At 40.6% G+C, this 72,089-nt stretch overlaps 1 long non-coding RNA gene and 2 pseudogenes across 1 annotated transcript; all 3 read right to left on the bottom strand.

Annotated features, from left to right (window-relative positions):
• Positions 1-2,219: 2,219 nt before the first annotated feature.
• LOC106635413 (10 kDa heat shock protein, mitochondrial-like) lies at positions 2,220-2,923 on the bottom strand (annotated as a pseudogene).
• Positions 2,924-24,153: 21,230 nt separating this feature from the next.
• On the bottom strand, positions 24,154-41,288 carry LOC134731269 (uncharacterized). The gene is made up of 3 exons (XR_010113511.1): positions 41,151-41,288; positions 27,272-27,376; positions 24,154-24,221 (listed from the first exon to the last, which is right to left on the bottom strand). It is a non-coding gene; the product is annotated as an uncharacterized LOC134731269 (long non-coding RNA).
• Positions 41,289-46,879: 5,591 nt separating this feature from the next.
• LOC100990729 (transmembrane protein 132B-like) lies at positions 46,880-48,089 on the bottom strand (annotated as a pseudogene).
• Positions 48,090-72,089: the final 24,000 nt, after the last annotated feature.

Genomic DNA, 72,089 nt, shown 5'->3' with positions numbered 1-72,089 from the left:
AATCACAAAACACAAAGGGCTGAGTTTCTCATGACCACTTAGAGGAGGGCCATATGTGATCAAGAACAATTGCTTTGTTATTAGAAGTCATAGACATAAAAGAAAGAAACTTCTATCAAGTTTGAGCTATTCTGTATCTTTGGATTTGTTTGTTACAGCACTCAGCATTACCTTAAGTGAGAGAGAGAGAATGCTGCACTGCAGACGTTTGCATAGTTTGTGTGACATAGGCCTGAAGATATACATTTCTTTCGTTCACTCAATAAATAGTTATAAAAATTCTACTCTATGCTAGATAGTCTGCAAAAGCTGTTGATAAAATGTAGTTTATCATTTTTGGAGCATATCATGTATTAATCTTCTTGGTTTCAGAGTCACCTTATAATCTTAAAATTTATTGATAACCCTGAAGGTCTTTTGTTTCTGTGTATTATATGTGTATTTGCATTTACTATATTAATCATTGAAACTAAACTTTTAAAAAATATTCATGCATTCATTTAAGACAATATAAATATATCGTAGGTTAACACAAATTTTTTTTATGAAAATGACTTTACACTGCAAACCAAAATGTATGGGGATTTTACATTTTTGCAAATATGTTCAATGTCTTAGAAAAGACAGCTGAATTCTCAGATCTGCTTCTTTATTTACTGTGTTATGACAGCTTGTTTTGATTGAAGTATATTAAAAATATAAAGCCCTCCTCAGATGGAAAAATAGAACTCAAAAAACCGATTCAGATAAATGTAGCTATTCTTCTTTGATACTATACCCAAAATCAACACGTTGCATTTAAAAATTATTAGGTGTATTATGGATTTGAAACTATATCAATATGCATTTCCTACTGTGCTATATTAAAATCCATTGGTATCTCTTGCGTATCGAATAGTTCTTTTAGCTCTGTTGGATTTTGTAACATGATGCATTAATCGTTTGAAAGAGTTTGGTTCACTGTTTCTTCAGATCTTTTCTTTTTCACAATATATTTTTAAAAATCATATTTATTCATGTCTCAGTGATCTCATTAGCAGTCTTGAGTATTGAAAACATATTAAGCTTGTGATGATAGATACAAAGTTTCAAAAATTATTATTGTTACTTGAAAGTTCAGATTTTATCTTGGGCAACAAATGTCATCAGTGTCCTCCTGCCCTTGAAGTGACAAGCAGCTCACTTGATTCATATTTGAGAAAATGTCGGCCAAATTCCAAAATCTGAGTAACTCACAGTTTGTCAGTTTGTCTTTCATACAAAAAAAGGACTTCCATGAACGTTTTTTTTTTAGCTAAGAACTCAAACAATAACATAATTCTTTTTTTTTTTTTTTTTTTTTGAGACGGAGTCTTCCTCTGTCTCCAGGCTGGAGTACAGTGGTGCGATCTCGGCTCACTGCAAGCTCTGCCTCTTGGGTTCACGCCATTCTCCTGCCTCAGCCTCCCGAGTAGCTGGGACTACAGGCGCCCGCCACCACACCCGGCTAATTTTTTTTATTTTTTTAATTTTTAGTAGAGACGGGGTTTCACCATGTTAGCCAGGATGGTCTCGATCTCCTCACCTCGTGATCTGCCCACCTTGGCCTCCCAAAGTGCTGGGATTACAGGCATGAGCCACCGCGCCCAGCCACAGAATTCATTTTTTATGATAAACATTATACTCCAATATGCAGCAGAAGTGCTTTATGCTTTATACAATCTTCTTATGTCCTGACACAAAATACTTAGAGATGTATGCTCAAGTGCTGAGATTTAATAAAATTGATGATCTTCCCTTTATCAGAAGGTTTAGTTGTGATGTCAGGGAATCTCACAGTAACCACCAGCGCCTGTCCATCCCACTGCCTTGCTCGATGCTAAGGCACCTGCGGTATCACCCCCTGCCATTTTCCTCCTTCAGTGCAAGCATCGACGCACTAGTTCCAGAATGAACCATGAGTACAACGTTTTCCAACATTTCTGTATTTGAGTACCACTGCACTTTCATCACATAAAAGACAATCTTTGATGGCTACTTAGTGCTCATGCCAGATAAAAATAGCAAGCCCAGGTGGACTTAGGGACTCATCCATTTTTATCTTTTTAATTCTTTCACTTTTTATGAATTATGAGTTTATTATAAAAGAGGGAGATGGAAATTATCTAACTGATGAGAGATTTCAGAACTTCAGTGGAGTGGGCAGCTTCGTGTGGATGTCATTTCAACAGTTATTTATTTCAGTCTAAATACTTTCCAAGAGTGTTATTATCTCTAAAGAGGAAAGAATCCTTGTCATCTAGAATGACTTTGATGCCTCTGTATTCTGGGAGAAGAACTTTATCTCCAACTTTTACACTAACAGGTTGAATATCTCCACCCTTTCCTTTAGAGCCCAATCCAATAGCTATGCCTGTTGCTTGCACGACAGGTTCCTTGAAATTTTTCTGGAGGCTTAACGCCTCCTTCGGTTACAGTTTTGGTGGGACTCTTTTTGACCAACACTCGTCAAAGAGTGGAAGGAACTTTCTCTTTTTTCTTGAGATGGAGTTTCGCTCTCGTTGCCCAGGCTGGGCAAGAATGGCGCGATCTTGGCTCACTGCAACCTCCGCCTCCTGGGTTCAAGCGATTCCCCTGCCTCAGCCTCCTGATAGCTGGGATTACAGGTGCCTGCCACCAAGCCCGGCTAATTTTTTTGTATTTTTAGTAGAGGCAGGGTTTCACCATATTGGCCAGGCTGGTCTTGAACTCCTGACTTCAGGTGATCTGCCTGCCTCGGCCTCCCAAAGTGCTGAGATTACAGGCGTGAGCCACCGCGCCCAGCCGAGTGGAAGGAGCTTTCTAAAGGCTGGTCGTCCCATCACTCCTGGTTCCGCAGCTCATCCTCATCCATTTTCAAGGCAAACATATGATGCCGCCTATGAGATATTAACCCAGTCTTCATGTTGACAGCTAAGTCTTTCTGTTAGTGGGATACTGTATCATGGGAAAGTGGAGGTTCTGTCATTTGTTTTCTAGAGTTTCACCTGGGAGGAACCCAGCCACGCCAACCCTGCAGAGCTCTGACCTTCCCTTGCCCACTGTGTACACCTCTTTAGTCGATACCACATGATAATTTACCCTTCAAAGCATCATGTTTGTTTTTCCCTTCTATTTTGAAAAACAGCAACAAAGAAGTCGTGACTTTAATGAGCATATATTAGTGTGCATATTGGTGCAAAAGTTATTGCAGTAATAACTTCACCAAAAATAATCAATGCCTTCTTTCAACTTGAAAAGATTAATCACAAAACGATACTGAAGTCTGTCTTACACCATATTATTATTTCAGATGTTCTCTTAAATATGATACAAGAAATTAACACATTAAGTTAAGGGGAATATGTATTTTTTCCTATTTTATTTACCATTTAAATTCCACCTAGATTGAAAATTTTATTTCATTTTTTAATTGACAAATAATAATTATACATTTTAATGGGGTATCTAAGAATGTTTCTATATATACACAACACAGAGTGATCAGATCACAATGACCAGCATATCCATTTTCTCAAACACTTACTCATTTTGTTGGGAATGTTTAATATCCTCCTTCTAGCTATTTGAAACTACATAATATTTTTTTAAGGCAAAGCTGTTGTATTAAATGTCTGTTCTTTAAGGACTGGGAGAATGACATAACAAGCTTGAGCAGCATGTGTAAACACATGTGAAATGCGGTTTGATTTCAGTAGTTTACTAGGAGAAAAAGCTGTACAAGAGGCCGGCCACCCTTTCCTGCTTCCCCGGGGCTCAGGGTTAGAACTAGGAAAGGCGTACAGATGTTAAGTTTCAACACTCAAGTCATGTAAACGCAGTTAGTCATTGGGCCCTCAGTTTCCAAAAGAGCTAGGCACTTCTAATGGCTTCCGCCCCTCACCCAAGCCCTGTGCCTCCCTTCTCAAAGGGGGCAACCCCCACCAAGCCCAGCTGATCCAGGGAAACTGTATAATACCTTATTGTTAACTATATTCATGCTGCAGTGATACAGAACAGTAGAACTTATTTCTCCAAGCTAGCTATAATTTTGTATCCTTTTTTTTTTTTTGAGATGGAGTCTCAATCTGTCACCCAGGTGAGAATGCAGTGGCGTGATCTCAGCTCACTAGAGCCTCCGCCTCCTGGGTTCAAGCAATTCTCCTGCCTCAGCTTCCTGAGTAGCTGGGATTATAGGTGCTCACCACCATACCTGGCTAATTTTTGTATTTTTAGCAAAGACGGGGCTTCACTATGTTGGCCAGGCTGGTCTCAAAGTCCTTTAACAAATGTCACCTTCTCCCTCCCTTTCTCCTCTATTTCCTAGCCTCTAGATTTTTTTGAGCAGATTTCTCCCTTTCATAAGATAGACAACTATTTCAGCAGTCATTTTTAATTTTTTCAGCATTTTTATGTAGACAGTGCTGTTTTAGCTTGAGAAAGCCAGTCTTCAGATCTCACTTTTGAAGTTCTATCCATCTTTAAACAAAGAAAACCATATTTTAAATAATATTCTGATATTTTAGGATAAAATCCCATTGAATGGTAAAATTGCAGATTTGGAAAAAATAAAACTGTGTCAGTTTTTGAAAAGCAAGTTATCATTTCAAAGCTAGGTAATAGGGTATCTCTTGTATTTTTTCACAGGCTCAAGGAAAACTCTGTGTCTTCAAAATAATGTCTTATTGAATGATAATGAGGTTCCAACATTCCGCAGATAAAGCTGAAGATAAATAGTAGAGAGTCAGGAGAAGCACTAAAAAGAAACAATTATTTTCTGAAAATGTACACCTTTTTTTTCTAAATTTTCAGTCTTGGAACATTTTAAGAAACACAAGAACACACAGGCACACACCCCATGAGCCTTCACAGCAGTGACATCGCCACACATCAGTAGAAAACTGCCCTGTACACATCTAAGAGATTTTTGAGTGACAAAAGCACCAGCATCTTAGTATTATTATATAAAATGTTGCGATGTTCTAGACCCCTTGAATGATTGCCTGGGACCCCCCAGTGATTTTCTGAGCACATTTGTAAGAGCATTCTCCCAGAATTTACAGTTTAGAGGATAAAGCTATGTAACAATCCTCCCTCCCATTTATATGATATTCATCTCCTATGTATATGGTATCCAGATGTGTTTTCTCACATTCAATAACTCATTTGACTCTCCCAATATCCCTGCAATGTTGTAAATACACCACGGAGGGATCATAGTCACTTTCTAGGCATGAAAACTGAGGCCCTATAGCTTGCCCACGTTTACAAATTTCCTAAGTACCTGAGTCAGGACAAATTTTATGACCTTTGCACATATATTTTTCTTCTGAACATTTATCACATCCAGGATAGATACTGCATGTGTGCACATGATGTCAGAAGCTCAAAATCAGAAAAGAAATGTAACGGGGGGGAGCCAATTAAAAAGAGAAGAAAGTGCAAATAAAAACGCAAGTAGTGAAGTCTGACATAAAATATCTTCTCTCTTAACATGAATAAGCCCATTATTCCCTTTTCTAACCTCACTCGGAGCTAAGTGATCCTCTCTGGAGGTAAAGAGCATTTTAAGCTTGTCTTTCCTTGCCTTCAGTCCCCCCAATCACCCACTCCTGACATGCATGTCTCTTTCTGCCACTTTTCCTGTCAAATACGTGAAAAAATCCTGCTTAATTATTTCCATCTTAGCGTAAGTCTTTCTTCGGTCTTAAAAATGTCAGTTTACAAAGAATGAGATGCAGAAGAAAGATATTTTTAAGAACCTCCTTCCTTATCTGTCATCTGTCACCTTTATTCTCAAAAATTAAGACAATAAAGCAAACGGAAGCAAACATATAATTCACAACCCAATGCAAATTTATTTCCTTTAACAAGAGTTTAGAAAACTGTAATTGATGGAAGAAATAATATTTTAAAATAATAACTCTGTGGATGATTTGATATTCCCTATTTTTTGAAGTGAGCTTCTCACAAGATGAATGGTGAGTGCTTTTGAGGAACTGTCAGAGGTGTTTGAACCAGTGCCACTCCATCTTGAATAGGTCCTGGGTAAAAAAAGACTGAGGCTTTCTCGGGTGCATTCCCACGCGGTTGGGCATTCTAAGTCACAGGATGAGATAGGAGGACAGCACAAGATACAGGTCATAAAGACCTTGCTGATAAAACAGTCTGCAGTGAAGAAGCTGGCCAAGTCCCACCAAAATCAAGATGGCGACAAAACAGACCTCTGGCTGTTCTCACTGCTCATTATACACTAATTATATTACATTAGCACGCTAAGAAACACTTCCACCAGCACCATGACAGTTTACAGATGCCATGGCAACCTCAGGAAGTTGCCCTATATAGTCTAAAAGGGGGAGGAACCTTCAGTTCCAGGAATTGCCCACACCTTTCCCGGAAAACTCATGAATGATCCACACCGTGCTTAGCATGTAATCAACAGATAAGTATGCTCAGTGGAACAGCCCATGCCGCTGCTCTGCCTATGGAGCATCCATTCTTTATTTCTTTGCTTTCCTAATAAACTTGCTTTGACTCTATGGACTCCTCTCAATTCTTTCTGGCATGAGATCCAAGAACCCTCTCTTGGGGTCCAGATCGTGACCCCATTCCAGTAACAGGACTGTATCATCAATAGCAATTGCTAGTAAAGCGAATTGTCAAATAAAATATATTGAGATGTTTACTAAATATTTTTAAAGGGACAAATAACAGAGGGCATGCAACTGTGATCATCTTTGATCTAACAATGCTTTAAGGAGATTATTTTCTGAAATTGAGAAATTAAACTGAGCAAAATAAATCATCATATTGAATTAAAGAAAATACTTAAAAGACAATTTGCCTTTTTTTTTTTTTAACAGACTCTCACTCTGTAGCCCAGGCTGGAGTGCAGTGGCGTGATCTCAGCTCACTGCAACCTCCACCCACTGGTTCAAGTGGTGCCTCAGCCTCCCGAGTAGCTGGGACTACAGGCACCCGCCACCACGCCCGGCTAATTCTTTTGTATTTTTAGTAGTCACCGTGTTAGCCAGGATGGTCTCAATCTCCTGACCTCGTGATCCGCCTGCCTCGGCCTCCCAAAGTGCTGGGATTACAGGCATGAGCCACCGCGCCCGACCACAATTTTCCTTTTAAGAGTAGGAATTACCATTCATGTTCCATCACCAAATTCAGGATGTAAATTCCCTCAGTCTGTTCTCTACAATGGCCTGAGTAGCAGGAAAGGAAAATTCCCCAATAAAATGAAAGGGGTTTGAAAAAATTATCTTATTAATTGTCCCCTAATAACGTGGGCTCATTACTTTTTTTAATAGAAGAAATGAGGCACAGGGTAGACAGAGAAAAATGGTAGACCTTGAATTAACTGGCAAAAAAATCCTACAGGCAGTAACTAACATCTGGACCAGTAAATTACCGGGATAAAATAAGTGGCTTTGTTGATGTGAAGAGATTTAAATGGGTGTAAACAGCTGCAAATGAGACAGGAGAGCACTCAAAGAATTTAAATAAGAGTAAGGTAATTAAAGTCAAGTGTAGTAGAAAAAAACATGCAAAAGGCAATGAGTGGTCATATTTCTTGAAGGGTCTCTCCCCCAAACTGAGCACACAGCAAAATTCAGATGAAATCCCTGCATGAAGATATCTCAAAGGGTAATCACAAAAGAGCTCTCTAGAACCACATGGAGAGGGAAAAGGAGGATTTCCAACAAGACGTGGCCAAGGAGGTCTTGGGGAAAAAATAAGAGAATTTCTGCCAAGAAAGTACATCTTCCATTGACATAGCCAAGAACCAAGAGATTTTTAAGCCTGTTAGAAGCCAATGTAGACCCACCGAGTTTCCGTATTAGGCAATGTTAAGCCATTTGGATTCTATGCTGTTAAGTTCCATGAGGGAAGGACCTCATTTCTCTTGGTCTCCTTGCACCTGGCACACAGGGAGGCTGAAAGGAGAGCTCATTAAATATTCACCAAGGGAATAATCAATTCTATTTCAATTGAACATAAAGGAAGAATAAGTCTCAGTGTCTCACACCTGTATTCTCAGCACTTTGGAAGGCTGAGGTAGGAGGATCCCTTGAGCCCAGGAGTTCAAGACCAGCCTAGGTAACATAGGAAGACCCCATCTCTACCAAAAAATAAAAGAAAAAATAAAGCCAGGCATGGTGGTGTGTGCCTTCAGTCCCAGCTATTCAGGAGGCTGAGGCAGGAGGATTCCTTAAGCCAGGGAGGTAGAGGCTGAAGTGAATCATGATTGCACCACTGCACTCCAGCCTGGGCAACAAAGCAAGACCCTGTCTCAACAACAACAACGAGTTGTTTGTTGTTTAGCCCAGGATTTCTATCTTCTCCATCTGATGTGGTCAGTGACTCAGATGTATGAAGATATTGAGCAGGAGTCACCAGTTCAGTAGGGGATACTCAGTAAGTCAGAAATAAGATCCAGAGAAGGGGTGAGCAGAACTAACCCATGACCTCAAGTTCATTTGTAGGATAGATTTTAGGAGATATAACTGCAAGGATAAAAACCACCACACCAAGAAGGGTTAACCCAGTCATCAGTTCTTGACACCAAAGGTCATTCCTGATGTTCCTGAAGCTCACCAGGGCCCAGAGGGCATGCATTTGGAAGGGTGGCACAAAAGGTCTGATGTCTTCTCAGAGCATACCTCAAAATGAAAAAACTGATTTTGGTCACTGAAGGTCTCATTTACAGAAATAGATTTCCAATAAGGAGGCATTGGTAACTTTATTCAGAGCTGTGAGGAGAGATGCCATCCAGAATTTGAAGTCGCTAAACAGCTTTCTAAAACCAGGACTATTAATGTACTATTTGGAAGCTTTGGAAGAAACTTTTCAGCCTGGTTGAGTTAAATACCAAAGTTGAAATTCAGAAAGGTGCTATTAAATTATAAACTTAATGCAGGTAAAGAGTAGAACAATCTCCCCTTCACTGTACTGCAGATTATAAAATACCACCTAATTTTCTATATCATTTTGTACCACTCCAAAAACTTAGAAGAGTGAACAGGACTGAGAACTCTCTCCGTGAGACTCTGAGCATCCACGTGGGGAGTGCATTTGTCAAAGACATTTGAACCTGAGCAACTCCATCTTAAACAGGAACTGGGTAAAATGAGGCTGAGACCTACTAGGCTGCATTCCCAGGAGGCTGAGTCATTCTAAGTCACAGGATGAGATAGGAGGTCGTCACAAGATACAGGTCACAAACCTTGCTGATGAAACAGGTTGCAGTAAAGAGGCCAGCGGAAACCCACCAAAACCAAGATGGCGATGAGCATGACCTCCGGTTGTCCTCACTGCTACACTCCCACCAGCGCCATGATAGTTTACAAATGCCATGGCAACGTCAGGATGTTACCCTATATGGTCTAAAAAGGGGAGGCATGAATAATCCAACTCTTGTTTAACATATCATCAAGAAATACCATAAAAATGGGCATTTAGCAGCCCTCAGGGCTCCTCTGTCTGCAGAGTGGCCATTCTTTTGTTCCTTTTCTTTCCTAATAAAATTGCTTTCACTTTTCTCTACGGACTCTCCCTGAATTCTTTCCTGTGCGAGATCCAGGAACCCTCTCTGGGGGTCTGGATCAGGACCCCTTTCCTGTAACACATTGACCCTCCCCAGTGTCAGGATCTGTGCCAGTGCCCTGAAGGTGGAGTTCTCAGAGGCTGCCCCTTCTGGTTCCTACCTTCTGAGAATTGCTAGGCCAACTCCTGCAGGTAGGTGGAATTCCTCTCCTTTGCGATTACATCAGCGTCTCTTAACTCTTGTCATCAGAGAAGTAGAGAGTAATCATCTTGAAATTAAAGCTGTGAGTTCTCAGTAAATTATAAAAGGTGACTCTTAGTAAAGGAAAATAAAGCTTTAGGGGAAGGGCAAAGCAGATGGAGTGAAACAAAGTGTGATTAGGAATTTCAAATACAGAATACAAAATTAAATTAGTAGCTGGTTCATAATATACACGAGTGAATTAACTACAGATCACTGAACATATTATTTCCCCTCTGAGGACATTTCTCTCTTCTTCCTCTTTGTTCATAAAGGAAATGCTAACATGTATATGAAGGAAGGAAAAAAGAAAGGGAAAGAGAAAGAGGGAGGAAGGGAGGAAAGGAGGGAGGGAGAAAGAAAGGAAGATTTTCCCTATATAATTTTCAATTTTGTCAATAAAAAGCATATACTTCTTTAATCGTTTAATATGAATCTTGCTAATTGTAGCAAATTGTTATTTCTTATAAAGGATGCATCATTTTCTGTGATACGAGTGACAGGTAACAGGATAAAAACAGTAATAAAGAGAAAAACGTGATGAGAATCAAGATGTGCAGTAGTTATTTTAATCTTAAAAGTCAAATAATTCCCTCACTCATAGGGTTAACTAAATGTTGAAAGCATTCTCTTATTCCTCTGCTGGGTTGATGGTGTATAGAAAATGCAAACATTACTTATTTTTTACACAATCATTAATCATGGTGCAGGGTTAACATATGAAGACCTAGGGATTAGATCTAATTATTACTTGGCATAAAATCCATTCAAGAAATATGTTTTTGTAAGAAAAAATGTACATTATGAAAATATGTTGACCTTTTGCCTCTGCTCCATAGGACTTCAGGGAGCAAAGTTATGTAGATGTCCTGGTTAAAATAGATTTTTTTTTTTTGAGGGTCAAAACATTGAGGGTACAAGGAATCATTCATCCTAGGAGGTTAAGGCAGAAAAAAGAATGTTAGCAGGTTTTTATGTTCTTGTTTTTTCCCCCTTCACTTCCATAAAAGCTTGATTTACAAACAAACTATACCTACTAGGGAAAAAACAAAGAAAGAAAAGGAGTTGATTTTGTCTTCTCGAACCCTTGGCGCTGAATTTTTGTCTGTTTTACTGGCAGTTAGAAGACACTAATAGCTGAGAAAGCATCATAATGGAATAATCAAGAAATTGATAGTAATCGTATGGGATGAAATAAATTAGAAGCTTACATTTTGTAGCCCATTACACTGTGGTCTACATAACATTAAATTATTCAAATGAAATTGTAAAAAAGATCGGTTAATCAGCATTTAGTAAAGATGTCAAATTGTACCCCCCCACTCCTTCCCAAACACCACTAAAATGCAAATATTGATTCTGTTTGTAAGTCATAAACCCAAGAGACAAAGGGAAAAGGAGAGGATATAATAAAAAAAAACAAACAAGAAACGGAAGTTGGCAAACAGTGGGGGTCCCGGCAAGTTAAATCCTATACCAGTGGGGAGGGAGGGGGAGTCAAACAGCAATCACATTTCTTCCACAGAGTTTGCCCCCCTCCCCAATTCCAGGCACCTGGATACTGTGGAGGAAAAGGTAAATATTAAATTTGAACTCAGTTGAAAGTGGACCCAAACAATGGTCACCAAGTCCCGGAACAGGTTGTGTGAGCACCTTGAGGCGTTCATCCAGCGCTGTTTCAGAGAAATCTCTATTTTGATGTATTCCTATACGTCAGTTATTGAAAAACGATGGACAATCGCAGAAACGAGTTGACCTTTTTGTGTTCCTTGAGCCAAGTCGCAAGGGGCCCTCGTGACTGGGCCTCATGCCAAACAACTCGTTACAAAAAGAGCTCGGGTCCCAGACTGTGCCGAAGCTTCCTGAGACCTGTCCTCGGCCGCGCACGGACGAGTGGCCGACTCTGGAACCCAGGCTGCTGCTTCCCGGTCTGGGGGTGAATCCTCCATAGGCTGGTGAGTGTAAATACATACATCTTTTCCCTTCTCCCCTTCCCATTGTAATTTGCGTATTATATCATTTGCTTCTTATATGATTTGCTTACTGTATCTGTATTGCCATATACTTGGGTAAAGGCTGTTTACCCTTAAAGGTATTGTGTGTGTGTTTGTCTTTTCTTCTCCCCTGCGCGTTTCCCGCACAGAACAGACACCCGCCCTCACTGATGTTGGATTCTTCTCTGCAGACAGCAAAGAGAAAGTCTCTGGCATGGCTGGAAATGAGCGTCCATACTGAGCACATGCAAGGGTGCACTGAACACTGGGATGCACAGTGTCTTCCTCAGCCGTGCTCCAGGGTGATGACGGCAGATCAAGACCCTCCTCCCAGGAGACGGGATGCTCCTTCTCTGAAGAATTTGACCAAGGCAAGAAGAAATGCCTAAAGCAGCCGGCATGAAGGCTTCAGGAATGAAACAACCCAGCAGATCACCCTACAGGGATCAGCCCCGGCAACCAGCCGCAGGCTCCACTGCTCAGTTCCCACTTTCTGATATGGACAAGCAACAAAGACCACCACACACGAGGACACCCTTCAACGTAAATGACACCAAACAAAAAATAAAACCAGCAAACACACGTTGGCAGTCCAAGGCAGGAGGACAGCTTTGAGCTCTGGAGTGTGAGATCAACCTGGGCAACATAGCAAGACCTCCTTGCTACTAAAAATAATAACAACAGAATAATCAGCTGGGCATAGTGGCATGCACCTGTAGTCCCAGCTACTTGGGAGGCTGAGGAGGGAGGATCGCTTGAGCTCAGGAGGTCAAGATGGCAGTGAGCTATGATCCTGCCACGGCACTCCAGCCTGGGCAACAGAGTGAGACCCTATCTCCAAAACAAAACAAAACAAAACAAACAAAAAACCAAGAAATCAAAAAGAGTAAAGCAACCCTGAAGAAAAAGGAACTCTGAAAGGAGAAGGAAAACTGTTCTTTGCTATTTTAGCAAAGAATCAAGACAGAAAAATAAGCATGGTATTTTGAGCTCTGGAGATTAATATTTAAAGTACAAAAGTAGTAAAAAATGATTGCCTGTGGTCTAGGGGAAATGTGGAAGGGATTAAAAACTGTTTCATACTTCTTGTTTTTTGTTTCCTTTCTCTTTAAACAACGCTTTCCGATTATTTGAATTTTCTAGATAAGTACATGCATCGTTCTGATTTTCAAAGAAATTGGCTACTAATCTTGCCTGTTTTTCTTTTCTGTATTTTTTTTTTCTTGGCAATGCAGATTCTTCAACTCAAAGACTTCTATAGCACACTCTTCACATACATGTACTTACACACACACACAGATGCAGATTCACACATATGACATACAAGGGCATGGAGACCTACACATGCAACAGTACAGATGTTATTTCTAGGCAATAGCTACAAACAATTTGAACACACCAGTTATGTGGGAATGTGTCTAGATGTCTGTATGGTCATATCCATATTACCTATTCCCTTGGAAGTGCTGCACACGTTCTGCAGCCTGGCACCCAAGTACCGTAATGCTGTGGCCACAACATGCATTTTCATTTCCAGCTTGATCTCTCTCCCCTTCTCGCTCTTTCCCTTCTTCCATTTCCCTTCTCTCCTCTTGCTCGCTTCTTCTCTTCCTCTCTCTTTTCCTTCCCCATTCTCTTTCTCCTCCTTCTTCTGTCTCCCTCCTTCTCTCTCTCCCTCTCTTGTGCTCCTCTCCTTTCTAGGCCTCTCTCCCTCTCTCTCCCCTTCCTCTCTTTCTCTCCTATCTCTTCCCCCTCTCTCTGTCTCTCTCCCTCTCTTCCCCCAACTACCTCCCTTTTTCTCCTCTTTCTTCCCCACTTCCTCTCCCTTTCTCCCTTCTCTTCCTCCCTCTTCTCTCCCTCTCTCTTCTCCTTCTCTACCTCTTTCTCCCCCTCTCTCTTTTTCCCCCTTGCCCTCTCTCTCCCTCCCTATAGCTCTCCCTCCCCGCCTTTCTTTCTCTTCGAATTGCTGTGACAGATGCTATTCCAGTGTCTGTCTTTGTTGCAGGCAGGGCCCAGGTCCCACTCATTCTTAAGAAAATCACAGAAGTTTGTTTTCTCAGCCTCTCTAGCAGTCACAGGTAGCCACATTGACCTAGCTTTTGGTAAATGAGATGTAAGATGTCTGCCAGAATCTTCTAGGGGGAAAAGTTTCTCTGATAAAAAGAAAGATGCAACGTGCAAATTTTATCTTCACCCACCCGCTCCCTTATGATATGTGAGCTGTGCTGCTGTCTGGAGCTGCAGCAGCCTCCTGCAACCATGGGGAGAAAACCTGCAAATGCAGCCATAGACTGATAAAAATAGAATAAAAAGAAAGACCTTAAATGCCAAAGGACATAGTTGAGCAACTAAAAGTTCCGATAAATCCCCTTCCTCTGACTTGTTCTCATGAGCATCTTTGGTATTGCTGTTTAAGCCATTTCTCATTATGTATTCTGTCACTCCAAGCTCAGTGCAAACATCTGAAAGAAATGCCTTTTCCCACAGGCTTCCCCTCCCTTCCCTGGCCACTCCTAGTCATCCATCCAGACTCAACTCATCCGTTCCTTTTCGGGAACCTTTCCTTGATGTCACAGAGAAATTTCTCCCTATGCCATTTTCATAAATGATTTAGATTTTTTTTTTTTTTTGAGACGCAGTCGTGCTCTGTCACCCAGGCTGCAGTGCAGTGGCGCGATCTTGGCTCCCTTCAACCTCCGCCTCCCGGGTTCAAGCAATTCTCCTGCCTCAGCCTCCCAAGTAGCTGGGATTACAGGCATGCACCACCACGCCATGCTAATTTTTGTATTTTTAGTAGAGACAGGTTTCACCATGTTGGCCAGTCTGGTCTCGAACTCACGACCTCAGGTGATCTGCCCACCTTGGCCTCCCAAAGTGCTGGGATTACAGGCATGAGCCAGTGCTCCTGGCCAATAAATGATTTAGAATCTTTAATTGCAACATTTATAAGGTTGGTATTACAGTTATTCATTGACTATCTACAGAGATAAAAGATGGGCTCCATACAAGTCAACATGCATTATGATTTTGACACCTCATCTCCCATCCTCCTTTGTAACCTCAGAGCCCCTTGAATATGTTTAGATAAATCAGACCCCCACCCCAGTCTCAGGCCACGTGCTCTGGAAGGTGACATCACCCCAGGCCTTATGTGGACCATGTGACTCAGGCCCTAGCCAATCAGTACACAGAATCCCTTTGAGGGTTTCACTCATGTCTGGCCATAGAATTGTGCTCATGAATGCACATGTGATTGTGGAAACCTCAGAACAGAGGGTTGGTGGCTTGGGGAGAGTAACGCCTTGACATATAAATCTTGGAGATTGTCGTGGCCTCACACAATATACAGATATTTCAGAAGATATCCAGGTACGTGTGTTTGGTGGGGGAAGTTTATTGACAACCTCATGTCCTCAGGGTTGATGATGACAGCACTCTTTTTGTGCAGGATGAGGTCCTGTCAGATCCCTGTCTCTACTAAAAATACAGAAATTACAGGATGAGGTCCTGTCAGATCCCTGTCTCTACTAAAAATACAAAAATTATAGGATGAGGTCCTGTCAGATCCCTGTCTCTACTAAAAATACAAAAATTATAGGATGAGGTCCTGTCAGATCCCTGTCTCTACTAAAAATACAAAAATTATAGGATGAGGTCCTGTCAGATCCCTGTCTCTACTAAAAATACGAAAATTATAGGATGAAGTCCTGTCAGATCCCTGTCTCTACTAAAAATACAAAAATTATAGGATGAGGTCCTGTCAGATCCCTGTCTCTACTAAAAATACAAAAATTATAGGATGAGGTCCTGTCAGATCCCTGTCTCTACTAAAAATACAAAAATTATAGGATGAGGTCCTGTCAGATCCCTGTCTCTACTAAAAATACAAAAATTATAGGATGAGGTCCTGTCAGATCCCTGTCTCTACTAAAAATACAAAAATTATAGGATGAGGTCCTGTCAGATCCCTGTCTCTACTAAAAATACAAAAATTATAGGATGAGGTCCTGTCAGATCCCTGTCTCTACTAAAAATACAAAAATTATAGGATGAGGTCCTGTCAGTTCTAAGCACATGCCAAGTGGAATTTACCAAGATTCTGATTTCCCCAACCTAAGCACCCGAACATACCTTAAAACATAATTAATCACCTGGCATATTTGCAAACACTGCCCTCAGCCAACCACTTTTCCTGGACCTCATGCCCAGCAACGTCTCACCATACCACCTGTATCAGCCTGAGGACAATTACACATCAATAACCTACCAAAGTGCCCAGCTGATGTGAAACTATGCACAATTCCTACTCTAGGGGAACAGGCCATCAGCTGAGGGCCTAAGGAATGTACAGACTGTTAGACCTGCCCAGGATCTGCTTGCAATTAGAGTGAATCCCAATGTGTCAGGGTTCCCAAGACCACTACCAGGTTCAGTAATTTATAAGAAAAATTCACAGGACTCAGCATAGAATCAAACCCTGAATATGACTAATTATGGAAAAAGCAAAGCATAATTAGACAATGGAAAATGTGCATGAGACGAAGTCAGGAGGAAGCCAGGTACAAACTTTCAGAGTCCTCTTCCAGTGAAGCCATACGGGAAGCACTCAATTCCTTCTGGAACATGTCTCAGCATGTCCACAATGTTGTCTTTCAGGGAAGCTCATCACATAATCAGCACCTGGAGTTCCTATTGACGGCTGGTTACATTAGGAGTCTCTGCCTGGCACATATCAAAATTCTAGACTTCCTCCCAAAATACAGGAGGTCACCATAAACCACATTGTTTGCATAAATAATCTTGATGCAGTGAGTCATTCTTATTAGGAAATGGCAAGAACTCTCGTGACATCCAAGTTCCAAGATGGCAGCCAAGCACCAACCTTGTAAACAAGGCATTCCAAGGACAGCAGTCTTAGGACAGTTGGCTTAACTCTCTTCTGCACACCCCAGATGTATGAGACTTCTGGGGGAAATAATAACTTTCATTTTTGCTAGATTTAAATTTAGAGGAACTACAGGTGGCCCTTATTGCCTTCACGAAAGAAGTGTGTCTTGGATTTGACACAACAGAAGACTAAACTTAGAGATGAAAAAAGATAAACCATGTCCTTCTGAGCCCCTGAATACAGCCGCAGCTGAAACTCAAATGTACCCTGGATGTTTGTTTTGTAAACCAATAAATTCCCTCTCTTCTATCTAGAAGTAATGTGATGTTTTTTCATGTGCTAAAGAAAGAGACGTAATTCTAACATTTTATACAGTTAGAACCACATATTGTTTACCATTGGACAATGTGGTTCTTAGAAAACACAATAAGATATTGAAAAAAGGTTTGAAGAAAGTAAAGAAGGAAGGCAGGAGTAAAATAATGGCCGGGGTAAGAGGGAGAGTGAAATGTAGGTTTTGTTTGTTTTGTTTTGAGACGGAGTCTCACTCTATCACCCAGGGTGGAGTGCAGTAGCGCAATCTCAGATCACTGCAATCTTCGCCTCCTGGGTTCATGCGATTCTCGTGCCTCAGCCTCCTGAGTAGCTGGGACTACACGTGCGCACCACCATCGCCCAGATAATTTTTGTATTTTTAGTAGAGATGGGGTTTCGCCGTGCCTAGGCTGGTCTCGAACTCCTGAGCTCAAGCAATACACCCGCCTTGGCCTCTCAAAGTGCTGGGATTACAGGTGTGAACCATCGAGCCTAGCAAATGTAGGTTTTAATTAAATAGCCAATCTGAGAAATCAGGAGAGCCTAAATAAAGAGCTGAAAATTTACACAGAAATCTTATTCTTCTGCCCCCAAAGGATGCCACCCATGAAATAAAATACACTATGGATTTCACTGCTATCTCTGAAAGGAAAACACAACCTTTAAAAGATCATTAGTGTGAAAAGAAAGTAATTGGATTGTTGAATGATACAAAGAAGTAGGTTTTGATAAGGAAAATTGTTCTAAGTTGACACCCTAGGGAAATCATTTCTAAAAACAGTTAATAATGAGACAGATTTCATGCTTCAAGAGAACCCTTAATAGAGGTTTCACTGGATGAGAGACAGAGAATATTTATAACCTTAATACAAATTATCCATTTGTTAGATACTGGCCCTGTATAGTTTTTTGTTGGTTTGTTTGCTTTTTCTATCTTGGCACACAGGAGAAAAAGGAAAGAAGTGCTATAGGCCTGTATTTCAGTGAAACATCTCTTAGAAAAATAATTTGAACAGTGGAATCATTCTTTGCTTTTGAACAAGCCAGTGTTCAGAAATGCAGACATGGAAAGGAGATGAATAAAGAACGAAATCCATATTTCCTAAACTGACAAACATGGACATCTTCTAAAAGGTAAAATAATATTTTGATATACCAGTAACATTTCTCAAGTTGCTAGTGTGGAAAATCCTGAATTAGTAGTTATTCACCATCAGTCTATGGTGGATGTCACACAGTCGGAAGGGAAAGAAGGTGACACTAGTGAGTGAGGGTGGCCTGGTGTAGCAGATGGGAAATTTAGTGTTTTAGAGACTGCCTATTACTCTCCTTCAGTCCTTTCATAAGAGAGGAATATGAGCCCAACAGTGCCATTTTTTTTTCAGAATACTGGAAGTTCAGATTTTTAATAAAATTTCTGGATTTTATAAATTTTGTAACTAATTTAAAATCTTTATCACATTGACAAACTAAAGATAATTCTATTGAGGTTCAGCCTGGCTGCTGAGAAATGGCTTTAGGACATCTTCAACACTATTGGGATTCCGAATAAAAATGCCAACTTTGACACTGAAACCACGTAACATTACTCAGTCATGGAGGTCTGTATTATCTCACTGGCTTAAATCAAGAAGGTTTTGATTCTTGTTACATCATGGCTCAGTGAGGGTGAATGGGAGTTTCTACTCCACGCAGTCATGCAGGAATCCAGGTTTTTTCCATACATGTTAAAAAAAAGGATAAATTTCACAAACAAGTTAATAAATTATGTTTGAATGATTACTTGGACTAGAGTTTAAAACAAGTTAATAAATTATGTTTGAATGATTACTTGGACTAGAGTTTAAAACAAGTTAATAAATTATGTTTGAATGATTACTTGGATTAGAGTTTAAAACAAGTTAATAAATTATGTTTGAATGATTACTTGGACTAGAGTTTAAAACAAGTTAATAAATTATATTTGAATGATTACTTGGACTGAATGATCATTCTAAGTGTCCAGTTTATTGTTTCAAGTGAATTTGCAAAGTATAGGGACACTTTGAAAACAACAGATTCATCTTTATAGGCAAAATGCCTCCAAATAATTGAAGAGTATGTGATTTCTCAGCTCTATAAGATCATCATCAAAATAGTCTCACTCCAACAAAACAAAACTCCCTCAGTTCCTAAGGCAGTGGTCCTCAGTGAGGGGGCAGCTTTCCTCCCAGGAGAATCGGGGATGGTCTGGAGTCATTTTGGTTGTCATAACTGGGAAGGGAGTGCTTCTTACATCTAGTGGGTGTTGGGCAGGGATAACTGTAAACATTTTATGATGCACAGAACAACCAACCAGGAGAAAGAATTGTGCCACCCAAAATGTCAATAGTGCTGAGATTGAAAAACTCTATTTCATGCCAAATGGCAGGACCCAGAACCTGTGCACTTCGAAAGATGATATATCTGAATTTCCTTTTTTTTTTTTAACTTTGCTACTTTTATTTTTGCTCTGAGTCATAAATTTTTTTTTTTATATACTTTACGTTCTGGGATACATATGCAGAACGTGCAGGTTTGTTACAAAGGTATCCATTTGCCATGATGGTTTGCTGCACCTATCAACCTGTCATCTAGGTTTTAAGCCCCGCATGCATTAGGTATTTGTCCTAATGCTCTCCCTCCTTTTGCTCCCCACCCCCACAGGCCCTGGTATGTGATGTTCCCCTCCCTATGTCCATGTGTTCTCATTGTTCAAACCCCACTTATGAGTGAGAACATGCAAATACATTCCCTTAACACCAGGAGATACCTCTTCTAAAGAGAAAATGGGGCTCCTGTCACCTGGAACTTCTATTACCCAGTGATCCCCCTGCCCCATCCCCCAGTGGTTAAGATTATTGAGACTGATTATTTCAAAGGACAAGAGCAATTCAATTACTATCAAGTCATTTCATGGAGCTCTATGAAATAGCCCACTGAAAATGACCAAAAGTGAAATGCACAAATCTGAATGCTGCTGATTCAGTTTCAGAAAGGAAAATGATGCATCTCTATTTCCACAACACAGTCTCTCCTTGCGAAACCTATTTGGTCTTTAAGGCTCAGGAATCCACCAATTGATACCCATTTCCATCAAGACGTTATTGATTATCTCACAAGAAGAGTAAACACTCATGCCTGTATCAGATAATAAAATCTGACCAAAAGAAAATACCCTAGAAGTTGTTTTCTTTTACAAAGGTTTAGTAAATCATAAGCATTCAAAAAATGTTGGCTGCATTAATGAGTGAAGATTTCCTTATATCTATTCTCAAATATGTCAAATCTTTCCACTTATTAACAAAATCAGATCTCATGGTTTAGAGATAAAATCCTATAATTTGTAAATGTTAGCACTAGTATATTGTGTGGCTTAAACAGAACTCTCTTGCTTGTCAAGGGAAGCCAGGGTGAAACCTCAGAATTAAAGATTGTGTGTTTTGTTGTCTTTGCTTTTCTGTTTTTCCAAAACAAAGGGCTATTACGTTCAGCATCTTTAATTTCAGAAAACAAAATCCACTCTTGTTAATTTTAGCAGGAAAGGGCATATTAAGAAATATTAGGAAGCTCATGCATTGTCAAAGCAAAGGTAGCAGAGGTTTGCCTGAGATTCCAGAAACAACTCCAAGAGACACTTCAAACAGCCAGCCAGCATGGTAAAGAGAAATTAAAAGTGGGAAGACCAGGAAACCAGAGCAGCCATACGATGGACGGAGCCAGGGAGATGAGGGACTGTGGAATGGGAGGGGCCATTAGTGGGAGGGGCCTTGGATGGGAGGAGCCATGAAGGAGAGGGACTATGAAATGGGAGGGGACATGGATGGGAGGAGCCATGGATGGGAGGAGCCTTGAAGCAGAAGGAGTCATAATGGCTGTAACACTTGAGAAGATGAGACCACCACTCTTGATCCAGGAATCATGCTACCACATTTGTGACCATCTTTCACAATACTGACGCCCTGTGTCACAGTTATTTCCTAATGTAGCTTCCGTATCAAAATCTCACATAAAAGTGTCAAATTGACAGAGCCCAAGTCGCGTTCCTTCCCAATTGTAACAATGAGGTTAAAAAATACAGCTTTTGGTGTTTGTATTCTATGTTTGGAAGCTGGATTTGCAATTGAAGAGGGCTATCAAAATGTAATGAGTGTATGTTAGGGCTTGCTATATGTCCACAATATCTGATTCCCTTTCTTCCTGGACATACAGGTAAATTTCCTGGCCTCTATTGCAGCGAGCAGAGTATGTGATTTATGATTTGGTCCCTGTTAATGAACTATCTGGCACATTCCTATGTGGAGTTCCAAGTGTGTCCCTAATATCCTCCCATGCAATATTTCTAATAGTCTTTCTTCATCTATTGGCCCAAGGTGCAATGAAGCCTTGGGTGCAATGAAGACACTGCCTTTGAGATATTAGGGGCTTCCACAGTCACTGGAAGGGAGAAGCCTCGATCCCTAAGTGACTGTGTGGAGCAGAGCCTCTCATATTCCAGCAGCCGATTGGACTCTAAAGACACTTTAGTGGGCTGACTGGTAGCACAAGTTTATCTGTTACTATTGCTAGGTTTGCTTTAATTGATACAGAGTACAATGATTAAAAATAGTAATACACAAAGCTATAACCTCCAAAGAAGTAGGACAAATTCTGACATCATTGAAAGGGTAATCTCAAGTCGAATTATTAAGGTTTCATGAAATCTTTGGGGTTTATTTTCTGCCAACATACCCTGTAACATTTGTGATAATGTTATTACTGAAGTAGTGGGAATCATCAGAAACACAGAATATATGATCTAATAGAACAAAATGTTAACCATTTTAAATAATCAGTCTGCCTATGAAAGCTTTGTAAAACTTCCATCAAGAAAATGCAGCTAACTCCTTTTTATACATGCTCTGATATGGATAATATTGTTTGCATATTTAAAATCTTATGATTGAAAAATTACTCTTTTCTTCTTTATGGGCCATTTACTTTACTGTATTATATCAAGAAGATGCAAAACAAATGTCTAAGATGTAATTTACTCTAATATGTTACTTAATGCTGTAAATGGTTTTCTAATAAGTGCAGTAGGTGTGAACTCAAAAATGTTTTTGCCTTAAGGTCCAGAAAATGTTCTTAGAATATTTTGATAATTGTCCTTTTCCTGTGATTGACATGTCTAGTTCAATTGTCCTACTGTTCTCTAGAGAGTAATCACTCACCACTTTTTTTGCACTGAGGAAATGTCACAAGAGGTTGCAGAAAATATTAAATGTCACTCATGCAGATGATAATGATGTTTTCTAGAACGAGAGCCTTCTACAACCATAAATAAATAAATAAATAAATAAATAACCATTAACGCTGCTTGGACCTTAATTTTGATTCCCTGACCTTTTTGTATTTATTGTAAGAGTGATGAAAGGTCGCATTTTGGAATTATTTTAATTGATATCACAATTAACATATTCTTCTGGCAAAGAGCCAAGTTCTGGACATAGATGGCTTGGGTGTGATTTGAGGTTTCAAATCTTGCTTATTTCTTAAACATTGTCCATGGGTAAATGAATCATAAACCTGGCCCACATGTGAGGAAATGCATCTTAGATCTCATCTCTCCATGGAAGCTGTGGGGGGAAAAATGTGGCTGTCTTTAATCTAACACAGGGTGTGAGGGCTAAATGTCATCCCTGACTTACTCTGTCTCCACAGGGCCCTTATTCAGTGACCAACCTGAACAACTGCACAGGGCAGCCCTGCCCATGGGAGTCCCAAAAGAGAACACTTGATCTTCTTCTCAAAGTAGTTATTCTTTGCAAGTGATTTCTCCCTGACTGACCAGGAAAGAGAACTGCATATCCTAATTTTCTGATTCCAAGTGTAGCAAGATTACAAGATATTTGTTATTATTATAGTTTCACACTCAAATAATTCTTCTGTGCTCTAGTAAATCATTTCAGAGAATGGCATCTAATGAAGCTAGCAAAAGTCCCCAGTTACTGGCCACTCCATTTTATCTTCCCCCACGAGTTAATGCCAATTTTAACTCATGTTTAAATCAGTCAGGTGAGATGAACAAGCAAAGTCTACTTAGATAAAACTACCCAATAGATAGTATTTTATGGCTGTACTTAAGGGCAGGAATATAAATCCAACACTAACAGATGCAGTGCCTGTAAGTGGTCTGGGTCTCTGCTCCCTCATTCTGAATTACTGGGAGTTTTATAGTTCTTAATATTCCTTCTTCACCTAAAATAGAAGCCATGTCCTTTCACTAGTAGGCGATAAACACATTAGATTTCTGAGGAAGGCACAGCGCAAAATTATAATTGCCTTAGAATGAATGCCTTTGGATGACAGTCACCAAAGGGGTGGAGCAAGTCCGTCTGTAAAGTTCCTTTAGCTGAACCTGATGTTTAGCCTGGTGGTCGTGTCTTGAAATATAAACATCCATTTGGTCATCACATTGTCTCTGAGCTGTGTGAAATTCTCAAGCAAGCCTGGTCCCTATTGCTTTAGGGAATAGATGACCCTCTCAAGGTTCTTTGTGACATAAACATCCAAGATCACCTCCATCACATGCATATCCTCAGAAAGAAAAGCCTCGGGGCAGACAGCACAGAGGCCATCAGGTGTGAATGGGTAGAGCTGACCCCCAGTATCAAGTTTGGAGGTGAATCAACATATCGTTCTCATCTAATGTCCATGACTTGTTAAGGTGATAACCCAAGACAATCAGTGCATAACATCTCCCTAACCACAGAGACAAATTCAAAGGTGCAAATAACCTAAACTAAGTCCGTCAGTGAAATCAAAACTTTCCTGTGCCGGGAGAGGGAATTTCAAAAGAGTTTGTTGGAAGGAGGACTGGAATTGCAGCAGACATGAGGATCAATATGACATAAGGAGGACAGAGCTCAGAGAATCAGCTTAGAGCATTACATTGAACCAGACTCCTGATCAACCATCATCTCTGCAATCCTCATTTTTCCCCATCTGAAAAATAGGTAGAATAATTATGTTAGCCAAAATAGGAAAATTGGTGCAACACATAACCACAGAACTCAGTGGCTTAACACAAAAGAGGTTTATTTTTCAGTCACAGTCTAACATGAGTCAATGATGGGGCTCTTCTCCATGCAGTCACTCAAGGGCCCAGGTTTCTCTCACTTTAGGGATTCTTCTTCTCCTGTGGGCTTATCAGGGTCTTGCACTGGATCATCTGTGGCCATCCAATGGAGGGAGTAAGGGAGAGAATAGGAAGAACTGAGCAGGAGGTTTTGTAAACCCAAAATAGAGATGACAACACCACTTTCACCCACTTCCCATTGACCAGAAATCAGTTTTATCAGTAGGAGATGTTGGCTAGGTGGAGGTCCAAGAAGAGAGAAATAGTTTGGTGGACTTGATGCCTCTCCGTGCTATAATAATATCCCCTACCCCATGGGGTGGATGAGAAGATCAAAGGGGAGAATGCAAGGCAGGAGTTCTTAGTCACAGCACTACTGATATTTAGGGCCAGCTAATTCTTTGTCGGGGAGAGCTGTGCTGTGCATTGTAGCATGTTAAAAGCATCCCTGGGCTCTACCCACTAGTTGCCAGTAACGTCTCTCCTGTTGTGCCAACAAAAATTGTCTTCAGACAATGCCAAATATCCTCTTAGAGTAGAAATGGACCTTTATTGAGAACCACTGACATATGGCCTAATAAATATGTTTATTTTTATTGTGTTATTTGTATTAAGTATGAGAATTACATTTGAATGTTTTTTTAGGACTACTCGCCACCAAATTGATGCGTATCAATATTAGCTATTACAATGTTGTTTTTGCTACTGATATCACCCTAGTGGTTTCCACACCATGTCATTTATTTAGAAACCTTTATATAAGCCAATTATTGAAGTGTCAGGAAGGTATAAGTAACGTGTATATATCTATATATTGACTTATTTTGTAAATTTGGTAGTTTATTCACTTGGTATTGATTCACAGCTGTTTGACATTATTTTCTGAAGAGATTATTTAACACAGATAATAAAATATTTCATGGCAATAAAGATTCTTCCTTTATAGTGATATCTGCTCTCTGATCATGTAACAGAGTCCAATGCTGTAATATTCTATCTTCCCCAAATCCCTAAATTATTCCTGTAGGGTTAATGTATAGATAGATAATAGACAAATAGCAGATAGTTATATGAGACAAATAGATGTTTATTTTTAAGGGTAACTAACAGATCCAGTACATCAAAACAAAGAGGGTTCATTTCAAATACTGTAGAATATACATATTTTTATTTATTTTTGGCAGCACAACTCCCCTGTCTTCAACACTAGCTGGTATTAGGAAATAATCTGTGGAATTGTTTATGCAAGACTTGGACCTCGAAACCAAGGACCAGTATTCTATCAGTTGCAATAGAAAAACACAGATGATTCCACCCAGCCTTTAAAGACCCCAGGTATATACCAATAGAAGCCAAATCAATCAAAGGTGATCCAGTGTATCCCAAAGCCATCAGGAAACCTCCCCTGCTTCATCATACTCTAGGAGAAAAACTCATTCCCAAAGGACACTCGCCAATCAACGACTGTCTTAAAACTTAAGGCTCCTTTGATTGTATAAAACTCTTTTAAAACCCCTGGGAGTCTCTGCCAAAAATGAAAAGCGTTGTAAGTCCCTTATTGGTAAGATCTGAATAAACAAACTTTGATGACCTTTACAGGTGGTCCTCATTCTATGGGTGGATCTTACAGAATAAACCATCACAAAAGCCAAAGAAAGGTTGGGGGCTGGGCAGAGTAAGTAGGAACTTTTCTTCAGATCCCAAAGGAGAGAAAAAAAACACGCCTAAATGTGCAGAATTATTTTCAAAAGATTTTGTTTTTAAGAGTTTCAACTCATTGGCTTCGGCCCTAAAGCTTCAATATAACAAATGGTGTTTATTAGGTAAAGATGCCTCATGTATCTCTCCTGAAAAAAGCAGCGACTCTTTCATTGCATTTCATCTAGCTGAGTTGCCTAGAGATTAAATGCCTTTTAATAATATCTGTTGAACTTTTTCTATATCTCTGTGCTGCCTTAGCCACAAAATCCATTTAGTCATTATTTGCTGCCACACTAGAAAGAGGTTTCCCGGAGAAGAAGAAATTCTACCTGTGGATCACAGCTCTCGGCCCTTAGAGTTTCTTGCCTGCCCTTTCTGACAGCCTGCCCTGCAGATTTCAGATTTGCTTAGCCAGCCCCTAACACATGAGCCAATTCCTTGGTACCTTTCTCTCTCTTTCTCTCTCTCTCTCTCTCTCTCCTTTTCCCTGCCCCATGTCCTACTGCTTCTATTTCTCTGGAGAACCTTGACTGCCTACTAATAGGTCTGTTAGTTAGAGTCACTAGGCTCTGATCAAATTCTCATTCTGCTAAAATCTTCCTCCAAATTTGTTAAGTCACCAATTCCTGCTTAGACAGGTAAATGGGGAGTAAAAAGGGTAGGTGCCTGCTGGGTGAGGTGTCAGATCTCAGGCAACAAAAAGTGATTTACTCATGGGTAGTAAGAAGAATTTACCAACAACAGTATAGGTTTGAAAAGGAAAGGGCTTTTTTAAACTTTTATTTTAAGTTCTGGGGTACAAGTACAGGTTTGTTGCATAGTTTAGTTTGCTAAGGAGAATGGTCTCCAGCTCCATCTATGTCCCTGTGAAGGACATGTTATCTTTCTTTTTTATGGCTGCATAGTATTCCATGGTGGTGATTCCTCAAAGACCTAAAGACAGAAATACCATTTGACCCAGCAATCCCATTACTGGGTATATACCCAAAGGAATTAAATAATTCAATTATAAACATACATATGTGCATATGTTCATCGCAGTACTATTCACAATAGCAAAGACATGGAATCAACCTAAATGCCCATCAATGATAGACTGGATGAAAAGGAAAGTTTTATTAGAAAGAAATAATGCTGCCGAGGAGTTCAGCGGGAGCCTCAGCAAGAGAGAACTGAGTCCACCGCAGTGGATGTTCCTTAGGGGTGTGTATGGACCTTAGAGCAGGAGCTTAAGGGTAAGTTGGGACCGTATTAACTATGTAGGTCATGATAGATGATTACATTTTTAGGCATTCTGGTGCCTTGATGTCATCAAGGGGTGCAAAATGAGTTTTGATGTATATGCATTCTGGAGCTGTATAGAAATTGTAGTTACTTATAAATTTTGGGGAAAGAAGGCTGGTACCAGATGCCTGCTTTGGATAATAGGGAAGACTAATTACTTCTGAATTCCTCAGTTAAGGAGCTTTGCCTCTGGAAGTCCGGCTTGATGAGGACCAGGTGATCTTTGCTCTCCTCAGTATCCACTCCTGGTCAAAACTCTCACTCTGAAACAAACAAGCAAACTAAGTAATGAAAATCCCGAAAGCTATGCAGCTACAACTTTTCTAAAGTTCACAATTTGTAAAATTATTCAATCAAAATTACAAACCTCATGCATTGCTACAAAAATGTAATGTATATAAATGAATTATTGTGGGGTGAGTTGTATGTGATAACATTATAAACTCTTCCTTCTCAAGCAATATATTTCACTGATTACAGGATGGTGTGGTTTTTTTTTTCATGAAAGAATAACCTGCTGCTGGAAATATGAAAACTGATTTTAAAGATTCCCACTGTCCTTCATAATTCATCATTGTATATAACTAGGTGAAATCTATGTTACCTAACTGGATTTGGTAGTGCAATTTGGCAGTTAATTATTGTAAAATTGTGTTTGTAACCAATAGTGACTGTAATTGGATGTCAAGTTTAATTGTGGCTTGAAACCTAAATGGCATGTCCTGGGAGACACCACGTCCTAGGCAAGGTGCCTCAATGTCAGCCAAATACCTCCTCACATGGGCTGTGTTTTTGTTCACAAGATTGGGAAAACATATGCTATGGTTGATATCATCAATATGTAATGAAAACATATGCTATGGTTGATATCATCAATATGTAATCAACACAAAATAAGGCAGCTCCCAAAAAAAAGACGTGACCAGCCAGACCATAACATTCCAACATGGAAATGAAAGACATCATTTTTTGCCTGCCATTAAAAGAAACCAGATCTACAGAAAGAAAGGGAAATGCAGGGGGGCAGAGAAAATTAAATGTCAGAAAAAGCCTCAGAGCTTTTTGGTTCCCTGTTACAGAGACCCCATTCCAGCTTAACTTTTGTATTCAATGTGACATCTTACTTCTCATAATAAATTGTCCTTTTAAGCTCTGCTGACTTGAGAAGGTCTCTTTTACATACAGCTGTACGATGCTAACTTAAGTAAGTATCTGGTGGACACTAGACTCGTAGAATGGCTAAAACCAGATGAACCTGGTCAATTAACAATAAAAGCTCAGAAGTCATAAATGTGTCATACAGTAGTAGAGTTTGTTATCCCTGAAAATTGGAAAGTTTGTACATATTTCTCCCATGGGTTCTTATTTTAACATACTTGTTACTTATAAAATGTTAGACATAGAAGGAGATTTTTTAGATTATCTAGTTCTGTAAATCACACTATTCAGAATAACTCTTGCTTTGGGGGATATGTGACCCATTTTGGAGGGGAAGACAGCCTCCCATCTAATCAGCCTTTCGTTTGCTGGGTGGTCCCCACTGTGTGACTCCTGATAAGGGCTGAGTTTTAGATCCCTTTGAAGATGTCAAATGAGACCACAAATCTTCCTGCTTTCTGCCAGCTCAGGCACAGGAAGGACAGCTAGACTTGACCCACTGAATTCCTGCACTGAGATTTGCATCCAGAAGCAGGCACATGAGAACAGAGCCAGCAGGGACACGAGAACAGAGCCAGCTGGCAGCCCCAGCGTCCAGTTCACAACTGCATTGCTCCTTGGCTACGTGGTCTGCCCAGCCCCCAGCAATTCCAGCTGGCTTCCTCTTTGCTGTTAGTGGATTTGGGGAACTACCCATTAATTTTCAATAAATTCATTTTCTGTTTAAGTTACATCAACCCTGTTACCGTTATTTGCAGCCAAGTTCCCTGGCTGATACCATAACAGAGGGTCACTCAGCTCCCCTGTGTCCTGCCTGAGACACAAGTCATTTTCCAGGGTAATCCAGTTCACTTTTGCGTAGCTGTTGTTATGAAGCCTTTTCCCTAATGCTTTTACCCATTGTTTATAGTTTTGACTTTTGCAAACATAAATCTATGCGTTCATTCTTTGGTTACGAGTAGCATAGGTTTCTTGGAGGTTACATAAATTAGGGTATTTATATGCATGAAAGAGAGAAGAAACAAGAAAAAAAAGAGAAAGGGAGAAATGACAAAGGAAATAATAAAGAAAGGTAATCTAAATGGTTCGAACATACTATCCACAGTATGAGCAAATGCCCCAGAATGAACCCAAAATGCATGCAGTGATCCTGTTGTCCCCTCTGTCTTGGTCCTGTGCTGTCTCTGAGTCTGAGTGTCACAACATCCTGAACATGACCCTCGTGTTTTCATACTACATGGCCCTGAAGTGCCAGGCACCCTCTCCCTTTGGAGATCAGCTGAAGATCAGCCATTCAGCCCCAACACTGGAGGGAAATTGGCTGCACTGGACATGCAGAGAGATTCCCTTGTCCTATACTTTTAAGTATCTTAAGGGATGCCCAAGGGTAATTCTGATTGCTTTTGCCATCAAGACTGAAGCAGTATTTTTCTCTGTATAGCCACGTGACTTACTCCCTATCTCTCTGAAGTCTTTTCTTCAGTGGCAGCTTATCCAAAAAGGGTCTGTGGACCATTACGTCGAAACAGTAAACCCTGTTCCTGACCACTGACTTCAAATGTACATTCCCTGTATACTTTTCTCAATACCATGATTTTCTGTCTGCCTTGCCATATTCATTTACTTGTGACATATGAAAAAATTTGTTTTCCTCTACAAAAATATAAACTCCTTGGCCAGGCGCGGTGGCTCACGCCTGTAATCCCAGCACTTGGGGAGGCCGAGGTGGGTCGATCATGAGGTCAGGAGATCGAGAGTATCCTGGCCAATATGGTGAAACCCCATCTCTATTACAAATACAAAAATTACCTGGGCATTGTGGTGCGTGTCTGTAATCCCAGCTGCTCGGGAGGCTGAGGCAGAAAAATCGCTTGAACCTGGGAGGCAGAGGTTGCAGTGAGCCGAGATCGCGCCACTGCACTCCAGCCTGGCAACACAGCGAGACTCCGTCTCAAAAAAAAAAAAAGAAAAAAAAAAAAAAGAAATATATATATATATATGAAGGACAGAAAACACATCATTCTATGTATTCTATAACCTCTGCAGGTAGAGTGAGTGATGGCTGTCACAGAGCAAGTGTACAATAAACACTAAATGAGCACGTGCGTAGATACCTATTATATAAACTCAACTCACAGGCAGCCTGGGAGAGCCGTCCTCTCATTCTCTCTCTTGCTTTCAGAAAAGCCTCCAATACAATATTTATTTCTTCCTGTGAATTCTGTTACCTTTCCCACTGGATTAATTGGTGAAAACATTTAACACAGACTGAACAAATTGCGCTTCCATGAGAAGGGAGAGCTGTGTATATATGGGTGAGGAGGGTGTCAGCTAGAAAGTGGTTGCTGGAAAACCACAAACAATGTTCCATTGAGTTGCAATGATAACAGAGATGTCAGATTGACTTTACAGTTAGAGCTGCATCTTAGAGGACCTAGAAGAAGCTGGGCACGAATGTCTAGGTTGTCTTTGGAGAGTTCTACTGATGTAAACAGATCCGTCTGCTGAAATCCCAACTCTCTCACGGGCTATGTGATAATGAACAATTTTATCATAGTTCCGTGCCTCTGTTTCTATATCTCTAAAATAGGAATGAGGGAAGTTTCTAGAATACCTGAGGGGGCTAATGTGAGAATTATATTCATTCATGTATTCACAGATATCTATTTAGAAACTCCTATGTTGCAAATGTTGCTTTATTTATCAGAGATACAGTGGAGAATAAAATAGGAAGAACCGCTAACCTTAAAGTGCATAAATACATAAATAACAAGGGTGTTTCAGGTAGTGAGAGGTGCTGTGTAGAAGACAAATAGGGACCGGTTTAAATCCATGTGCGTTTGTTAACCGTGGCTGTGACGATGCTGCCACCAACCACAGCACCTCAGAGCCCAAGCAGTCATCATCTGTGGCTCACGCGTTTGTGGATTACCTGGGCACTGGCTGATCTGTGCTGGGCCTGGCTGGGGTACCTTGTCTTCAAATAGTTGTGCTCTGTACAGCTGTCACGTTTCTCTTCAAACCAATCAGCCCAGGCATGTTGTGGCACAGGAATGGCAGAGGTTTGTGACAGACCGTGGAAAATTCAAGGCCCTTTAAACATACACTAGCGCAGGCAGTCTACCCCTTGCACCTCATTCTATTGCAACACAGTTGACATGACGGAACAGAAATTCAAGGGATGAATAAATACATTCTGCTGTTTTGTTGACAGGAATGTGAGGCTCACAATGGAACATGGCATGCGCAAAGGGATGGCTTAAGGAATTAGCACCAATGATGCAACTGATCCCAGGGGCCCTTCTGAATAGTCATGCTCAGCAAAAGCCTGAATTGCTGGAAGAATCTGAGCTAGAAAATATCTGTGTTACAAATGTCCAGGTTGAGAAAAATCCTCCAGCAGAGGAACTAATTTAGGGAAAAGGTTAGACAGTAAATGGAATACAAAATGGCCGGCGAGTCCCAAGTGTCTTGAGCCAGGGAAAGTCCAGGGATTGGTGGCAGCTGGCTGCACCCTGGGCTGGGGGTCCGGGGCCATGCTACTTCTGCATGCATAGAGGACATGTAAACCACAGACAGGGAACCTGGTCCCGAAAAGTTCATTTTTCCCTGCTTGCTCTACTGAAAATAAAGACAGTGTATAAAATATCATGTGTATATTATATAGAGACTTCTTGAAAAGGTGATAAATTCTTGTGATTTGGGGCACAAAGGTGGGAAGCAAATCTTATTTTATTGCTCAGTAATCCATCCTGCTCAGCCTATCTCCCTTCTTAATTTCTGACAATCCAGGGGATCTTCCCAAGTCTCTGCCTGGGGCTGTGTTTGGAAAAACAAGGTCACATGAACCATTGGGTAAAAGTGAGGCAGGAATTTCTCAGCATCGCTGACTCTGTCCTTAACGGCAGGGAGAGTCTCTTCTGTAGGGGTGTAGGGTCTTGGGTGCAAACACGTTCCTGCTCAGTCGCAGGGACGGCATTACTCTCTTTTGTATCGGTACAGATGCCCCTTGTGTGGGACATTCTTAGGCATTCAAATTCCAACTGACGTGGTAGCTCAATTGTATCTATTAAGAATTTGCTCAAATGTTATTTCATTGCTTGTCTAATGTTATAGCTGCCTCCTTTGCCTACTGTGCTTTGCCAAATGTTGTGTGTCTCGCTCCTGTAAGAGGAACTTGTCACTGAAATTTACCTCACCACTTTCTACCGAGATCTCCGTTTTCAAAGTTATTGTGCTTATGTTGATTAGCCATTTTATTTTCTTATTGTTAACATGAGAGTAACATATGCATGCAGCTTTCATTTTTCTAAGGAAAAGCCAAACTTCATAATTTTTTGAATGGAATTAATAAAAACCAATTAATTATGGCTATGCCTACAGTGCCATGTTCAACAACAGATGCTTCCCATAGTAATTAGGTTGGAATAATAACAGGAGAGGAAATGCCCAGTCATTCGTACTGCTAAGAGTGCTGACAAGACTGTTTCATCAATAAAACCACTGGGAGAGGAGTTCTTAGCATCCAGGGCTGGCAATGATTTACCGCGTGCCTTTATTGGAGCCATTCCAACTTCCTGCCTCAGTTTCCTCAACAAAACATAAAGAAATAACATAGTTCCTTCTTTTTTTTTTTTTTTTTTTTTTTTTGAGACGGAGTTTCGCTCTTTTTGCCCAGGCTGGAGTGCAAAGGCATGATCTCGGCTCACCGCAACCTCCGCCTCCTGGGTTCAAGTGATTCTCCTGCCTCAGCCTCCGGAGTAGCTGGGATTATAGGCATGCACCACCACGCCCGGCTAATTTTGTATTTTTAGTAGAGACGGGGTTTCTCCACTTTGGTCAGGCTGCTCTCGGACTCCCTACCTCAGGTGATCCACCTGCCTCAGCCTCCCAAAGTGCTAGGATTACAGGCATGGGCCACCGCACCCGGCCCATAGTGCCATTTTTAATTTGACCACAAAACAACTATTTGGGAAAAATTGGTCTGCAAAAGGGTGGAGACAATGTGACAGTTCCCTTGTAAATGGCCTGCATTTTCCTTATTTAACTGTTATCCTTTGGATCCTAGATATGCAAATCCGTCCCCTGAGCAACCTCGGGTTATTTATACACATTTTGGCTGCTGTCTGTAGTTCATTGAGCTCCTTTGTGTTTCCATCTTTTATCACATAGAGACAGTATATCCTGATACAGAGATGATTTCAAATCCTTACTTCCCCACTGTCTCCATAAGAAAGTGTTATGCAGCTTTTTGCATTTAGCTGGCCCATGTAGGGAGAGTTATGTAGCATCACGCTCGTAAAACACTTAGCAGACCATCTGATGCATTGTGCATAGGGGCGCTCACCAAATAAGTTGATGTTACCGTCATTATTTTGAGGCTTCCTGGTGTGTGCAGGGGCACATAACACAAGTTGTGGCTGCCTCACCAGATGCAAGAGACAGGCCCCAAATTCTCCTGCTGTTTTCATTTGTTTGCTTTTATGTCTTTATATATCGTGTCAGAGTGTGTGAGCAGACTTTAAACTCAAGCCCACAATAACGACAACCAGCATGGGATAGACCTGGATCCATCAGACTGGTGAGAGGGACCCTGTTATGGGCTGGGTCAGAGGGGCTGGAGACTGGAGTGGGCTTACTTTCAGTACTGGGTGGAAGAAATTTCATCTCTTGCCATTCACAATAAAGCCTTGTGCTTTGGAGGACTTACAAATGCTTCAGTGACCTTCCCATTCTGGCTGGTGGGAATTGGCACCTGTGTGAGCTCTGAGTACTTTTCCCTCACTCCCTTTGAGGTGGTTCTTCCTTGGCTAACCTCACATGCGTGCGTGGATCAGAATCCTGCTGAGGACTTCACCTGGGCTCGCTGTACAGCCCAAGAGTTTCTTCTAGGTGCAACCTTCCTCATCTTTGTTAACTCTGCTTGCAAATATCAGCTGCCATGGCCCCCCCCAGAATCCCTACTCCATGGCACCAGCTCAGGAAGTTCACCAGGCTTCAACTGGGTCCTCACTCATCCAAAAGCTTCTCTAGACAATGGATGGGGGGATCCGCCTTGTAGGATCCACCTTGATCATTTCCCATCTCTTAGGAATCAGTGTCCTACATTGGCTGATGCCTAATGTCTTGAAAACCATTATTTTATATAATTTTGGTTTTTTTCCAGGTGAGATCATGAATCTAGTCTTGATTACTCCACCTTGGTCAGAAGGAGAATTTCGATCTGTGTCGTTTGCTGAGGTGAAAATCCAGATTTTTGCCGTGGCATTGGGCCAGCACTGTGGCTCATTTGATACAGTTTCCATTCTGCCCAGTTCTCAGGACAGTTTTGAGGTACCACACTGTCACCTCTCTGTACTCTGTTTACCCACCCCCTCACCCGCCTGATTATTCTGCCTGTCCATCATTGCTTCTCCTTTTTTCTAGTAACTTCTTTCCATGTTGTCCTTTGAGGAACTGTCATTTGACCTCTCTCCTTTCATGTGGAAATCCTTTGGAATTGGCATGATCATCAGAATGTGTCCTGCCCTTCCCATAAGGATGGCTTCAGAAATGCATATGTGACTGAACACATGTAACTATGAGTCCTCCAAGAGAAGAACGTGGTCCCTAATGGTTCCTGTGGAGGGAACTCTTGTGGAGGGTTCTTATTGCAGGCATTCAATTACGTGCCTCTTTCTGAAGTGACCACTGTGGTTAGGAATAGGAAGCTCCAAAAAAATAAAATAAAATAAAATAAAATAAAATAAAATAAAATAAAATAAAATAAAAAAAGGAATAGGAAGCTCCACTTCACCTGTGTATGTGTGGGGTCTGAGTATGATTTGCTAAACTGGTAGAATCAAAGCATGGCATTGTCACATTCATTACTAAATGGAGAGAGAATACGGCCAATACAGGAGAGAGAGAGAGACAGAGAGAGAGAGAGTATTTGGGAAAAGAAGGCAAATTCCTTAGGAGACTGTTGAGGACATTGAGGGCCTGGCTCAAGATATACCAGCAGTCAGCTAGTCCAAATTTTCCAGGTAAATTTTATTTCCTTTTTTTTTTTTGAGAAGGAGTTTCGCTCTTGTTGCCCAGGCTGGAGTGCAATGGCGCTATCTTGGCTCACTGCAACCTCTGCCTCCCAGGTTCAAGCGATTCTCCTGCCTCAGCCTCCTGAGTGGCTGGGATTACAGGTGCCCACCGCCACACCCAGTTAATTTGGTATTTTTAGTAGAGACGGGGTTTCTCCATGTTGGTCAGGCTGGTTTCAAACTCCCGACTCAGGTGATCTACCCACCTAGGCTTCCCAAACTGCTGGAATTACAGGCATGAGCCACCGTGCCCGGCCTTACATCCATTTCTTATTGTAAACTTTGTATGTGTGTTTTTAAGCCAGAATGGTTGGGATTTAGTTACTGGTATATACGATAATCCTAATATGACATTCACTGTGAAGCTGTTCACACTGCCCTTTGTTAGTTAGCCCTGCTTGTACAGGCATAGTGTGGGTTGTGGATTGTGCCAGCACCCAGAATACCCAGTCTAAAGCAGGAGTGAGGCCCCAGCCATCTCTGGAAGGGATGGCCTGTACAATTATTGTTTTTTTCCTAAGAGTCCTGAAGCACAGCATGGAGTGTTTGGAAGTTAGGTATGCCCTTTACTTCACAAATAACAGCAATTATATTGGCCCCAAACTGCCTCCTTGTTTTTATTTGTTGAAACTGGATGAATTGAGGAGTGAGAGTGAAGGGCTCTCAAATCCTTAGGTTATGCAGAATGTGTACACTAAGACCTACTCTTAAATATCTTTTTTTCCCTGCTTCCCTCTTGCTACAGAGAGAAAGCACAAAAGATTTTTAGAAAAGGTGATACTGTTGGCACAGGAGGTGGGGGAAAAATCCAGTTTTCCAACTTAGTGACCATCTGTTGCTAGTTCTCTTTCCTTCTCCCGGATCTGGTTATCGGTGGATCACTGTGTCCTCTGAAGGCTCTCCCAGAGCTGTACTGGGGATTGCAGGGATATAAGGACCACTTCATAAAAGCTCACTTTTTTTTTTTTTTTTTTTTTGAGACGGAGTCTCACTCAGCTGCCCTGGCTGGAGTACAGTGGTGCGATCTCAGCTCACTGCAACCTCTGCCTCTCAGGTTCAAGTGATTGTCCTGTCTCGGCCTCCCAAGTAGCTGGGATTACAGGCACCCGCCATCATGCCCAACTAAGTTTTGTATTTTTTTTTTTTTTTAGCAGAGACAGGGTTTCACCGTGTTGGCCAGGCTGGTCTTGAACTCCTGACCTCGGGTGATCCACCCGCCTCGGCCTCCCAGAGTGCTAGGATTACAGGCGTGAGCCACTGTGCCTGGCCAAAAGCTCACCTTTAATTCAGCTCTATCTAACTTGTGTTTGTCCTGTGCATTTGCTTTTCTCAAGGCATTGAGCTTTCTCCAGTGGCCAGAGCTGCTAATTAGTTATCGCAAGCTTCTTTCCTTAGGGGAGATAAAAAGGTTTTGATAAAATCAAAGTGCTTCTAATTCGGATTCAATTCCCTTGTTCTTGTTTCTTAAGTCCCCAGCTTAGAAGGGGGCTGGGTGATGCTTCCTTTTACTTCAAGCTGTTTCTTCTCTAATGTTAAATGGTAAATCCATACCTGATGTGTCTGTTATTGATAAAGTTCAGATGGCATTTCAAGTTTCTGCAGAAGCTTTCTCACTTTCTGTGTGAGCATTTTCTAAATGGAAAGATTCTTCCTTCCATAGGATACTTTCAATTTGAGTTCTAAGAAATTTATTTATTAGATTTTTCTTTTTCTTTTTCTTTTTTTTTTTTTGGTTTACTATCTGTCTTCTAGTTTTTTTCCTCTAGGAGAAAGTGCTTACTTTAAAAGCACAGATAGGTTTCTCAAAAGGGACTTTGCCTAATGGATAATGCGGTCTTCCTTTTATAATCCACTCTTTATATTTAATTTCAGATTTCCACCTTCTACATTATTTTCTATTGGCTGGTAGACATGTGATATTCAGAAAGGTTTCCATCAGACACTTAAACTAAATCTATCATTTAGGATTTGTGTTCTGTATTCATTAGAATTCCAATAATTTCCTTCTTTCTATTCAAGTCCTTCTCCCTTTCTTTCCAGCCTTCAATTTCTTGTAAAAGAAATTTTCAGTGTTTTTAAAGACCAGGAAGTGCTTTCTTAGGTTGTGAATTATTCTTCTGCCAGGCTCGTAAGCTGTTTTCACTCAAGTGACTTAGAATGGCCAGGCTTCATCTTACAGAAACCATATCTAACTTTGAAAGCGACCCATATACACACTTGACCATGGAGAGAGGGGGCTCCCTTTTGGCTTATTTTCAACAAGGCCTCTTTTATCATTACACAAAGAGATAGACCTATTCAGATTAGTATTAACTGATGACAAACCCAGTGTATCTAACTCACTCAAAGAGCTGGCCTGTCTTGAAGGAAGCTCAAGGATTTCCTGGGTTTATGATCTAGTTAAACGTGTTAAGAATTTTACAATATTTTTCACTTTGTCAGATAGCCTTTTGATTACTTGCTTTGTCCATGTTAAATTATGTATTTTTTAAAGACTGTTAAGAAGGATTACTTACCATCATCTCCCCAGGAACCTAGAGGACCTGTGTATCCCCTGAGCCTTCAGACACCCCCACTGCTAAGGCAGAGCTGGGACTAAAGGCTTGTGGCCATCAGCAGACCTAGCGCAGTAGCCAAGGCCCTGCACGCCTGCCTTTGGTGGCCAGACACCAGCTTAGACACAAGACTACACTGGACCCTGGGGAATGTGGAGCTTGGAATGCAAACAAGCACCTGGCAACCAGGACAGGCTACCAGGGACTAGAGAACCAGGAGGCTTCATTGGGTAACAAAGTTCTACCCAAGCATTCTCTTGCATTCCACCCGGGGAACAAGACAGCACCGGGTTTCACACTGGCAAGGCAGGAGGCTGTGTGCTGCCAGAACGACCAGCAGGGGGCGCAAAGGCCACTCCAGGCACCTGCTGGCCTCAGAGAAAACAGAAAGGAAACCAGGAAGCCCACTCCTGCTGTCCTTTCTCTGCAAGGAAATGTGCCAGGACACTGCAGCCCAGACAGTCGGCAGTAGAGGACCCATGAAGGTCATTATCACTGCTTTTCCCTCCTCTTATTGAAGCTCTTCCCTCTTCAGCCCTGGAAGCCTGATCCTACCTACAGATGTCAGAGAAATCTCCCTCCCTCAGGGTCCTGTCTAGTTTGTTTTTGACCCAGCCACAAATACTAGGGCAGAAAAATAATGGATGGTACAAAGGTCTTTATTGTCTTTTGTTGGTCTGTTTTTATTTTTTTGAGGTGTTTTCCCATGACAACGAGTGTAATGGAAGCATAATGTATTTCACGTTGTAAACCAAAAAGTATCTGAGACAAGACTCAATCAATTTAGAAGTTTATTCTGTCAAGGTTAAGGACATGCCCGTGACACGGCCTCAGGAGGTCGTGAGAGCACGTGCCCATGGTGGTCAGCCCACGGTTTGGCTTTGTACATTCCATGGAGACCGAAGACATCAGTGGTCCAGAAAGGCGGGACAACTCAAAGTAGAAGCTTCCAGGTCATAGGCGGATTCAAAGATTGTCCGATTGGCAATTAGTTGAAAGAGGTTATCTAAAGACCAGATATCCATAGAAGGGAAGATCTGGGCTCAGATAAAGAAAGGGTTGTGGAGATCAAGATTCTTATCATGCAGATGAACCCTCCAGGTAGCAAGCTCAGAGAAGATAAATTGTAAATGTTTCTTATCAGACTTTAAAAGGTGTCAGACTCTTAAGTCAATTCTCTCCTGGATCAGGAAAAGTATTTTTTAAAATGTTTATAAGCTCAATTATTTTATTAATTTATTGTTAGTAACTTTGAGATCTGATTAAGAAATCTTTGCTAAACCCAAGATAGCAAGAGCTTTATCTTAGAAGCTTTATTCTTTTAATTTAAACACTTGGGTCTACAGTCTCTCTCAAAATCAAGTAATGGGTCACTTCAGTTCCAAGTGTAACAATGAAAAATGAAAACTGTGAATTACCTCTTTCTCTATATTTTCACAGTATCTTTGTGCAAAGAAAGCAGCAAAGAGAATTAAGAGAACTGCATCATATAAAGAGTGAATTAAACCATCTAAAGGAGCAAAAAGTCATCATCACATGGACAAGAAATTAAGACGTAACATCCATCTCACTATTTGCAAAGTGGCTTATTCCTACAGACAATGCAGATATGTAAAAAGGTTTTTCTATAGTTTCATCCTTTGTAGAACCTAAAAAGATAACCCTATATTTTGAAATAAAATTTTTAAAAATCATGTAAAAAATGACCTACTGTAGCAATGACATTTTGAAGACATCTCATAGAACATGAAGACCCCCCAGTATTATGAATTGATAACATGATTGCTTTCTTGGACTGGAAGGATAATTTCCCTAATGGACATTAAAGCATTTGGATAGTTATTTTCCATCTGGAAAGTGATAGTGTCGTGATTGTCTCAAGTAAGGGCACCCCATGAAACACAGGCCCAGGTCATGTCCTTCTCCAAATTTTCCTCCATTAAAAAAATCTAAAAAATAAACACAGCAAATATGACACCATAACTTATCTAAATTTTGCAAATTCATAAAGATATCATTGATGCATACTAACGATGTGAATTTTAAAAATCTGATATGTAGTGTATGCACTTTGCAAACAAAAGTCAAAAAAAGGTGTACTTTTCTTCATGAATGCCATTTTTCATTTTCAAATTCCACTTTTTCTTCTTTTATTGCAACCACATTTATTACATGGCATATACATGCATAGTGAGATCTGGAGAGAAAATGCTGACATCTGCGGCTCAGACTTTCTATATTCTAGGGGGAACAAGTTTCCTCTAAATTACCTAAATTATCTTTACATATATAATTATGTAAATTTAGATTTTTTGTTTGTTTTTTAGAGACAGGGTCTTACTATGTCACCCAGGCTGGAGTACAGTGGCATGATCTCAGCTCACTGCAAACTCCATTTCCTGGGTTCAAGAGAGCTTCATGCCTCAGCCTCTCAAGTAGCTGGGACTACATGTGTGTGCCACCACACCTGCTAATTTTTGTATTTTTATTTTTAGTAGAGATGTTATTTCACCATGCTAGCCAGGCTGGTCTCGAACTCCTGACTTCAAGTGATCTGCCCAACTTGGCCTCCCAAAGTGCTGAGATTACAGACATAAGCCACCACGCCCAGTGATATATATATATTTAAATATTTTATTAATTAAAATATTAAATATTTTATATATTTAAATATATATTAAATATATATATATTTTTTTGAGACAGAGTCTCACTCTGTCACTCAGGCAGGAGTGCAGTGGTGCAATCTCGGCTCACTGCAACCTCCGCCTCCCAGGATCAAGCGATTCTCCTGCCTCAGCCTCCCAAGTAGCTGGGATTACAGGGGCCTGCCACCACACCAGGCTAATTTTTGTATTTTTAGAAGAGATGGGGTTTCATGATGTTGGCCAGGCTGGTCTCGAACTCCTGACCTCTTGATCCGCCCACCTCAGCCTCCCAAAGCGCCACCATGCCCAGCCTTTTAGGATCACTTTCTGCCAGCTTTTTAGACTCATAAAAGCATGCAGCTTCACAGATTGGTTTCATAAAGACAATTTTTAAGTTTTATGTCTATTATTATATGATACCTGTGACGTTTGGAAAAAGGGGAGCCATTGATCATTAAGACACATCCAACTGAGACTTCCCTTTCCATACCAATGACAAAGGATGGCATTTGCCAAAATGGCAAAGATGACGCTGACAGTTTCATGAAGTGCCCGCATAGCCAACAGGATGGCTTGTAAAAGATTTAGTAAATAACTCACCCCCAATCCTGAAACATCTGCAGCAATCTTCAGGGATCCAAGCAACTCCTCAGTGGTCTTGAGTCTTTCTTACGTCTCCAGAACTCTGCATGTCTGAGCCAGTAGCATCTTTCACTCTTGGCCCCATGCAAAACTCTTGCCCCTACGCATATACATAATCAAGCTATTAATGCAAAAGAGCAAAATGGGAGCCATGGCCTCAGCCACTAAAATGCTAAGTTCTTAGGTAATTTGCGCTCCTGATTAGAAAGTAAGAAATATTTGTCCTGTTTGTCTTATCATCAAATGGGGACAATCTGGAAAAAAGCTTTTTCTCAGGTTCATAGGAAAAAGGAAAGTTAATTTTTTAGAGATTCAACCTTTTTATGCCTTTTCAGATTAAACTTTTTTTTTTTTTTTTGTGAGATGGAGTCTCAGTCTGTTGTAGCTGGAGTGCAATAGCACAGTCTCGGCTCACGGCAACCTCCCCCTCCCAAGTTCAAGCGATTCTCCTGCCTCATCTTCCCGAGTAGCTGGGATTACAGGGGTGCACCACCACACCTGGATAATTTTTGCATTTTTAGTAGAGTTGGGTTTCACCATGCTGGCCAGGCTGGTCTCAAACTCCTGACTTCAGGCGATTGGCCCTCCTCAGCCTCCCAAAGTGCTGGGATTACAGGTGTGAGCCACTGCAAGCGGCCGATTAATCACTTTTTAAAATTGTTTATCTTACTTTCACTTTCTGCAAAAAGAGCATTAAGTGTGTGGAAGAAAGTTAATGCATGTCTATAAATCTAAATGTCAAATTACACAGATATTTACTTTTTCTTGTTTTCAGCAGCTGGAAACCTAGGAGCAGAAGCCCAGCATAAAGATTTCTGAAAGCCTGGATGCGTGGATTCCTCTCTTATTTCCCAAAACCGTGGGGTGGAAATGTGAATATCAGCATGATGCACAGATCTCTGCAGATGTCCAGCGAACTGAATTTCTAGACGCTATAATCTATGTTCTTTCCCAACCCCCACTTCAGTTTACATATCGCAGGCCATAGATCCTGTTTGTTGAAAAGCGATCAGCTAGAAAACAAGAGTGGTTATAACCTGTGCTGCCCAGTGATCAGGAAAAGAGAGTGGATGAAACTTCCATGACTTCCTGTTAGTCTGATTAATATCCATGCCAAATGTAAGATTAGTTAAAAGGCCTTATTGCTTCCCACCAAAATGTTCCTTCGCTAGCTATATACTACACTGAAATGTAAAGTTATGGGTATGTTTAACAGTTTAATTTGTCAGTGGGCATCCAACTCTTCTATTTGTGTTTTTACTTTGAGCTTAATTGGAGCAGACAAATAGAGGTGACCTCTAACTGTTTTCTTCCTGAAGCCATTTTCAGGGCAGAAGTGCTTTACCCACTTTATCGAGAAACCACCTTTGCATGCAGTACCCTGAGTTGTCTTCAGCACACCAAGCATCCACAACATGGGAAATACCGTGCTTTAAATGTTGCTTTAATCACAGTGCTCATGAGTAAGGGCATGTCCTGTCTCTTATCCATGAAAACACTCCCACAAAACGAAGTCACACCCAGTATCTGTTAACGGAGATACTGAGTGGGTGAAGAAGACTCATTCCCTAATGCAATTCAGGTCACACAGGGTAAAAAAGAAAAAAAAATCCTTTTCTGTTGAGGATACAGATGGAGAGAAAATGGAAAATGTCTTTCAGAACGCACAAGCCTAGTTTTCTAATTGTGTTTCAGTGAACATGCAGATGAACTTACCTGTGTGGCTTGGTATTGTGGTGGGTTTTCAGCTTCTTCTCCACCAAATCCTTTGAAAAGCAGCAGTGGCAGAAACAAATAACCCAATTAAAAACAATAATAGCAACAATAAAAAAAGAAAAGATAAAGAAGAAAGCAGTGGTTTTCTTTGGCTACCTAAGGCACTTTCTACTAGGCGTTAGCAATCTCTTTGTAAACTTTTTTCTTTACAGCAAATGCTTCATTCTCTAGACAAATGTCAAGAATTTTCAACCATCACCAGACTCAATTCTTCACCCCTATTTTAACAATTAAAGAATCAGCCGAATGCCTGTGTTTAAGAGTCAAGCCCCTGAAACCTGTGATTTGTACGTTACTCACACCCTCTAGTCCTATTAGCAAGAGATGCTGGGAGAACTTCTTGGTCATCAATTTGATGAGTTCCAAGGGGAATGTGGGTTTTGGTTGTGATGTTCATACACATAGAAATCTGGCTGAACACACGTACCTAAGAGTCCTCCATCTTTCCTTGCTTGCTTGCTCTACAGAAAATAAAGACAGAGGGTGTGTAAAATATCATGTATATATTATACAAAGACCTCTTGAAAAGGTAATAAATTCTGGTGATTTGGGGCACAAAGGCAGGAAGCAAATCTTGTTTTATTGCTCAATAATCCATCCTGCTCAGCCTGTCTCCCTTCTTAATTTCTAATCCAGGGGATCTTCCCAAGTCTCTGCCTGGGGCTGTGTTTGGAAAATCATGGTCACATGAACCATTTGGTAAAAGCGAGGCAGGGATTTTTCAGCATCATTGAGAATGGGTGACTCCTATTCAACATATTATTGGAAGTCCAGGCCAGAGCAATCAGGCAAGAGAAAGAAATAAAGGGCATCCAAATAAGAAGAAAGGAAGTCAAACAATCCTTGTTTGCAGATGACATGATCCTATATCCCAAAAACCCTATAGTTGAGACCCAAAAGCTCAATAAGCTGATAAACAACTTCCGCATGTCTCATTTATAAATGGGAGCTAAATGCTGAGAACTCATGGACCCATAGAGGGGAACAATCACACTGGGTCCTATTGGAGGGTGGAGGGTGGGAGGAGGGAGAGGATCAGGAAAAATAACTAATGGGTTACAGTAGGCTTAATACCTGGGTGACAAAATAATCTGCACAACAAACTCCCATGACACAAGGTTACCTAATAACAAACCTGCACATGTACCCCTGAACTTGAAATCAAAGTTATATTTAAAAAATAACAATACAATAGATGACCTGAACACTTCTGTTTTGAATAGCTCAATCATCAGCCATCTGTGGTTATGAAAATGTCCCAGGTAATTCCTCTATGTCCTTCCAGGTCTATTTATTAAATATGCCAATGTCTCAATAGAACACACACTGAGGCCTTACTAGCCCAATATCTGCTCTTCTAGCCATCCCATCTTAATAAATTAAAATACTGTCTCATTTTCTTATTCTAAAAATCTTGATTTGCTTAATATTATATGTGCTTAATATCAACAATATAATACTATTATTTCAACAATAATTTCTATTTTAAAAACTTTTGGGATTTGAGTAATTTCTGTTTTTTTTTTGACAATTATTTTTCCAGTCCCCTGTGTTCTTGACAACTGCCTCTTGAGCTTGAGAGCTCATTCATATTTTTCCTGATCCACTCATTTGCATGACTTTATTGAGCATAGTTGTTGCTTTTCAATCTCAGTACACGTCCTGTGAAAGTTTCAACTTTGCTAGGATTATGGATGTGAATGCTTTTATAGTACTGAAAAGATGAATTTTCTTACTGCTAAGTTGAAACAGCATTTTGCTCATTTCTTTTTTTTTTTTTATTTTTTTAAATGGCAGTTTTAATCTGCAGCTGTTTCCTAGGGGATTTTCTTTTTGTACTTATTAATCCTGGTTTTATATTTGAGCCTGGGTGGCCAAATATGTTTTTCAGAAAATACTCGTATGAATACAGGTGTTTTCTTTGAGACTTTTTTTTCATACTTTTCCAATGAATGTTCAGCCACCAGATAACAAAATACAGGAATTGCATGTGACTTACGGATATTCCCCCACCTTTGCAAAATTCATGTCGAAAATTGACCTTTTCTCACTGGTTGTTAATATTGTTAAGTAAGATCTCTCATGCAATGCCAACATAAGATGTCACTGACAAAAGGAAGGAAACAGAAAGTGAGGATAAGTTGTTCAGTTTCTATTAATAGGCAGTAGAGTATGGAAAAGTAGAGAAAACCTGAAATTCAATATGGATTCCATTAATTAAAATAAAATGGCTAATCTCTTAGAGCTGGAGGCTATTATTCTTAGCAAACTAAGGCAGGATCAGAAAACCAAATATCACATGTGCTCAGTTGTAAGTGGGAGCTCAATCATAAGAACTTATGAACACAAAGAAGGAAACAACAGACACTGGGGCCTACTTCAGGGACGAGAATGGGAGGAGGGAGAGGAGCAGAAAAGATACATATTGGGGCCAGCACCCTGGCTCAGGCCTGTCATCCCAGCACTTTGAGAGGCTAAGGTGGGCAGATCACCTGAGTTCAGGAGTTCAAGACCAGCCTGGCCAACATGGTGAAACCTCATTTCTACCAAAAATACAAAAAAATTAGCTGGGTGTGGTGGCACACACCTGTCATCCCAGTTACTCAGGAGGCTGAGGCAGGAGAATCGCTTGAACTCCGGAGGCGGAGGTTGCAGTGAGCTGAGATGCGCCACTGCATTCCAACCTGTGCAACAGAGTGAGGCTCTGTCTGAAGAAAAAAAAAAAAAGAAAAGATAACTATTGGGTACTGGGCTTAATACCTGGGTGATGAAATAATATGTACAACAAACCCCCATGACATATGTTTACCTGTGTAAAAAACCTTCACAAGTACCCCAAAACCTAAAACAAAAGTTAAACAAAAATAAAAGAATAAAATTGTAAAATTTAAAAAATAAGTAAAATTTAAAACTAAATAAAGCAATGGCTAATCTCAGTGAATTAAACTTCTATGTAAAGAAAGCATCCCTCAAATAAAACATAATATTTTTACGAATAAAAATATTTTTACATGTTTTGAAAAGACTTCTAGAAGTCAAAAACAACAGAAAAAAACCACAAGAACAAAAAACAAAAAAGCAAACAACAATGAAACCAACAACAAGCAGATGTTGTTATAAATGTCTGTAAAAACAATGAGCAGTGTTTATTACAAATAAGGGCAGCTACATTCTTATTTCCTTCCATGGGAGACTGGGGGGTTGTGCTGTTTTTGGTACTTTCCTCTTGGCCAACAGGTGCGTCATGTTGGAATCATTCCTGAACCACTCTCTCCTGGCTTCCTTCATGCTCTATGGGATCACTGAGGTGGTCTTTATAGTCTCAATTTCTACCCTCGATATAAGCGCATCAATTTCACACAAGCCTAGTCTCACACCAAGGGCAATAACTGTCCACCGTACCTTACCAATATCAAAGAAGTAAACATCTGTCCAATTCTTTCTAATTGCAAACAGCTCTTTGTCATGAGATGGGTATCAAGGCCCTTGGCTGATTTTATTTCTATGAATTAGCACTGAGCCAGTACCAGGCCATATATAAAACCCTTCCTAATACTTCAGCAATGCCTATGTGGGCTGTGATAAAAGCATACCCTGTCTTATTACATATTTGCATTTGATTTTCAGGCCTCTGCCACCAGAGATCTTATTAATAATCCCCTGACAAATTATTCGGTGGTAAATTACCCTCTATTGCTGACCAAACTCACAGCTCCAACTCTCTGAAAGAGAGAAAGCATGTAGGAGAATTCAAACATAAGAAAGTTTTGTTCGTTTGTTTGTTTGGTTTTGAGACAGGGTCTCGCTCTGTCGCCCAGGCTGGAGTGCACTGCTGTGATCATAACTCACTGCAACCTCTGCTTCCCAGGCTCAAGCAATTCTCCTGCCTTAGCCTCCTGAGTAGCTGGGAATACAGCTTTAGACCATCACACCTGACTTGGTGGTCCAAAAAATTAAAAAATTTGTTTTAGTTTTTTGTAGAAATGGAGTCTTACTATATTGCCCAGGCTGGTCTCAAACTCCTGGGCTCAAAAGATCCTCCCACCTTGGTCTCCCAAAGTGTTGGGATTACAGGCATGAACCACCATACCAGGCCCATATGAAAACATTTTATATATGCAAGTCCCCCAGCTCCATATCTTCGCAGACCCACTTGATGTTATCGCTGTCAAACAGGATGGAGTTGGTGTACGGGCTGCCGTCCTCTGGGAGGATGGTGATGTAGGAAATGAACTTGACTCTCTTCCTCTTTGGGCCTGAAGAATTCATAGGTTCATTTTTAATTTCTTTCTCATAGACGTAGTCAACAAGTCTAAATAGTTGACTATGAAAAGTCTTCTGGAAACTGCCGTCGAGAAGGAAGTTCCTCTCCTTGAACTGCAGGCCCTGTCTATCATGGTTGTGCACTCCTCCGATGGGACTGTAATGTCAACACGGTTCTCCAAAAGTCCCACTTCATTCCCAAGCCAGACCCAGTCGTGGGAATGGGGGACGTTGCCCTGCTGACTCATAGCAAACCTTTTGTGTCTGTATTTCCAGGAAAACGCCACACAGTTGATCAAGAAGACCAGAATGGCCGGGAAGAAGATGTAGAGCAGGGCATACATGCCAATCTCGAAGTCCCTTAGCCCCCTTGAGGTCACTAAGATTATTGGGCTCCAATGACTTCTCTTGAGTGGGGAAGCTTGTGAAGCTGTCTGGACCACCATTTTTGAGTCATTTATTGTTTTCTTCCATGGGAGACTGGGGGCTTATGCTTTTGTTGGTACTTTCCTCTTTCAGCATGACCAACAGGTGACCATGTTGAAATCATTCCTGAACTGCTCTCTCCTGGTTTCCTTCACACTCTATGGCATCACTGAAGTGGTCTTTACAGTTTAAATTCGTGCCCTTGATATCATTGCCGTGTCTTTGGTATTCATTGCTACTTGGTTCAAATTTGACCTTGGCATTTCCTTTACTCATGGCAAGGACACTCTTCCTCTTGGTCTTCAAACAAGGTCACTAATCATCTGTTTACCTTAATCAAAAGCCCTTGGCTTTCACCCTCCACAACCACAAAGCATCATCTGAACTCAAGACAGACACCACCACTTCATGTAATAATGAGACAGTAACCATCTCATTGGACCTTAAAGGTGACATTGAAACATCACCATACAAAAATTCAAAAAGAAAGAAACCAAAGCTTTTTGTTATGATAAATATATTTCATATTTGCAAAATTTATTCACATAAATGTTGATGCCAAAAATTATTTCAATATACAGAATTAGAAAAATAACCTCTAGTGCTCTGTAAACTTAAACAGTTCTTGACATGCATTGGACGGTCATTAGTGATGCTCTCTATCCCACTGATGTGAAGAACAATACATTTTAATAAGTGCATGGAATTAGGAAGTACACATTGACTTATTTCATGTTCTATGACTGAATTTTATTTTGTCCCTTCTTAAAACATTTTGAAGATTAGGAAATACATCCAAATTATTTTAAAGTGCAACTAATTTGACCACCACTCAAGATAATATGATTTATACCAGAACAGATTGAAAACCAATGCAGATAAGGCAATACAGTCCTAGCCTGAGGTATTTGGCAAAAGGATGCATTATAATTCCATCCTGTTTGAAAGATATAATGCTCCTGATACCTTTTTTAAATGATCTGCTAAAACTCTAAAGATGTGGGAGCATTTTAGAATTGGCAATAATTATAGTGAATGGGTAGCAATTTGGTACTTACTTATAGTACCTGAAATGGAATTTCTAAGTGTCAAAAACTGCCTGCTTTGGTAAAAGTGGAAAAATAGAATCCTTTTGCCATGATCTAACAGTAGACTGTCAGCTGCACAGATAAACTTGCTGCAAAGTAAATGGCATTTGGACCTGTGATAGGCATATAAAAAACATCTGAGAGGAAACTTTTTCCATGTCATGGAGCATGGCTGTAAAGGACAGGACAGACTGAACGAAAAGCAGAGAGAAGCTTCAAGAATTTCCATCTCAGCTGCAAGTACTTGATGCTGATCTTCCTTGCAGGGTATGAAAACTGAGAGGGACAAGTTATCCTCTGATATAATTTGTCTGTGTCCCCACCCAAATCTCATCTTGAATTGTAGCTCCCATAATTCCTACGTGTTGTGGGAGGTACCTGGTGGGAGATAATTGAATCGTGGGGGTGGTTTCCCCCATACTGTTCTCTGGGTAATGAATAAGTCTCATGAGATCTGATGGTTTGATAAGGGGTAAATCCTTTTGCTTAGTTCTTATTCTCTCTTTTCTGCCACCATGTAAGATGTGCCTTTCACCTTCCACCATGATTGTGAGGCCTCCCCAGACACATGGAACTGTGAATCCATTAAACCTCTTTTTCTTTATAAATTACCCAGTCTTGGCTGAAAGCGGTGGCTCATGCCTGTAATCCCAGCACTTTGGGGGACCGAGGTGGGCAGATCACAAGGTTAGGAGTCTGAGACCAGCCTGGCCAATATGGTGAAACCCCGTCTCTACTAAAAATACAAAAATTAGCCAGGCGTGATGGCAGGGGCCTGTAGTCCCAGCTACTCAGGAGGCTGAGGCAGGAGAATCGCTTGAACTCAGGAGGCAGAGGTTGCAGTGAGCTGAGATAGTGCCACTGCACTCCAGCCTGGCTGACAGAGTGAGACTCCATCTCAAAAAGAAAAAAAATATTACCCAGTCTTGGGTAAGTCTTTATCAGTAGCATAAAAACGACTAACACACCCTCACCAACCGAAATCTCAAGAGTTTCTGGGAGTCACTCATCTTTAGGAACTTGAAGGATATCCTAGGAAACCACTCTATTGTATCTTTAGATAAGTCAGCCAAGAGCCACACGCCCAGCTCTGTGTTGATGACCAGTCACACAGGAAAATCCCCGTCCCTTAGCCAAGAGGGAGCTAAGAGAGGGGAAAGAGGATATTCAAAAATAAAAGTGAAAACTTGTGTCTCTGCTCCATATGGTCTAACAAACAAAAAGTACCAAATTTGAAATATGTACAGAAAATATGTATATATGTATACACATATATATGTATATGTGTACTGTATAGGAAAACAAATCATAATGACAAGGATGTTTTATTTTTAATCACAACTTTATAACAAAAGACTTAAAATTTTGTAATTGATGTTTATACCAAAATATGTTCCTAATTTACTGCCAAAAGTATGCATTTGGTGAAATGGTTTATTAAAGCATTTTGTAATTGTTTGATTTCACCTGCCAATAGAAAGATTTCTAAAGAGAACAGCTTACTGCATTTTATTTCTTTGATTCAAATGGTAATAATTTCATACATTTATAAAAGGGCATGAATTAGTTTATTGGTAATAATTTACAATTTCAAAAAGAATGCATATCTTGTTGCTGAATATTCAAAGTGCATGAATCATCACATTAAAAAATTAATATGTATGCTGATAAAATGGAGTACGTGTAGGCCGGGTGTGGTGGCTCACGCCTGTAATACCAGCACTTTGGGAGGCCAAGGCAGGTGGATCACCTGAGGTCAGGAGTTCGAGACTAGCCTGGACAACATGGTGAAACCCCATCTCTACTAAAAATACAAAAATTAACCAGATGTGGTGGCAGGCTCCTGTAATCTCAGCTACTTGGGAGGTTGAGGCAGGAGAATTGCTTGAACCTGGGAGGCGGAGGCCGCAGTGAGCCGAGATTGCACCTGGGCAACAGAGCGAGATTCCGTCTCAAAAGAAAAAAAAAGGAATGGAGCAAGTGTAATAAAACAGTTTAAATGATAGTGCTTAGTTGTCCCTCCCTACTTCATTACCTTCAAGTTTAACATAGATATTTATGGAATGATAATGAGTAGACCTTGAAGACATTCCTAGGTACCCCAGGAAGGCACCTAGAAAAAGGAATTTAAAAATTTTAATGGCCTAAAGGCATCAGTCTAACCAATTCAATATCCACTTGAAATTTAGTTCTAGAATGGAATGTACCATCAATAAAGCCGCTATGGAGAAAATGAATGTTAGGCAACTAACTTGTTGGACTAACACTTTACAGTAACAATTTAGTTTCATTAAGAGTATCTATTGATCAGTCTCCAAAATATTACTCTATATACATTAGCTAGAAAATATTTTCAGTAGTCGTATAAGAAATAATAGGGCACAAGACTCTAGTAATTTTATATTTTGTGCCAAAAATGGAATTTTAAATATTTTTAAATGTTTTTATTCACTGTCCAACACCAAGTACAACAAACAGTTCAACTCCAAAATTAGACAATAAAGACGACCAAAGGTTCCTTGTCTTCCATGGGTAATATACAGAAAGTGAAGGTTATGCTTGAAGAAAAATATTGTCTTTATTTATGTTTTCACTGAGCTTTTCCTGCCAAATTAGGTTACATTGGGGATGTTAGTTTGTTTTTGCTCACCACAATCCTGTGATGTGGAACTGGCTTGTATGTTTACTCTCATTTCACTGATAATAAAAGGCTCAGAGAATTTAGAAGGTTTGCCTACTCACCCATCTCACAAATGACCTTGGAAAAATCTGATCCCCAAAATCTCTTGGGCCCAAGCCTTAAGTCTGCAGAGGCATCACATGGCCGTGATATGAATTTTGCTCCTTAGAGCTGCCTTCTTCATCAAGGCCACTAGATTCCTTGAAGTCAGACATGCCTGAACTGTGAATGTGTCTAAATGTCCCAGTCCACACTTTATGAGTAGCCAAGTGCAGCCAATGTCGTATTACACAGACAGCTGCACTCCCTGGGCTCAAGGGATCCTCCCACCTCAGCCCCCTGAGTAGCTGCTCTTCACTCTTAAAGACCCTTTGACTACATCAGGTCAGGTCAGCCTGGAATCCAGGATAATCTCCCGATTTGAAAATCAACTGATGAGCAACATTAATCCCATCTTCAACCTTAATACCTCTTTGCCATGTAATGTAACACATTCACAAGTTCTGGGTATTGGGATGTGTACATCTTTGGGGGGATTCTTATTTTGTTTACCACAGGAGATAACTAAAACTTTCTGTCAGTCATTTCATTTTGCTGCTTGGCAGTGGAGCACTGCTTATTTCATCCAGGGCCAGTCCTGTCCCTCAGTGACAAGCCCTGTGCATTGACCAGTCTCAGGCCCAAGGCAGGGGGGTCATGCAGCCATCCTCCTAGCTGCAGTGTTTGTGGAAGGATGAACACATAATCTAAGCAGAGGTTCCTGAGTTCTTCCTTGGGATTTTCCAATCTGGAGCTGACAGGAATGACCCCTTCTTCCTCCCTGATAGAATGTACTGCTACAGTATGAGTTCAGGGCTTCCTGTACTCAATTTTCCTTTGGCTTAGAAAGAACATCTCTGCAGTGCAGAGAATGGAATCAAATTATAGAAACAAAATAGAAGAAAGATCAGGAGAAAGAAGAATGTTGTCTGGTGATGTTGACATCCCAGAGTCCAAGGGAGTCTGTTCTCTTGGCAGATCCACTTGTGCATAGCCTGGCTTCATGACAAAATGAATTACCCAGTATTGCTCAAACTAGATTATGGTGAGCTTTCCTGATTTTCAACCACAGTCCTGAGAAATCCAGACAGAACATCAAGTTTATTTGTTGGGGAACATCAGAGTTGCCAGGAAAAGCCAGAGAAATACTGTTCTGGGGCATGATGAAAAAAACAAATCTCAATGGAGGATTTCATTGTCTTCTAAGACTAGGGAGGCAGGGATTAAATCCTTCTCACTCAAACTCTTGAGAAATAGTTTAGATACAAAAATCAAATGCTTATTTTCTATCTTGGTTTTGGAAATCAATGTCACAGGCAAAGCACTGGCATTAGAACTAGATCTTGGCTGGGTGCAGTGGCTCTTGTCTGTAATCCCAGCATTTTGGGAGGCAGAGGCAGGTAGATCACTTGAGGCCAGGAGTTTGAGACCAGCCTGACCAACATGGCAAAACCCTAAAACCCCATCTCTAGTAAAAATTTAAAAATTAGCCAGGTGTGGTGGTGCGCATCTGTGTTCCCACCTACTCAGGAGGCTGAGGCATGGGAGTCTCTTGAAGCCAGGAGGCAGAGGTTGCAGTAAGCTGAGACTGTGCCACTGTACTCCAGCCTAAGCGACCGAGCAAGACTCTGTCTCAAAAAACCAAACCAAAACAAAAAAACACCTAGGTCTAGCAGGGGACAAAGGCAATGCAAGCCCATGAGCTCAGAAATAAGTCTCTGCTCCACTGGAAAAGAGATTTACTGAGGCAGAGAAATGTAAATGCTTACAGTGTGAGAACTGGGCCACAGGAGGTGGGTTTGAGTGCCAACCACTCCCATCATCACTGTATAATGTAAACTGTGCATCTAGACTCTTAGTGCACTCATTTCCACACCTGCAAAATGATGATAACATCAAAAACTAATTTACAAAATTATTGGGGAGCAAAGACAGTTAATTCATGCAAAATATTGCTTAGAGCAACTATCTTAGAGTTGGCACATTTTGGGCACTCTGTAATGCATTGGTTTTTAATCATCGCTATTATTATCTACACAATCCCAATTTTTACTAGATTGATTCCCAAGCATGACTCTACTCTCTTCTACCCTTGTTATTATTATTGCTATTTTTAATTTGACTAGCTACCCAATCAGGAAGATGAGTAGAGCAGCCATCAGCCACAAGCCAGGTGTTCTGAGAATTCAACATCCACATCAGAAGCTAAAGACTTTATTTGACATAAGCTCCTTAGTCTCTCATTCATTCTCTCTTTACACAACAGGATAGACAGGCACATGCCTTCATTTGAGCTTCTATTCTGCCTTGGAAATCAGATACTCAGCCCCAGGCTGTCATCGTTTTCATTTCTCTCATTACGCCCACATGCTGGGGAATCCATTGACTTAAAACATACCATTTCTTGAGCCAATAACTATTTCTAATGCCAAGGAGGGAAAAAAGCACTAATCACTTTTTTCTTTATGGTGTTTAGGGAAATTTCATTTTTATTTTTATTTTTTCTCCTCTAGTGTGTTTACAGTATACCTGTTTTTAATAGTCTTTCTGAAATAATAGTTATGGAAATACTATTATAAAAAAGTGAACTGCTGTTGCTGAAAAGAATTTTATGACAAAGTTAGAAGGCAAGAAGTTGCATATGCACGTCCTAAATGGCATTCAAAGCAACGAGCAAACGCTGCTCTATAGGCAGCTGTGCTGTGTTGAAGTTTAACATATAGTGATGTGGTTTGGCTCTGTGTCCACACGCCTATCTCACATCAAATTGTAATCCTCAGTGTTGGAGGAGGGTCCTGGTAGGAGGTGATTGAATCATGGAGGTGATTTCTAATCATTTAGCACCATTCCCCTAGTGCTGTCCGTGATACAATTCTCACAAAATCTGGTTGTAAAAAAGTGTGTGGTGGCCTGGCGCGGTGGCTCACGCCTGTAATCCCAGCACTTTGGGAGGCCGAGGTGGGCGGATCACGAGGTCAGGAGATCGAGACCATCCTGGCTAACATGGTGAAACCCCCTTTCTACTAAAAAATACAAAAAATTAGCCGGGCTTGTTAGCGGGCGCCTATAGTCCCAGCTGCTCAGGAGGCTGAGGCAGGAGAATGGCGTGAACACGGGAGGGGGAGTTTGCAGTGAGCCGAGATCGTGCCATTGCAATCCAGCCTCCGCGGACAGAGTGAGACTCTGCCTCAAAAAAAAAAAAAAAAAAAAGAGTGTACGGCACCTTCCCCTTCTGCCTCCCTTTCTTTTCTATGGGTCATGTGAAAACGTGCCTGCTTCCGCTTTGCATTTCCACCGTGACTGTAAGTTTCCTGAGGCCTCCCCAGAAGCAGAGGCCTGTGCAGTCCACAAAACTGTGAGCTAATTAAACTCCTTTTCTTTATAAATTACCCAGTCTTAGGTATGTCTTGATAACTGTGTGAGAACCAACTAATATATGTAGCCAAGGGAGGTTATGTACCATTCTAGCCTTCCTGTCAAAGCAGCATTAGAAACCATTCATAGGCAGGTTTCCGGCCCCTCTTCTCGTGGCAGGTGAATTTTGCTTTATATAAGAGAAGAGTACAAGTTGGCATGTGTTGTGTGTCTGTTACTTGCAGCATCTCATTACTACTTGCCTCTATGCAAGTCTTGAAGAGTGGATTATCTACTCCAGGTACCTACTCTAGTGTCCTACATTCAATCCTTGTTACTTGAACTACCAAGTGGGGTGGCGGTGGGGTGGTGGGGGTCTTTCAGGTGTCCTGCTCTGCATCCAATCTTTCTCAGAAGCACTAGATGGAGACCAGCAAGAAGGAGATGGTCAGTATAAACAAACTTCCCTTGTGTCTGTGGTGCTTAGGGATTCTTCCCTATCACGCAATTCCACACTTGACCACCAAGGATCATTAAGATACCTGGCATTTTCTACTAACAAGCTTCTCTGTCACCTTTCCCTCCATGCTCTCACTGACTGTGGAATATGGAAGGATGGCATCCCATTGTCTCATACAACAGGAAGTCCAGAGATTGGTGGCGTCCAAATGGTTCAGCAGCTCAGTGATGTCACTTACTGTCTTTGCATTCTGCCATATTAAGAATTTTTGCTTTGTGATGTTGAACTTGTTGTCTCGTGGCTACAAGATACTGATCTAAGCAGATGGTTAAAGGACTCCTTGCTACCAAGGCATACGTTATCCAGAAATAAAATATTGCCCAGAAGCCCCCGCAAGCTTTCCCTTGCATCTCGTTTGCTAGAACTGGGTGACCTGCCAGTCTCTTAACCAATTAGAAAGATATAATCATGACCAGTTTAAATTTGAGGATTGGACAAAGGAGGGAGGCTTGACCAGTTTAAATTTGAGGATTGGACAAAGGATGGAGGCTTACTTCCTTGAGGGCAAGAGTTTACTGCCTACAAAATACAAAATCAGGATTTGATGAGCCAGAGTGAAAAGGGGTGAGAGAATATAAAAGCAGGTCTATGTATAACCTATCAAGGTAAAGAAACAACATCACAGATACATGACAGACTCCTGCATGCCACTTCTTAACCTCATTACTTTCCTTCTCTCTTCAGCAGCAAATGGTTATTGACTAAAGTGAAAAACATTGTAGAATTTACCAAAAATTTAGGGCAGTATTTAAGTTAGATGTAGTACTGAGGTTTTTTTTTCCAGGGTTTCAGAACCACCAAAGCTGTTGTTGGTCCATTTGTTGATTATGAAGATCTTTCAAGTAGGGTTTATTTTTTTAAAAGAATGTTTCTTCAATGTGACTACTTCCCTGAATGTAGCAATATTATTCCCCTTTTTAGGACTTTTCAGAATGGGATGAATTGTGAATCTAATATTGTTGATTTTATTATCTGCTGCTTTATTTTTCCCAGCTGTTTTTTCTCTCTGTGCTTCATTTGAAATATTTCTTGTTGCTATGTCCTCAAGTTTACTAATCTTTGATTTTGTAATAGCTATTCTGCTGTTAATCCCATCCAATGTCATTTTCTTCTTAGTCGTTGTAATATTCTTCTCTAAAGGTTTGTTTTGTGTCTTTTAAAAATTCCTTTCACGTGTCTACTAAATCATTATCTTCTCAAACATATGAGCCCTATTAATGATAACTGTTTTAGTACCTTTGCCTGATCATTGGTGTCATTCTTTCTGCCAGACCGTGTAAAAGTCACATTATGTTGTGGGATTTTCTTATTGCATAAATATTCATGCACTTTGCTATGAGACAATTTGGCCTTTTAAATACTTGCTTTTAAGCTTTGTTAGTAAGGACCCAGGCTTACTTTAGCTTAGTGTTAATTTGGTACCATTATGAATGCACTATCCTTCTTAATACTCAACCTGATGCTCCATTTAGTATTCAGTTTCTCCATTTTCATTGGTGGAAACACAAACCATTTCTGACGCTGTGTGAGAATAATATTTCCCCCTGCATCTCTCCCTTTTTTAATATACTAGTCTCCATTATTTTATTTAAGTTCTTATACTAACTCTATAAGATATGAACTGTCATTCCCAGTTTTTAATTGATACATAATAGTTGAACATATTTGGGGGGTACATGTGATGTTTTGATATAGGCACACAATGTGTAATGATCCAGTCAGGGTAATTAGGATGTCTATTACCTCTAACAGTTTCTTTCCTTACATTAGGAATATTCCCATTTTTCTAGTTATTTTGAACTACACAAGAAATTATTGTAAACTATAGTCCCCGTACTCTATTAAATACTAAATCATATATTCTTTCTAATTGTATTTTTGTACTCATTGACCAGCCTCTCTTCATCCACGCTTCCCTCTCACCCTTCGGTCCTTCCCACAGCTCGGACCATTTCTCTGCATTCATACATTGATCAGCACTTAGCTGAAGACTTGAAAGGAACTCTCTGTGGGAATGAGAAATGTCTCCTCTCTCCCTGTAAAACAAAAACAGAAACAAACAAACAAAAACCACCTCTTTTGTCTACGGCATCCTATGAGCTCCAGCTGCCTTGGTCTCTTTGGATTTCCATGTCTATCTTCTCAAATCTGAAAACTACTGGGCTCTGCTTGGATTCCCCTCTCTGAGTTGTGCCTTGGTAATGTTCTCCAGGAAATAAGCTGGAACAATGATAGGACTCAATTAATTTGCTTTCCTTAACACAGGGATTAATATACTGTACCATCTAATGCCCAATGACTGAAAGCAGTTGTTTTATTTTATTTTATTTTAACCATTTCTTTAGTTATTTCAAGTAAATGGTTACATTTAGTCCCTGTTATTCTATCTTGACCAGCTACTGACACATCTCATGAGCTCCTTTATTTTTATCATTTTATCCCTGACTTTTGGAGATTAAAAGACATCATCAGCACATGCTAGCTTAGAAAATGATCCGGGCACTCCTAATTCATTAAGTGATTGCCACAAAAGGGATCAAGACCTGTTTGCCTTGGTAAAGCCTGACATATGGTACCAATGTGCTTCTTGCATCCTTTGGATCACTGCTAATGCAGAGCCTGCTGCTCATAGAAGCATTTTTAATTATGTGCCATTGGCACAAACACTGAAACAACAAGCTTAAGTGTTCAGGGTTTGCACAGGAAATTCTTCAAAGGAAAAAGAAAAAGAAAAGGTCTATAGGATTCACATTTTCCAAATTTTTGTTGAAGAATATTTATTTAAAGAACTATGTTGAAAACACTTGGCAGAAGCATGCTAATGCTCCCCACAGCAAAGAGAAGTTGAATTTTAAAACTTACACTCTAGTGAATACCTCCAAAGAGGAGCCAAGCAATTGATCATCAAGCCAGGCTCACATGGTTCATGGAGGCAAGCTTGGTGCAGGAGTAATCCCTTAAATATAATAGGATGATTCAACAGAATACACTCCTTTATTGGACTTTGAATTCATTCTACTATGGGGAAAGCTATTTGGAATCCATGGGTATAAAAGCCTTTGTCCTGAACAACCCGGGATGTTGAGCTCCCAACTCTCACCAGTGTTATGAAGACATTATAGTTACTCCATACTCTAAACAACTCTTATATATAAAATCTAGATTCTCACTAGTGATAAATTACAATAATGCTATTCACTACATGTAAATACATTTAACAATTATGCGATAGGCGAAATTGTCAAGACCATTATATACACAGAGAGTCTTACGAGGTGCTAGTGAAAATAAATAAGCAGCAGTTAAAAGCAAAAATCTCTGCAGGGACAGGACAGGTAACATCAATCAGAGAAGCAGATCTGATGTTATTTAATTGGCAATGTAGGGTGTGTGCCTAGCTGGGATTAGAACGTCCATCCCTAGGGGCAGCCAGCACTCACTGCAGGATGTTGACACCAGTGTCTGTGTGTGTGTGTATTTTAAATTGCGGTAACAACATTTGACATAAGATGTATCTTCTTAATTTTTAAAGGTATACAATATACCTGCAGGCACAATGTTGTATAGCAGATCTCTAGAGCTCCTTCATCTGGTATAACTAAAGCTTTGCACCCACTGAATAGCAGCTCCACATTTTCTCCTCTCCCCAGTTCCTGGCAACCACCATTATGCTCTCCGCTTCTGTGAATTTGACTATTTTCGATATTCCTTGAATATAAGTGGAATCTGTGCAGTATGTCTTGTTGTATGACTGGCTTATTTCACTTAGCATTCTAGAGCTCCTGATTTTTCAAGACGAGTTGGAAATAGAGCCTTTCATTGACATCTGCAAACTTTTCAATTTCAGCCAGCAATTATGAATGAATTATTGATGCATATGTAAATGCTTTACTGACCAAAATAAGCCATTCTCATAAGCTGCTGCTTAGAACCTAAAGAAACTTCTGAAAATATGACTCCAGATGCCAGTGGAAAGAAAAAGATATGGGTTTGTTTGCTTGTTTAACTCTAATAAATTAACTGGTACAAATCTAGGCCTCATTGCCATCATGATGCAAACATAGTGCTTGTTGGCTTCCCAGAAATAGAAAATTGGTTCATCTACCTCAAATATATTTACAGTTACTTTCCTTCCTTTTATATTTTTCTTTTCTGTATGCGTGGTTAAGAGTGCTTAAACTCTCTTAGCAAATTTCCAACATAGAATACAGTTTTATGAACTGTGTTTCTTACGTTGTATATTGGAATTCTAGACTACATTTTTAGCCTTTTGTTACTATGGAATATTTTATGATTTCACTGTGAATTAATTCATTCATTTTTCTTTTTGTCATCTCCAAAGTACCGATTTTCCAGTGATGTTCTTGCACACAGACATCCTTTTATGTGGCACTCTAAACCGGCAAGCCTCCCAGCTTTCCTCCTTTCTTATTAAATACTGTCATGGGCTTTTCTCTTCCCTCTTCTGGCCAAACCCTATGTCAGCTCATCTCCACCCTAGCCTCACTCACTTGGGTATGCACAACGTGCCCAGGTTTTCATCTCCTTTCATCTTTTGTGTCTGCTTTACATTTATGAGGATCACCATTGGGCTACATCTCTTCTGATGATAGCCCTGGCAGTCCTGAGCTTGCCTCCTCTCAGGTTAGAAAGCCCTGCTTTAAGAAAGCACCCCATTCCCTAAGAATTTTAGCGTAATTCTACCAAAGTTTTTGCATGGTGTTCTCCAAAGACCACCAGGATGGCTAAATAGTAGAAATCAGAGTTTTATTGGTGATATCAGTTTGCAAATCAGGAAGAAATATCTCTAGCGTGTGCTAAAGGTGCTCTCTCTCAGAAGAGGGAAGGGGTCGGTTGGCTTTTATACCTCACACAATGGAGTCGTATATATACAGAAGGTTTCCAGGAAAAGCGAAAAGCTACACATATTTATGCAGGGAACTGAGTGCACACACAATGGGTAAGCATATATGTTACATATATCCCATGTTCACTTTGGAGAGGGGTTTTAGCATTCAAATGATGTGGAATTTGGCTTCTTACATCAAAAGGTAAACTATAGGGCTTGATGACAGTTTATGCGCAGCCTCTATAAACCAGTTTAAAGTCTGCAGTTGCTTACTGGAAAATAATGTCTGCAAGGCCAGTCCTCTGTCCAATCAGAGTTGTAGAGGTCTGGTTTATAAATCAGAGTTAAGTACAACACTGATTTAATTTGCCTGACAGCTCCTACAGTTAGGGAGTTTAGTGATAGTGTGGTCTTTTTTGGAGCCCTAGGAATTTAGGAAGTTGCCAGGCCAGCCAAGCCCTGAGCCGTGGAAACATAGGTAACTTGTTTCATTAACGTTAGGGTCATCTTTGTTGATAAGGGGGTGTCTAGGTTGGTCTCTCAGATCACAGTGGTAAAACTTGGATATGTCCATTTCTGAACTACTCACTTTGGCCAGGAAGATGGAGTGCTGGCTGGCCATGTTTCATCTATGGCCACCCTGGAATCCAGCCCTTCAGAAGCCATGGGGTATCAGAGGAGTTGTTCGCAAAGAGAAACAGAAGGAAACGTATATAAGGAAAGAATATTAAATGCTCACTTCACCATGCCCAATCTCTGTAAAGAGGTCATATTATGCAGGATAAAAGATGCTGGAGAATAAGAAGATTTCATATTTATATTGCATATAGGCATAGTTCTATGTACCATACATATATTAGTTCATTAATCCCCTTAAAAATGAGATAGGTGACATTATTATCCTCAGATTATACATGAGGACACTGAAAAATGGAATGCCTAAACACTTTGCCTAAGATCACACAGGTAACATATGGTAGACCTGGGATTTGCACTCAGGAGATCTGGCTCTAGGGCCCATGCTCTTCACCACCACTGTCTCTAATACAGGGACCATGGTTCCTGTTCTGGCCACTAACTCTGGGACCTCCAGCAAGTCAATCACTCCGAATGGCAAAGCCCTCTTAAGACAGCATGATAGTAATTGCTCAGCCAACTTCATGAGATTATTATAAGAACACAATTCAATAGTCACATCAGTCAATTAATAAATGTTGATGTCACCAAGCAATGTCTGACACTAGATGTCCAGGTGAATGAATAAGGACATCACCTTGTTCATTCGTAATGTGCAAAACAGAATAAAAATGTAAGACAGTATGCTTTTTTTTCCCCTCTGCTCTTAACAAGCATTCCTTTGGTTCCTTGGATAACAGTCCACGAGGGTCAGTTAACTAAACCAGGACAGTATTTCCAAAGTGAATTGAAGACATAAGTAAGCATCCTTTCCCCTTCAGTGCTCACTAGGGGTCATGACTGAGTGGTGTTCAGCCATAACTGGGCTTCTTTTACTCGACTTTATAAGGTGCTGTTAGTCACATCTGTGGAGGCTGTCAAATTCTCTCTCTTGACATCTTGACAATTGCACTGATATGTAACATAGGACATGGACATTCTGAAGCAAGACTGACCAGTAGTCATCTGATCAGTGGATTAAATATGGCCACAGAAATGGCCGAGAAGACAGGCCAGCCTTCCAGGGTAGCTGTTTGTAAGTGCTGATGGTTCCCACTGTTTTGGTCCCATCTTAGAACACTATTCTTTCCAGTAAAGAGGTTTTTTTTTTTACAACGAAGACAGCAAGGGTTGCAGGAAGTTAAGTTTTTCCTAACTCAAGAGTTGACACTAGCTGACATTTGATGAAGCCTTGACCTATTCTTTGAAAAGTGTGTGTGTGAGCTCCCTGCAAGGTGTTGGCAATTAGCCTGGAAGCCCAGGTGGACATATTTGCACTCTTTCCAATTCTGGAGATACCTGACTCCTCCTTCATTCTTCATGCTCATCTGGAATCATAGAAGCTCTCAGTTGTTCTCTGCTTGTGACATGCAAAGTAATGCCACCCCCATCCCATCCCAAATATTTCCATGTCCTAATCTCCATAGCCTATGAATTTGTTAGTTTGCATGGAGAAACTAAGGATGCAGATTGAATTAAGGTTGCTAATCAGCAGACATGGATGATATGGTTTGGCTGTGTCCCCACCCAAATCTCATCTTGAGTTGTAACTCCCACAATTCCCACATGTTGTGGGAGGAATGTGGTGGGAGGTAATTGAATCATGGATGTGGGTCTTTCCCATGCTCTCTTCTCGTGCTGGAGATATGACGGTTTAAGAAAAAAACGAGAGTTGCCATATACAAGCTCTCTTTTTTCCTGCTGCCATCCACAAAAGATATGACTTGCTCCTCCTTGCCTTCCACCATAATAGTGAAGCTTCCCCAACCACGTGGAACTGTGAGATCTCCATTAAACTTCTTTCCTTTGTACATTGCCCAGTCTTGGGTATGTCATTATCAGCAGCGTGAAAATGGACTAATACAATGGAGATGCAGAAATTATCCTGCGTTACTCAGATGGGTTGAATGTAATCACAGAAGTGCTTATAAGTGGACACAGGAGGCAGAACAAGAAAGATGACAGCATGAGAAAGACTCCTGCTGACTTTGCTGGCTTTGAAGACAGAGAAAGCGTCCATGGGCCAAGGAATCTACGCAGCCTCTAGAAGCATGGAAAGGAAAGGAAAGAGATTCTCCCATAGATCCTCCAAAGGGAACGTGACGCAGACTGCTTTATTTTAGTCCAATGGGGCTGACTTCAGACTTCTGACCTCCAGAACATTTTGAGTGGCTTTATTTTAGTAATCTCTCTGATCTGTGAAATGAAGATCACGTTAGAGTCTGACCCGTAGAATGATTTGAAAGGTCAAGTGAGATGTGTGGAGGAAGTGCTGAGCACAGTGATTGGCACAAGGTAAAAATTAATATCAATAACTATAGTCATCATCGCCATCAACATCATTATAAGAAATGAGATGCTCACAATTAATTTAGATCAAGTGTATTATTTGATTTTTTGGAATCTTGGAATGTGGTTTTAAAAGTCAAATTCTTTCTTCCATTGACAGTATGGCCAATTTTGTTATGAGCTTAACTCCAGAGGGCATAAAAAATCTTACACTGGTACATTTTTTAATTCTGAAGAGTCGACAGATTGGGAGCTACATGTATTCTGGGACCACTTTATAATTTTTTTAAGTGCTGGGTTTTAAGTTTTATTTGTTTTTGAGTTTTGTCTTCCAGGAATATAAATAATCTTTCTATCATTTACTTGTTTTTTTATCTCCAAAGATGGGCAGGATGAGTTGCAACATAAGGAGTAAGCTAGGTGGTTTTGAAGTATTGACCTGTTACCCTCATGTCTTAAAAATTCACGGAGGCGGAGCTTGCAGTGAGCCGAGATCGCGCCACTGCACTCCAGCCTGGGTGACAGAGCAAGACTCCGTCTCAAAAAAAAAAAAAAAAAAAATTCACTTGAAGTCTTGAGCAGAGTGGGGTAGATGGAAAGCCTTCCGGTTTTATGCACTTGTGGATTTATGAACTGAAATGAACTTCCAAGATACAGAGTGGAAGATGGGCTTCCGAGATGCCGGAGCTGGGGCAGAGTGGCTGCTCAGGGAACACTAGGCCTGATGTCCCCTGATCTTGGTCCAAGAAGGAGGAGCCCCTGATGTTTCTAAACATTTGCTTAAAGGGAAGCACATAGGTTAGTGATGCAGACCCTCTTAGGAAGGTAAATAAAACATTCCTACAGCAGGATTTCTTCCAGCACGATAGGGAATCAAGATTCCATGTCCAGCAGCTTCCTCCCCTTGCCATCAGAGTCCTGATTCTTTCACTTCTGCTGAACTCCCTTAATTCTAAATGTCAGATCAATGTGAGTTTCTTTTCTTCTTGTGATGCCACCAAGAAGTTTGTGAGGACAGAATGTGACCTAGATTTGCATTTATTTTTCTTATTTGTGCCATAAATGAATGGCATTTGCATGTGAGTTGAAGCTAACTCTTAGGTATTGTTAGTTGCATGACAAGAACAACCACCAAAATTGTCTGACAGTACATGGGAGAGACAGCTGGACCCTCTGAGAGATTCAGGCCTCATCTCTCATCGATCTCTTTAGCTTCACTACCTCTCATGGTGTCTGTCCGGTGAGCTATATGTTTTCAGCAAATGTCAACTGAAAGGATGAATGGATGGCATCCCCATGGCCAAAGTAAAAAGTGCTGCAGGAACTCAGTGAGCATCAGTCTTCCTTAGCATCCTACCTATGTCCACTCAATCCTATCCCACCTGAATTTGTGGGGCGAATATTATTTGCAAGGCACTGCTGTTTTTGATGCTGGCTGGGTGTGTTATAACCTATTAATTTGTTGGCCTTTTGGCCTGTCCTTATTCTCAAGATGGCATGTCCAGGAGAGCAGGGACCTTGCCAATCTTGTGTATCATCATCGCTCACCACTCTGCCTGGCACTTAGAAGATATTTTATAAATATCCAATAAGTATTATTAAAATGAAAAGCATGTGTTCCCTTCCCCTAAGGAGCCCATGTGATCTATCAGTAGAGAATATCAGTGCCACAAGACGATGCCCACCATTGTGGATTAACAGGGATCTTGGAGTCAAGTGTAATTGGTTTCTAATTCTGGCTCAGCCACTGCTCCCTGGGAGATCTTTGTAAATTCTACCATTTAAGGCAACCTTGGTATCAGAACTCTTCTTTTTGTAGCTGTTGCATATTAACCCAGGAAATTCACTGCTATTTCAAAGCCAGTGATTTTCTCCAGAGGTGACATCAGATTCTATTTCTAGGAAAGGAGCTCCCTGCATATTTCCAGGCAAGCAGCAGGTAACTTTAAATTTCCTCTGAGAGCACATCTGTCAGAAGACACTCAGCCTCGCCTTACTCATCACAGACTAAGTTTGGAAACAGGATGTTTCCTTGGGTGTAGGGACGGCTTTCAAATGTGAAATCTCTTTTACAATTCTTTAGCATCTCATTAGTGCCTAGTGAAGCTGAAACTGAAAGCTGAAAAACTGAATGCTTGCAGAGAGAAGTTGGCAAGCACTATCGTCAAGGTGACCATAATTGTACTTTTCTTAGTCTTATGGAAGAAAGAGTACATCCCCAGCTGATAATGTATGATAGGCTTCTGGGACCCTAAGAAGCCACAAATTATTGATAAACAATACAATTACTAACACATAAATACACGAGCTCACCAGTTATCCAGAACCGTATATGTTTATATATCACCTTATATCCAGAACCGTATATGTTTATATATCACCTTATATCCAGAACCGTATATGTTTATATATCACCTTATAGTCACACTATGAAAGCCATAGCTGTGTTCTTCCTTCCTGTGAAGACATTCAAAAAAACTTGGCAAAGAGAAGAAGTCATGCTTTCCAGGTGATATAGTTGGAAGGAGAAAGGCATTTTGCAAATTTATAACTAGCACATCATCAGCTAACTAGTTCCTTTGTGGAGAAATAGAGGAGGGGTATTTGCTACTCTTTCATAAGGGCAACCCCCAGGCCCTGAGGCCCTGCATGATCATGCTGAGTGGCACTTCATTAATGGCCAGTGGTGAATAGATTTGGCTCTGGAGCTAGAAAGCATAGCGGAACCCCTGGCTCCACCATGCTCAAACCGTGTGGCCTTAGGTAAGTTACTTCACCTCTCCATGACTCTGTGTTTCTCATCTATAAGTGTTGTCATAAGTAGAATTACCTGATTCAAAAGCTCGTGTGGATGAAATGAGCCAATACCTCTCGTGTGCTTAGCATCTGGCACTTAAGTGCTCAATAAATGCTAGCCATTCAAAATCATTAGTTTGACTGCAATCCCCTAAGGAAGAACCACATAAATTTCATGATAGTAACTGTCTTGGTACATTTCCCTACACAAATAAGGTAATTTATATATCTATATCTCTATCTATCTATCTATCTATCTATCTATCTATCTATCTGTCTATCTATATATTTGGAACAAAAACATTTCATGAAATCTGAAGAAGACTTGGATCCTAATCCCTAAAGTATCAAGACAGGTCTTCATCCAGTAAAACCTGTTCAACAAAGATGATCTGATGACATACACTAATTACTGATACCAAAGATTATGTTAGGATTTTTCACACATACTCACATGTTATTATTATGCTACATCTGCCACGTTCTCATGATGCAAAGTAATTGTTGGACCTAATTACAGAACTTTACGTTCATCCATGCTGATTTTACTCCACTAGGCACAAGGTTCCAGATTGCCAATGAATTTTTTTTCCAAATTCTGGATTCTAATACATTTCTTTCTCTATTACCCAAAAGGCATACAGTCCTGGGACACACAAAACATAGTTTATTTTCATATTACCATAATTTATATTATCACTTCAATTGACACCTTTGCCTTTAGCTAATGCACAATCTCTACTATATAAAATAATTTCTTAGAGGTGCTTTGTAGGGATCTTTAATAGTCCTTTTAAGACCTTCCCTGGAGGCCAGGCATGGTGGCTTACGCCAGCAATCCCAGCACTTTGGGAGGCTAAGGTGGGCGGATCACCCCTGAACAGCATGGAGAAACCCCATCTCTACTAAAAATACAAAATTAGCTGGGCATGAAGCGCATGCCTGTAATCCCAGCTACTTGGGAGGCTGAGGCAGGAGAATCGCTTGAACTCGGAAGGTGGAGGTTGCAGTGAACCGAGATCATGCCATTGCACTCTAGCCTGGGCAACAAGAGCGAAACTCCATCTCAAAACCAAACCAAACAAAACGAAAACAAAAAAAAATTCCCTGGAAATCAAACCAAATTTCCTGTGTTGTTGAAGAGTGATGACACCACGAACAAGGATCTTATACAGTATGCTAATAAGTGCTTCACACTTTTAGAGGTGCCTCATGATGATTTCAAAGTAATGCAAAGAAGAACACAGCTCCTTGGAATTCTCGATTCATTGTGGAGTCACGGTATAATGTATTATTAATGTACACATTAAAATTATGACAAGCATATCACAGCTAATTAATTAGATCCCCTCAATTTACATAGGTCCCAGGTTTCCGACAGAATTGGGTATTGCCCAGCAAAGTATTAACATTGCTCGAACATGGTGGCCTGCAGACCACAGGGGTTTCCCCGGAGCAGCAGGCTAAACTGTAACCTCCTGTCATGGTGTGCTGAGAAGAAACCCCCATCATCATGCAGTAGCAAAAGTGACAGTTCAGCCAAGGGCTATTGTCTTCCAAAGTGATATATTTAGCAGGCTAGGCAGGGGATAATGTAAACAAAGTCCTATGGATGAAATTTGTATTAACCAGGTTTCTTCAGAGAAAGAACAAATAGGAGACGAGATATGGATAGATAGGTAGATAGATAGACAGATAGATAGATAGATAGAAGACAGATAGATAGATAATTGTGAGGAATTGTCTTTCATGACTATGGGCAATCTGCAAGCGATAAATCTAGGAAAGCTAGTGTTGCAAATTCCAATCCAAAGTCAAAGGCCTGAGTCCCAGCCCAAGGGTAAGAGAAGCCCAATGTCTCAGCTCAGACAGTCAGGCTGAGAGAACAAATTCAAACTTCCTCAACCCTTTTCTTTTATTCAGACCCTCAAAGGATTGAATGACACCCACCCAGTCATATTTAAGAAGGCTATCTGCAGTCGGCCAAGTCAAATGCTAATCTCATCCAAAAATACCCTCACAGACACAGTCAGCATATAGACACAAACCGCATTCAGAAATGCTATTTACTAAACTGAGCACCCCATGACCTAGTCAAGTTGACACGAAATTAACCATCAGTTAACTCAACCAAGAAGACTGCAACAATGGGACAAAGCCCACCATGGGCTGAATCACCTCTCTTAGGTTATGACAGTAAGGGTCCCAGCTCATTGGGCTCTATTTTAGTCTCTCTGTAGGAAAGAGAAAAGACCCAGGGAATTTCCAGGGCAATTCTTCTTCAGCGTACACACACGAGGACACCAACACCCGATGCAGTGATTCATGTCTCCCTTCTGCCATGACGAGTGTAGGAATAGCAAATAATATGCAGAGTCAAAGGCAACCAAGGGCAACAACTCATTCACATTTTGATGTATTCATATTCCTCCATTAACATTTTAAATGCATTCATATTCCCCTGCACAGAAGAGGAATATGAATGCATCAAAATGTGGATAGGTTGCTGCAGTTCTTTTCAAACCCTGGTTTGTTGCCAATGCCCTTCCACTTGTTTAGCTTCTGCAAGGCTCACATCATACACAGATCGCATCGACATTCCAGGCAGCTATTGAGCTAATTTCATCTTGAAAAACTGGTCTCCACAACCAAGAAATACGTCATGCTTAATTGGAACTTCCAAATTAAAAAACATAAGCATTTATCATGCAATATCATTTGTTTCATATCAACACTATCAATAACTTCAGGGGCAGTCTCCTTCAAAAGTTCCCAGGTCTAATTTTAGACTACGAGAAGAAATTAACCGCTCTTACAACTTTTATACTGGAGGACACAACTTTAAGGCTCTTCTGTCTACCTTGAAGTTCTTACGATAGAGGTAAACTTAAATTCAACCTCTGACTAGGAGAAAATGAAATGTGAGGAAACACAGAACTCAGCATTGTTAAGGTTTTCAAAAATCAACAAATAGATGGAGGCTGAGGGGCTCCTTTGAACAAGTTAAAGGAGGAAGGATGTTTCTGAGGACCCAGCTCTGTTTCCTAAGAGCTAACCTCTGAGGTCTCTGCTACAAAAGGGAAAGACCAACCAAAGTATTTTAAAAAAATAGGCAGAAACACAAAAGATTGTGATTCAAACAGACCCTCGGAAAGAAATTGAGAGAACCATGGACTGGATCCTACTTGAATTTAGAGACATAAAGCTGGCCAACTAGAATAAGAAACAGGAGACATGTTCTTAGGGCAGAATTAAAATGTGTTGATATTCAGAATAATGTCAGGGGGTACACGGATAAACATTTCATTTTAATAGTTAATTATTTTTATGCATATTAAAAATACTAAAGAGCATGATATTATGTGATCGTATTTATGACTTTGAATTAAGCTAGCATTTGTTGTTAAGTTATAAAGTTGGTTTACTAAAAGAAAAGTATCAAGAAGGTGAATGCAAGAGGTCAATGGAATTGGCAATCATTATGGTGGTGGCATATGAATATGGTTTAGGAAATATTCTTTTAATAGGAAGGACTTGAAATAGTTACTTCTTCTTGAGATTAGGATCCAGGCCTCCCCCATTCTGGGCAGAGGAAAGTTGATCCCAGGAGAATTTCTGCTATAGGTTTTCACTCCTTAGTGTGGGCTTCTGGCTTCCAGACACTCAGAGATTGGGTGCTCAGTCAGAACAGATTTGGGAAGGGGCACAATGACACATGGGATAGTTAGGAGATGTATGGACGTGGCCTGAATTGCAGAGTGTGATGGTGAGGCCAGAATTATCTTCTCAAACTGCCACAACATCGAGAGGAACCAAAGCAGCTTTTCCAGTGACAATGGCCGTGAACAAAACTTTTATGACTTAAAAAGAATATAGCAGGATAGCAAATATGAAAATTGTAGGAGGGGCAGGAGAGTGACTAACTCAGCTACCATGCTGCCTTTCTTTCCCATGCAATTTAAAAGAGTTGTTACACTCACAGCAAAGAGACTATTACGAGCCATTGGATGGTATTCTGTCCTAAACTGAGATGACCAAGCAGGCTTGCTGGACTAAGACAGTCTCAGTCAGCCACCAGCACAGCAAGGCCAGTTACTACAAGCTTGAGATTTCCTGCTTTACTCAGCCTCACCACCCATAGAATCTTGCAAATACTCACAGAGACATCTAACACAGCGCAATCAGATCATATTTTTTGTTAATTGTTTTTTTCTTCCTTCCTTCCTTCCTTCCTCCCTCCCTCCCTCCCTTCCTCTCTCTCTCTCTCTCTTTCTCCCAGGCTGAAGTGCAGTAGCCCAATGGCTGCTCACTGGTGCCTTGACCTCCCAGGCTCAAGTGATCCTCCCAGCTCAGCCTCTCGAGTGGCTGAGACTAAAGGCACGTGCCACTATGTGAGGTTAATTTTTTTATTTTTTGTTTTTTGTAGAGACAGGGTTTTGTCATGTTGCCCAAGCTGGTCTTCAACTCCTGTACACAAGCTATCCTCCTGCCTTGGTCTCCCAAATTGCTGGGATTACAGGTGTGAACCACTGTACCTGGTCTTATTCACTATTTTTTCAAAATGTCCACAGAACATTTGTTTTGGAAATGGCCATATTCTTGTCTAAGCTGAATATTAAGTTAAATGAAGTTCTTGCTTTTGCTCAGATTTAAAAGAATAACAGCACACATAAAGAAAGAAAGGCCGACCACTGAATAGAAACAACTCCACACCAGAATTTGCCACCAGCAATGTCCCACCACCTCTGCTTCCAGTGCCCATGGAATCTTTCCCCTAAACTCTCACATCAGAGAAATTTTAAAAGGTAACAAGTGTCAGTTTATCTTTTCATCCTGAGTGGCCCTGAATTATTCTCTCTCAAAGCACTCACTCTTTCTCCACATAGTTTTGCCACAATTTGTAATTATGAATATAGTTTTGCTTTATAATTTTGAACATTGGAAAACATTAGGCTGCAAGTATTATGAGGGTATGCACCATGTACTTTCTGATCTCCATCCACCCCCAGGCCCTGGAATAGTGTTGGACACTTGAGAGGAATGTCAGAATGAAGGATAAGTGCATGGGTTCTGCAACCAGACTCCCTGGCTTGGAATCCAGGCTCAGTCAACTTGTTTCATTGACAATTATGTTTAACTACACTAACTCCATATCTTTTAACAACACAACTAACAGAAAACCTGATAGAGTGAGTTACACCAGTAAATGTCCCGTTTTATCCCCACATAAACAGAAGTCTGGAGTAATGGAGGTGCAGGCTTTGGCTCCGTAACCTAATGAGATCAGGTGGCATCTTTGCAACAGGCTTGGACACGCCCTAATGGTAACAAGATGCCGGTCACTATAGCAGGCAATGTGTTCCTGTTCAAAGCAGGAAGAAGTGGAGAGCAGATGGGAGATTGAGTATGCTGGTCCCTATTAATTGAAAAAGTAAAAGCTTCCCCTGAAGCATGCTTGTCACACTGAATACTATGTTTATCTGGACATATGTGCGTCCCATAGCCACCCCTGCCTGCAAGGAAGTCTGGGAGAGGAAATTTCTCTAGGGGAGGCAGCAAGAGAGTAGGGATGCTTTGCTCACTGTAGATCAACAGCTCCATGTGAGCCACTATTTCCAGTGTAACCTTGGGCAATGCACTTTACAAGAGGTGCTTCAATTCCCTCATCTTAAAAATGAGGATAATAATAGCTCTTGTCATATAGGGTTGCGGTGGAGATTAAAAGAGTTAAACTATGTAAAGTACTTCTAATTGTGTTGGTACATTCTTAAGTACTCAATGATTGTAGCTATTATCATAATAGGCATTCAACAATATTAATTCAAGAAATGAATTAAGGAATGATTAAAGATTCATGATTAAAGGTTCAAGAAGGGATTTCTGTAGATGTGCCTATTTTTATATGTTTCTGAAGGGAAAGAACAACAGCCAGATACAATGGGCAACAGAGTTCACAAATGGCAGTACATCAAACACTTAATAATCTGCTCTCACCAGATTTTACAAAACAGATGGATATTGTAGTGGTTTTCTCATTTGTAGTCCTAGCATTATCTCAGTGGCTAAGTAGGTTCCACATACCACTTTGCGAATTAGGCCCTTATTATTCTATTTCAAATCCTAAAAAGATGAAATCGAAGGT

This window comes from Pan paniscus, chromosome 10, assembly GCF_029289425.2.
Source record: "Pan paniscus chromosome 10, NHGRI_mPanPan1-v2.0_pri, whole genome shotgun sequence".
NCBI lineage: Eukaryota > Metazoa > Chordata > Mammalia > Primates > Hominidae > Pan > Pan paniscus.
The sequence above is the reverse complement of the archived record's forward strand: the minus strand, read 5'-3'. Positions and strand labels throughout refer to the sequence as shown.